General features: G+C 45.8%; 5 non-coding genes across 5 annotated transcripts; 1 reads left to right on the plus strand and 4 right to left on the minus strand.

Moving 5' to 3' along the window:
• Window positions 1-2,116: 2,116 nt before the first annotated feature.
• Window positions 2,117-2,189, minus strand: trnav-cac (transfer RNA valine (anticodon CAC)). The gene has a single exon. It is a non-coding gene; the product is annotated as a tRNA-Val (tRNA).
• Window positions 2,190-16,449: 14,260 nt separating this feature from the next.
• Window positions 16,450-16,523, minus strand: trnan-guu (transfer RNA asparagine (anticodon GUU)). The gene has a single exon. It is a non-coding gene; the product is annotated as a tRNA-Asn (tRNA).
• Window positions 16,524-41,636: 25,113 nt separating this feature from the next.
• Window positions 41,637-41,708, minus strand: trnaw-cca (transfer RNA tryptophan (anticodon CCA)). The gene has a single exon. It is a non-coding gene; the product is annotated as a tRNA-Trp (tRNA).
• Window positions 41,709-48,425: 6,717 nt separating this feature from the next.
• On the plus strand, window positions 48,426-48,498 carry trnak-uuu (transfer RNA lysine (anticodon UUU)). The gene has a single exon. It is a non-coding gene; the product is annotated as a tRNA-Lys (tRNA).
• Window positions 48,499-54,917: 6,419 nt separating this feature from the next.
• trnan-guu (transfer RNA asparagine (anticodon GUU)) lies at window positions 54,918-54,991 on the minus strand. Its single transcript has one exon. It is a non-coding gene; the product is annotated as a tRNA-Asn (tRNA).
• Window positions 54,992-72,089: the final 17,098 nt, after the last annotated feature.

Here is a 72,089-nt window from a genome sequence, read left to right on the forward strand (position 1 = left end):
CTGAGTCATCTGGATCACCTGAGCCCTGCTGGCAGTTACAAACTCGTGGGTTCTGCCCTGTACATTTCTGCTTGCAAACACAGTTCCAGTTAATTTATGAACATTGCTAGCACTTGTGTGCTGAGAGATTTGTTGGGTGTTATCACTGGTGGACATACACACCTGTACTGTCGCAATGGCCTTATTGAGGGTCGGTATCTCTCCAGTCAAAATTTTTCATAGGATGGTCTCTTGGCCAATGCCCAGTACAAAAAAGTCTCTGAGCATTTACTTCGGGCAGCCATCAAACTCACATTGTCCTGCAAGTTGCATGAGCTCGGCGACGTAGCTCGCCACTTCCTGACCGTCAGATCGCTGGCACGTATAGAACCGATACCGCTCCATCAGCAAGCTCTCCCTCGGGTTAAGATGCTCCCGAACCACGGTACACAGCTCCTCATATGACTTATCTGTGGATTTCACCGGAGCCAGAAGATTCTTCATGAGGCTGTAGGTCGGTGCCCCACAGACTGTGAGGAGGATCGCTCTCCTTTTTGCAGCGCTTCCTTCTCCATCCAGCTCGTTGGCGACAAAGTACTGGTCTAGCCGTTCGACATCGGCTTCCCAGTCCTCACCCTCCGAGAACTTCTCCAGGATGCCCACAGTTTGCTGCATCCTTGCGTTGGATTCGTATTCTCGTTGCCAGTTATTGTGTTCCTAAAACAGATGAGGCTGCACACAGGGAGGTTAAAGTAACAGTGACCTCAGTCTTTAATAAGACACTCCAGAGTGAGGAACAGGCCTTGGGCGCCGGCTTATATACAGTGCTCCAAAGGGATGCTGGGATCCCTTGGGACTTCAAGGGATGAGCTCCCTGGTAGCGGAACATGGGAGTGCATGCTTTACAGATACACAACAACCACCAGCTTCTCAAGGGCAATTAAGGTTGGGCAATAAATTCTGGCCTTGCCAGTGACACCTTGATCCTGTGAACTCATGTAAAAAAACACTATTTTAGGAGTCTGGTTCGAAATATTCATTGCTGACGACACCAGGAATCTGGGGCAACTTTTGTCAAATTGGGCTCAAAACTGGAGCGTAATTCCTTCCGTGCACAGATAATAGAATCAGTATTGAAGGTAAAATCACATGGTGCTCATTTTCAGAATCAACGCAGTAAGATTTGAAATAAAGTGAAGGAATTTTATGGTGAAAGGATTTTGAAATTAAATGTGACTTGTACTTCCGTCTTTAATTAAACTTTGTGGCGTCTGTCTGCCGTTCATGTCTCTGTTGAATAAGGAAGGAGGGGTTTGACATTGACCAGACTGCACTGCTCCTGATATTTGTGAGCTCATCGGTTATAATGAGATGTTTTTACCCATTGGTCAGTGCCAACTTTAGCTCAGCTGTTACTTCGTGATACCAACTTTGTGAAAAGTTTGAATTGGTCTTAATGCAGTCACTGCCTGGTGTTTTTGTTGTCATTGCAATCCCCTTCTTTCACACTGAAACAAATCGTAACCGTGTTTTTAAATTAGCAGTGTGAGATTTTTAGAGAGCATCTTTAAATGCTTCCCAAAACCATTCCGATCCCTTCAGCTTCCCAAGTTCGATTCCCAGTTAGGGAAGTAATTTTGCTCTCACCGTTTTTAATTAAAGTGAAGTAATTTAACTAAATTACATAGATGACCTAAAGCACTTCAGAGTGGTGTCAAAACAAATGAGTTAGTAATCAGAAATAAGGAATGTCAGAAGTTGGACTTGAGTTTCTGGATGGAGTATAAATAACCCTCTGTGCAATGGAACTGGGAAGGGTGAATAATGAATGAGTTGTTTCCGGGTTTGAAATGCGGCTTAGATCTGCTGGTATTAACCGACAGCATTGTTGAGCAGAATCAAAGAAATGCTAACATGATCACTGAGGGTCAGTCGAAAATTCAACAACTTCATTTTAATAATTTGTGAAACTTTAATCATTGAGGAAGTTTTATTCCCTTTCTGATTTTACACAGTCTGTATTTTAGGAGACTGGTTTTAAATGTTCTTCATGGAATCAGAGAAGTTTACAGCACAGAAGGAGGCCATTGTTGTATGAGCAATGAACATTTAAAACCAGTTTTTGTTTCAAAAATAATGTTTCCGCCCGGGCTTGAACCGGGGAATTTTCGCGTGTGAGGCAAACGTGATAACCGCTACACTACGGAAACTGCTGCCTAGTGGAGCGCCCAGAGAGAAGTGTTCAGTGACAAGCTGAAATGCTGAATCCCTTTTTCTGAAAAAATTCCTTTCACAAACATTTCTCTGACCGAAACGGCACAAAACAAAAATGTTCCTTTCAAATGTGCCAATTATTTTCGTTAAACTTTTATTTTGCTTTCATGGGATAACATGATTAATGATTCGATAATTTTCTTTTGCACAATGAAAGAAATACTAACTGAGGGAAAGTCACCATGTCAATAATTTGTTCTGTGCTCTGCATGTTTGTAATGTCGCCAAGTTTGCTGATGATACAAAGATAGGTGGGAAAGCAAGTTGTGAGGAGGATGCAAACAATCTGCAAAGCGATATTGATAGGCTCAGTGGTTGGGCAGAAATTTGTCAGATGGAGTATAATGTGGGAAATATGAGGTTATCCACTGTGGTAGCAATAATAAAAAAGCAAATGATTATTTAAATGGGGAGAGATTACAAAATGCTGCGGTGCAGAGGGACCTGGGGGTCCTTGTACATGAAACACAAAAGATTAGTATGCAGAAACATCCTCTCTGTATCCACCTTGTCAAGCCCCCTCATAATCTTACACGTTTCCATAAGATCACCTCTCAATCTTCTGAATTCCAATGAGTAGAGGCACAACCTACTCAACCTTTTCTCATAACTTAGCCCCCTCATCTCCGGAATCAACCTAGTGAACCTTCTCTGAACTGCCTCCAAAGCATCTATATCCTTTCTTAAATATGGAAACCAAAACTGCACGCAGTGTTCCAGGTCTGGCCTCACCAATACCCTGTATAACTGCAGCAAGACTTCTTTGTTTTATACTCCATCCCTTTTGCATTAAAGGCCAAGATTCCATTGGCCTTCCTGATCACTTGCTGTACCTGCATACTAACCTTTTGTGTTTCATGCACAAGTATGCGCAGCTCCTGCTGTACTGCAGCTCTGTGCAATTTTTCTCCATTTAAATAACAACTTGTTCTTTAATTTTTTTTGCCAAAATGCATAACCTTGCACTTTCCAACATTATACTCCATCTGCCAAATTTTTCACCACTCACTTAGCCTGGCTATGTCTTTTTGCAGATTTTTTGTATCCTCCTCACACATTGCTTTTCCTCCCATCTTTGTATCATCACCAAACTTGGCTATGTTACACTCAGTCCCTTCATCCAAGTCGTTAATATAGATTGTAAACAGTTGGGGTCCCAGCACTGATCCCTGCAGCACCCCACTAGTTACTGATTGCCATACAGAGAATGAACCATTTATTCCGACTCTCTGTTTTCTGTTCGTAAGCCAATCCTCTACCCATGCTAATATATTACCCCCAACCCCGGGAACTTTTATCTTGTGCAGTAATCTTTTATGTGGCACCTTGTCAAAATGCCTTCTGGAGGTCCCAATACACCACATCCACTGGTTCCCCTTTATCCACCCTGTTAATTACATCCTCTAAGAATTTCAGCAAATTTGTCAACCATGACTTCCCTTTCATAAATCCATGCAGACTCTGCCTGACTGAATTATTTTTTTCCAAAAGTCGGAGGAGTAGTGACCGGAGGAGGTGTGAGCAGCGGCCTATAAAGGCCCAGCGGGAGTCCGGGGATCGGCGGCAGTCGGAGGAGCAGCGGCTGGAGCAGCAGCGAGCAGCGAGCTACAGCTGGTGCAGGGTCAAAAGTAAGAAAGAGGTCAAAAGTAATCAAAGGGTGACATCACAGCCAAGAGGGTAAGTGATTGGCTGGTTGAGTGGTCAGCAGTTTTCTGTTTCTTTGATTTCTTCTTGTTCTTCGCAGCAAGGAAACTTTGAAATAGTTGCCAAATTAAGTAAATTTAATGGTTAAGTCATAGCAGGAGAGTTCGGACACATGTCATGCTCCTCCTGTGCTATGTGGGAAGTCAGGGACGCTTCCAGTGTCCCTGATGACTACATGTGCAGCAAGTGTATCCATCTGCAGCTCCTGACAGGCCACATTGGGGCACTGGAGCTGCACACGGATTCACTCTGGAGCATCCGCAATGCTGAGGATGTCGTGAATAGCACGATGAGTGAGTTGATCAAACCGTAGGGAAAGGTTATTCAGGCAGAGAGGGAATGGGTAAACATCAGGAAGAGCAGTGGAAGGAGACAGTGCAGGAGTCCCCTGCGGTCATCCCCCTGCAAAACAGACACATCACCTTGGGTACTGTTGGAGGAGATGACTCATCAGGGGAGGGCAGCAGCAGCCAAGTCCATGGCACCAGGGGTGGATCTGCTGCACTGGAGGGCAGGAAAAAGAGTGAGTGAGCTATAGTGATAGGGGATTCTATTGTAAGGGGAATAGATAGATGTTTCTGCGGCTGCAATCGAGACTCCAGAATGGTATGTTGCCTCCCTGGTGCAAAGGTCAAGAATATCTCGGAACGGCTGTAGCGCATTCTGGAGGAGGACGGTGAATAGCCAGCTGTCGTGGTGTATATGGTACCAACGATATAGGGAAAAATGGGATGAGGTCCTATAGCTGAGTATAGGGAGCTAGGAATTAAATTAAAAGGTAGTAATCTCAGAATTGCTACCAGTGCCACGAGCTAGTCAGAATAGGAAATGCAGGATAGCTCAGATGAATATATGGTTTGATGAGTAGTGCAGGAGGGTGGGATTCAAATTCCTGGGACATTGGAACCGGTTCTGGGGGAGGTGGGACCAGTACAAATCGGGCGGTCTGCACCTGGTCAGGACCGGAACCAATGTCTAGGGGAATGTTTGCTCGTGCTGTTGGGGAGGGGTTAAAATAATATGGCAGGGGAATGGGAACCTATGCAGGGAGATAGAAAGAAGTAAAATGGGGGCAGAAGCAAAAGATAGAAAGAAGAAAAGTAAAAGTGGAGGGCAGAGAAACACAAGGCAAAAATTAAAAAGGGCGACATTACAGCAAAATTCTAAAGGGACAAAGTGTAGTAAAAAGACAAGCCTGAAGTCTCTGTGCCTCAATGCGAGGATTATTCGTAATAAGGTGGATGAATTCACTCAGAGGCAGCAATTCACGAATATGTTATAACTGTGATTCCAGAGACATGGCTCCAGGGTGACCAAGGCTGGGAACTCAACATCCTGAGGTATTCAACATTCAAGAAGGATAGACAGAAAGGAAAATGAGGTCGGGGAACGATGCTGGTTAAAGAGGAAATTAACGCAATATTAAGGAAGGATATTAGCTTGGATGGTGTGGATTCTGTATGGATAGAGCTGCAGAATACCAAAGGGCAGAAAACACGAGTGGGAGTTGTGCACAGACCACCAAACAGTCGTAGTGAGTTTGGGGACAGTTCAAACAAGAAATTATGGCTGCGTGCAATAAAGATACAGCAGTTATCATGGGCGACTTTAATCTACAGAAAGATTGGGGTAACCAAACTGGTAAAAATACGGTGGAGGAGGATTTCCTGGAGTGTATTAGGGATGGTTTTCGAGACCAATATGTCAAGGAACCAACTTGAGGGCTGGCTATCCTAGACTCGGTGGTGTGTAATGAAAAAGGACTAATTAGCAATCTTGTTGTGCGAGGCCCCTTGGAGAAGAGTGACCATAATATGGTAGAATTCTTTATTAAGATGGAGATTGAAACATTTAATTCAGAGACTAGGGACCTGAACTTAAGGAATGGTAACTTCGATTGCATGAGATGTGAATTGGCAGGAATAGACTGGCAAATGAGACTTAAAAGGTTGACGCTGGATAGGCAATGGCAAACATTTAAAGATCACATGCATGAACTTCAACAATTGTACATTCCTGTCTGGAGAAAAAATAAAACAGGGAAGGTGGCTCAACCGTGGCTAATAAGGGAAATTAAGGATAGTGTTAAATGCAAGGAAAAGGCCTATACATTTGCCAGAAAAAGCAGCAAACCTGAGGACTGGAAGAAATATAGAATTCAGTAGAGGAGGACAAAGGGTTTAATAAGGAGTGGGAAAATAGAGTATGAGAGGAAGCTTGCTGGGAACATAAAAACTGACTGCGACAACTTCTATAGATATGTGAAGAGAAAAAGCTTAGTGAAGACAAACGTCGGTCACTTGCAGTCAGAATCAGGTGAATTTATAATGGAGAACAAATAAATGGCGGACCAGTTAAACAGATACTTTGGTTCTGTCTTCACGAAGGAAGACACAAATAACCTTCCTAATGTACTCAGGGACCGAGGGTCCAGCGAGAAGGAGGAACTGAAGGAAATTTTTATTAGTCAGGAAATTGTGTTCGGGAAATTGTTGGGATTGAAGGTTGATAAATCCCAGGGCCAGATAGTCTGCATCCCAGAGTAGTTAAGGAAGTAACCCTTGAAATAGTGGATGCATTGGTGATCATTTTCCAACAGTCTATCGACTTTGGATCAGTTCCTATGGACTGGAGGGTAGCTAATATAACACCACTTTTTTAACAAGAAGGAAGAGAGAAAATGGGTAATTATCGACCGGTTAGCCTGACATCAGTAGTGGGGAAAATGCTGGAATCAATTATTATGGATGAAATAGCATAGCATTTGGAAAGCAGTGACAAGATCGGTCCAAGTGAGCATGGATTTAGTGAAGGGAAATCATGCTTGACAAATCTTCGAGAATTTTTTGAGGATGGAACTCGGAGAGTGGACAAGGGAAAACCAGTGGATGTAATGTATTTGGACTTTCAAAAGGCTTTTGACAAGGTCCCACAAAAGAGATTAGTGTGCAAAATTAAAGCACATGGTATTGGGGGTCATGTATTGACATGGATAGAGAACTGGTTGGCAGACAGGTAGAAACATAGAAACATAAAAACATAGAAAATAGGTGCAGGAGTAGGCCATTCGGCCCTTCTAGCCTGCACCGCCATTCAATGAGTTCATGGCTGAACATTCAACTTCAGTACCCCATTCTTGCTTTCTCGCCATACCCCTTGATCCCCCTAGTAGTAAGGACCTCATCTATCTCCTTTTTGAATATATTTAGTGAATTGGCCTCAACAACTTTCTGTAGTAGAGAATTCCACAGGTTCACCACTCTCTGGTTGAAGAAGTTCCTCCGCATCTCGGTCCCAAATGGCCTACCCCCCTTCCCTAGACTGTGACCTCTGGTTCTGGACTTCCCCAACACTGGGAACATTCTTCCTGCATCCAACCTGTCTAACCCCGTCAGAATTTTAAATGTTTCTATGAGGTCCCCTCTCATTCCTCTGAACTCCAGTGAATACAAGCCCAGTTGATCCAGTCTTTCTTGATAGGTCAGTCCCACCATCCCTGGAATCAGTCTGGTGAACCTTCGCTGCACTCCCTCAATAGCAAGAATGTCCTTCCTCAGGTTAGGAGACCAAAACTGTACACAATACTCCAGGTGTGGCCTCACCAATGCCCCGCACAACTGTAGCAACACCTCCCTGCCCCTGTTCTCAAATCCCCTTGCTGTGAAGGCCAACATGCCATTTGCAGAGAGTAGGGATAAATGGGTCCTTCTCAGAATGACAGGAAGTGACTAGTGGGGTGCTGCAGGGCTCAGTGCTGGGACCTCAGCTATTTACAATATGCATCAATGATTTCGATTAAGAAATTGAGTGTTATATCTCCAAGTTTGCAGGTGACCCTAAGCTGCGTGACGGTGTGAGCTGTGAGGAGGATGCTAAGAGGCTGAAGAGTGACTTGGAAAGGTTAGGTGAGTGGGCAAATACATGGCAGATGCACTATAATGTGGATAAATGTGATGTTATCCACTTTGGTGGCAAAAACTTGAAGCCAGATTATTATCTGAATGGCGGCAGATTAGGAAAAGGGGAGGTGCAACGAGACCTGGGTGTCATGGTACATCAGTCATTGAAAGTTGGCACGCAGCGACAGCAGGCGGTGAAGAAGGCAAATGGCATGTTGGCCTTCATAGCTGGGGGATTTGAGTATTGGAGCAGGAAGGTCTTACTGCAGTTGTACAGGGCCTTGGTGAGGCCTCACCTAGAATATTGTGTTCAGTTTTGGTCTCCAAATCTGAGGAAGGATGTTCTTGCTACTGAGAGAGTGCAGAGAAGGTTCACGAGACTGATTCCCTGGATGGCAGGACTGACATATGAGGAGAGACTGGATTGACTGTGCCTGTATTCACCGGAGTTTAGAAGAATGAGAGGGGATCTCAAAGAAACATATAAAATTCTGACGGGACTGGACAGGTTAGAGGCAGGAAGAATGTGCCCGATGTTGGGGAAGTCCAGAACCAGTGTTCAGCGTCTAAGGGATAAGGGGTAAGCCATTTAGGACCGAGATGAGGAGAAACTTCTTCACTCAGAGAGTTTTAAACCTGTGGAATTCTCTGCCGCAGGGAGTTGTTGATGCCAATTCATTTGATATATTCCAGAGGGAATTAGCTGTGGCCTTTATGGCGAAAAGGCTCAAGGGGTATGAAGAGAAAGTCGGAAAGGGGTACTGAGGTGAATGATCAGCCATTATCTTATTGGAATGTAGAAACATAGAAAATAGGTGCAGGAGTAGGCCATTCGGCCCTTCGAGCCTGCACCACCATTCAATTAGTTTATGGTTGAACATGCAACTTCAGTACCCCATTCCTGCTTTCTCGCCATACCCCTTGATCCCCCGAGTCGTAAGGGCTACGTCTAACTCCTTTTTGAATATATTTAGTTAATTGGCTTCAACACCTTCCTGTGGTAGAGAATTCCACAGGTTCACCACTCTCTGGGTGAAGAAGTTTCTCCTCATCACGGTCCTAAATGGCTTACCCCTTATCCTTCAACTGTGACCCCTGGTTCTGGACTTCCCCAACATTGGGAACATTCTCCTGCATCGAACCTGTCTAAACACGCCAGAATTTTAAACGTTTCTATGAGATACCCTCTCATTTGTCTGAACTCCAGTGAATCCAGTCTTTCTTGATATGTCAGTCCCGCCATCCCAGGAATCAGTCTGGTGAACCTTCGCTGCACTCCCTCAATAGCAAGAACGTCCTTCCTCAAGTTAGGAGACCAAAACTGTACACAATACTCCAGGTGTGGCCTCACCAAGGCCCTCTGCAACTGTAGTAACACCTCCCTGCCCCTATACTCAAATTCCCTCGCTATAATGGCCAACATGCCATTTGCTTTCTTAACCGCCTGCTCTACCTGCATGCCAACCTTCAATGACTGATGTACCATGACACCCAGGTCTCGTTGCACCTTCCCTTTTCCTAATCTGTTACCATTCAGATAATAGTCTGTCTCTCTGTTTTTCAACCGAAGTGGATAACCTCACCTTTATCCACATGATACTTCATCTGCCATGCATTTGCCCACTCACCTCACCTATCCAAGTCGCTCTGCAACCTCATAGCATCCTCTTCGCAGCTCACACTGCCACCCAACTTAGTGTCATCTGCAAATTTGGAGACACTACATTTAGTCCCCTCGTCTAAATCATTAATGTACAAAGTGAACAGCTAGGGCCCTTGCGGTACCCCACTAGTCACTGCCTGCCATTCTGAAAAGTACCCATTTACTCCTACTCTTTGCTTCCTGTCTGCCAACCAGTTTTCAATCCACGTCAGCACACTACCCCCAATCCCGTGTGCTTTAACTTTGCACACTGATCTCTTATGTGGGACCTTGTCGAAAGCCTTCTGAAAGTCCAAATACACCACATCAACTGGTTCTCCCTTGTCCATTCTACTGGAAACATCCTCAACAAATTCCAGAAGATTTGTCAAGCATGATTTGCCTTCCAATAATCCATGCTGACTTGGACCTATCATGTCATCTCTTTCCAAATGTGCTGCTATGACATCCTTAAAAATTGATTCCATCAATTTCACCACTACTGATGTCAGGCTGACCGGTCTATAATTCCTTGTTTTCTCTCTCCCTCCTTTTTTAAAAAGTGGGGTTACATTGGCTATCCTCCACTCCATAGGAACTGATCCAGAATCTATGGAGTGTTGGAAAATGACTGTCAATGCATCAGCTATTTCCAAGGCCACCTCCTTAAGTACTCTGGGATGCAGACCATCAGGCCTGGGGATATATCGGCCTTCAATCCCATCAGTTTCCACAACACAATTTCCCGACTAATAAGGATTTCCCTCAGTTCCTCCTTCTTACTAGAACCGGAAGATTGTTTGTGTCCTCCTTAGTGAATACCGAACCAAAGTACTTGTTCAATTGGTCTGCCATTTCTTTGTTCCCAGTTATGACTTCCCCTGATTCTGACTGCAGGGGACCTACATTTGTCTTTACTAACCTTTTTTTCTTTACATATCTATAGAAGCTTTTGCAGTCCATTTTAATGTTCCCTGCAAGCTTCCTCTCGTACTCTATTTTCCCTAATCAAACCCTTTGTCCTCCTTTGCTAAGTTCCAAATGTCTCCCAGTCCCCGGGTTCGCTGCTATTTCTGGCCAATTTGCATGCCACTTCCTTGGCTTTAATACTGTCCCTGATTTCCGTTGATAGCCACGGTAGAGCAACCTTCCCTTTTTTATTTTTACACCAGACAGGGATGTACAATTGTTGCAGTTCATCCATGCGGTCTGTAAATGTCTGCCATTGCCCATCCACTGTCAACTCCTTAAGTATCATTCGCCAATCTATCCTCGCCAATTCACGACTCATACCTTCAAAGTTAGCCTTCTTTAAGTTCTGGACCACGGTCTCTGAATTAACTGTTTCATTCTCCGTGGTGTTGCAGCTCGAAGGGCCGAATGGCCTTTGCCTGCACCTATTTATTTCTGCACGTAGAGGGTTGTGGGGGTCTGGAACTCACTGCCTGAAAGGGTGGTAGAGGCAGAAACACTCACCACATTTAACAAGTGCTTGGATGTGACCTGAAGTGCTGTAACCTGCAGAGTTATGGACCTCGAGCTGGAAAGTGGGATTAGGCTGGATAGCCTCTTGTTGGCCGGCGTGGACATGATGGGCCGAATTGGCCTCCTTCCGTGCTGTAAACTTCTGTGATTCTATGAACTCCTTCACAAAGAGTTGAGGTGCGTGTGGGGTGATTTTGGCACATCTTTACTCACGTGACAACATTTCAAAGGTAACTCAACAGTTGTAAAGCGCTTTGGGGCATTATGAGCTCCTGACAGACGCTGCAGAAATGCAAGTCCTTCTTTGCAAAAGTTCGATGCAAATTCAAAATTCACGGCAAAAAAAGGGCTCGCCCGGGATCTCTCGCAAATTTCAAGTAACAACCCCTAAGTGAGAATCATACAACTAGACCAACGAGCCAACTGCTTAGCAAATATGGAGATAAAGGCCTTACGAAGTACTATCTGTTAATAAACCTCCAGTCAAATCTTCTCAGATTATTAAAAGCATTGCCAAAGGAAAAGCATGAGTTTTACCCTCTATCTCAAGGGATATCTTGGTGACTGCAATCAAGAGTTGCCACAACAAAGTAGCACAAATAGAACTTTGATGGGAAGAATGTATTCGCACTACCGTTGTGGTGTCTTTAGACTGTAGAGGCTGCACGGAGATAAAGTGTTACCATTATTGAAGCATTGTTAGTGTGTGTTGTTATTCTTGATCGGAGGAGCACATGAGGCGGAATCAGTGACTTTGCCTTTTCGACATGTTTTCTGAAGTGCCGCACTGTCCCACTCCTGCAGTCAATGAGCTGTTGGGACGTTAATGTATCCATCATCATCATCATCATCATAGGCGGTCCCTCGAAACGAGGATGACTTGCTTCCACGCCGAAAATGGATGAGTTCACAGGTGTTTCAATGAAGGGCCCGAACTACAACCCGAAGGGTGGAAGATATCTGTGCGTGGATTTTTTTCAGTTGTGATGGCCGTTGCACCCCAGCCATCAAACGGGCTTGACAGAGCTTGGTCTTGGTCCAGTGGCAAGGGTTAAGCAGGTCGACTGGAGACCAGTTCTGCTGCACGGACCCAGTGCACACATATCGCAGTGTGGGCTGGCCCGTGCTAGCCCTGGGCCCCTGGCCCTGAACTCATGCTTCCCCTGGGCCCTGATCATATCCCTCCACAGTCTCTCGCCGCTCCTTCGCCCCGATCTCGCCGCTCCTGCTGTACCTGCCCACGCTCCAATCACTGATCTGGACCTTGATGACGTCACTCTTCGCTGCCGCCGCCCTCCTGCACCAGCTCGCGCTGCTCCCTGGAGTAGTCTCCCGGGACCTCCAAGCTGCTCCCAGGGCCGCTCGCCGTTCCATTTATGGCCCCGACCTGCCGCTGGTGTTCTCCCGTTAGTGTATCCAGGCTGTGGGTGGCCACTCCGAGCACAGCAGAGGGGTTTCTGCATTAGTTCTGGGTGGGGGCAGTATCTTTCCCCTTCTCTCTTCCTCTTGTCTTTATCCCTGTGCTTTTATTTCTCTATTTATTCCCTCTGTCTCAGTTTCTAGTGTTTAAAAGGGAACAAAAGATGAAATGGGTGTCACTGTGGAACAATTTCTCTCATTCAAAGTTAGACGCACTACCGTTGCACCATGAGGTCTAGGTAGCTAGCCATTGATATATTTATATAAATATATATAAATATATCTACATGTATCATAACTGTTCCCTGGTGGTCGAGGGGTTAAGATCCGGCGCACTAACCTGGTTTCAATTGTCGATCAATTCATCGCATAAAAATAATTGAGGTCTGTGAGACGATTAATTATTGCTGTAATCACCATGAATACCAATACTTTCTGCGATAGACCGAGCTCACAGACTATCTGGCTTCTGCTGCCCTTTGCCGGGCACGTGTTCCGGGTTTAATTTTGTAAACTGGGCGAGTCTGCTGATCGCAGGGAGACGGTAGGAGCCTCTGTGGCCCCACTGTGAGGATGTGGAAGTGAACACGGTGGCTCGGTGATCCGTGACATTTCTGTAAAGGGCAGTGGAGTAGAAGGATTGAGAACTTTCAGTGTGGGACAGAAGTTGTTTCAGGTGAGCCGACACATTCCTGATCAGCACAGAGAGAGCTCACTGGTCAGCTCCCCTCTGTTGTGCCAGCTGTGCCAGAGGTTTCTGTCGTGTCGTGGTTATCACGTGTGCTTATCACGTTTGCATTACATATGAAAGGTATGAGGTTCGATCCCGGGAAGGAGCATTATGTTTAAACTTGCTATAGAGGAACAATCAGAGGCGAGTTTCGTCTCCTGGCAAATGCTGCCTGACCTGCTGAGATTTCCAGCATTTGCTGTTTTTATTTGCTATTTATTCTCCTGGCAAAAGTGATCCCTTATTCCTTAAGTGCTCTTTATTTCACTTCAATAAATAGATAACTTTCAGTGAGAGATAACGGATTCACCGGGGACATTGCACGTGTGACGCCAATGTGATATCCGCTACACTGCAGCCCATCAAAAGGCGAGGAACCACTGAATATAAAGGATGAGCTCACAAATATCAGGGGCAGTGCAGTCTGGTCAACGTCAAACTCTCCTTTCTTATTCAGCAGTGGCATGACCGGGAGTCAGACGCCACAAAGTTTAATTAAAGACACAAATACGAGTAACACTTCCAAATCTTTTCACTGTAAAATTCTTAAACTTTATTTGAAATCCTACTGCGTTGAATCTGAAAATGAGCACCATGGGCTTTTATCTTCACTGCTGATTCTATTTTCTGTGCATGGTCGGAATAACCGGTGCTGTTAAATTTGAAAAAGTTGCCCAGATTCCTGATGTCATCAGCAATGAAGATTTTGAACCAGACTCCTAAAATACAGTGTGTAAAATGGGTTAATATGCATAAGAACATAAGAACATAAGAAATAGGAGCAGGAGTCGGCCATACGCCACTCGAGCCTGCTCCGCCATTTAATACGATCATGGCTGATCCGATCATGGACTCAGGTCCACTTCCCTGCCCGCTCCCCAATAAACAGGACAAATGATTGAAGTATCGACTGTCCCTCAGTTAGCATTTCTTTCATTGTGCAAAAGAAGGTGAGGGGTTAATTAATGATGCTTTCCCGTGAAAGCAACACAAAAGTTTAAGAAAAAAACATACAGTGACTGGGAGGTGAGCGCTGCTTCTGACACCAGGTGGGAATGGGCGGAGATTTTAAAGCTCCTTGTATTGTGACACCTTCATATAGACGAACATCTGAGTCTTATGATGTAGACCTCGTGGCGCAATGGTAGCGTGACTGATTTCAGTTCCGAAGGTAGCGTGTTTAAATCATATCAGGGTTACTGTACTTTTAGATATTGTTCTTCCAGAATTAATATATTCTTTGCTGTTTGGCAATAACCAGACCCTTGCTCCAAGGTTTGTCTCACTGTTTCCCCGGTGTCAGACAGAGATGCGCCTGCTGCCCTCATTTATTTCATGTGACAGGACACAAAAGTTCAAAATCAACCTGCAGATGGCCACATACAGCATTAAATAGTCAGGATGGCCGAGCGGTCTCAGGTGCTGTGTTCAGGTTGCAGTCATCTCTCGAGGTCTGTGTTTAAATCTGACATTTCTTATTTTTAATCATTAAGTGAAACTCATTGTTTGACACCACGATCAACTCCTTCAAAGTGGGAATCAGCAGTTCACCTGCTCGCTTAACATTTCCGTCTGACCGGGTGCTGAAAGTGGAGATGTTTCCGCAGTGTCGCGGTTAACACGTTCGTCTCACACGCGGAAGTTCACCGGGTGGGAATATTTTCTGGAGCTATCTCCTCATGTATGCTCAGGGGCGAGTTTGTTCTCCTGTGAAAGGTCATAAGGTCATAAACATGTAAGGATTAGGGGCCGGAGTAGGACATTCGGCCCCTCGAGCCTGGTCCACCATTCAAGAAGATCCTGTCAGTTCCTTGACAGCAAGTTTAAACATCTGGGGCGGAGCCAACAGGCACCTGGCTGCAATCAACGACAAAAACGTCTATTTGGTAGAAGCCCCGTGAGATCAATCGGTCGAGCATGAGAATCTTAATCTCGAATTTGGGGGTTCGAGCCCCACGTTAACTGTTAAAGCATGTCCCATTTTGCACAGTGTGTTTTTGGTGTCTGGTGCAAAATGTTCATTGCTGGTAACATCAACAGGAGACTGGGGAAACAGTGAGAAAGACTTTAGAGCAAAGGTCTGGTTATTGTGAAACACCAAAGGAAATATAAATTCAAGAAACATAGAATACATAGAAAATAGTTGCAGGGGTAGGCCATTCGGCCCTTTGAGCCTGCACCGCCATTCAATGAGTTCATGGCTGAACATGCAACTTCAATACCCCATTCCTGCTTTCTCACCATAGCCCTTGATCCCCCTAGTCTGAAGGACTACATCTAGCTCCTTTTTGAGAAGAATAACCTCGAAAAGAAATGTGACCCCGACACCCAGGAAGAAGTGTTAAGGCAGAAGATTAAATGCTGCATTCCTCTGTTCAAAAAATTCCTTTCACAAACATTTCGCTGACCATAACTGCACAAAACAAAAATGTTCCTTTCAAAGTCATTAAACTTCCGAATTTCCACGCCCCCCGAATCTCCTGAATCAGATGCCTCTAGTTTTGCCGACTCAATCCATGTCCCTTTGCAATGTTCTGCTTCCACCCACACTATGAAATGTGCCACTAACTTATAGAATCAAGGAATGGTTACAGCACGGAAGGCCATTCGGCCCGTCGAGCCCGTGCCGACTCTCAGCGAGTCCCACTCCCCCGCCCTTTCCCTGTCGCCCTGCAATTGTTTTTCCTTCAGACACTGATCCAGCTCCCGTTTGAAAGATAAAATTGAGTCTGCCTCCACCATCCTTTCAAGCAGTGCATTCCAGATCCTAACCACTCGCTGCTAAATGGCCACCTCCTGTTCCTATGTGTAAAGTCTGGGAAACACTCGATCAATTCCTGCCAAAGTCACAGCCTTCCTAAATATAGCACCGTCATTCTATTCTCATAAAACCAGCTCCTGAAGTATAGGCCAGCTGTGTAGGTTAAAGCTCTGGTTATGTTCTGAACATTGCTGTAGTGTTTCCGTAATGTAGTGGTTATTAGATTCACCTCACACGCGAAATGTCCCTGGTTCAAAACTGCGCGGAAACATCTTGAAATCATGTTCAATTAAATATTTGAAGAAATGGATTTATTCATATTAGTGGTTCAATATTAACAAAAAACAATGTCCCACAACCTTGTTAAATTTTCTGATATCTCTGTTCAGTTCTGTATACACTCAAACTGAATGCTCATAAAAGTATTGGAGTGGGAACTCACTGGATAACAGCAAAGCTGGCAATGTTTGTGGAATATATTCGCGCAGCCAAAACGCACAATGACAACCTGGAATCGTGCAGCACCGAATTCACGGGGAAAAACAGTTAAATGCTTTGGCCGTGGGTGGGCTCGAACCACCAACCTTTCGATTAACAGCCGAACGCGCTAACCCATTGCGCCACAGAGACTGACATAGTTACACACTGCAAGACATCCCAAACCAGGGTGTCAGTCAGTTAAAGCTTCAGATTGCTCTGACCGGGATGGAACTTGTCCACTCTCAGTTGTACTTTTCCCAAGTAAAGGGTGGGACATTCATTGTGGATCTGTGGAAGCAGTCTGGTCCCGCACACTGCAGACACTTCCATGTCACCACCAACCAGCTCTCCCACAACCGGTGTGATCGACCTTCCAGCCTTCCGGTGCCTTGTCTGTGACGAAGTATTCTGATTGTCCCGAAGCCGGTATTAGGTATACATTCCTTTTCAGCTCCTGACTGCGGATATTGTTGTGATTAAATGCGAACACAATGCTAACAGGGACAGTTCAATTCACCGTTTCTTTGCTTGGTGAAATTTCAAAGATTGAAAGCGACGCACATCAACCCCAAACCTCGTCACCTAGTCGCTAACTCGACAAAACTTTGCATTTTCTTTCCATGCCAAGCATTTTATATCAATACATTGCAATGCCAACGCACTTTTTACCTGGCAAGACTGAAGTACAAGCAGTGATGAACAGTGTGAAACAGAAACAGCTACTTGAAAAACCATAGCCTCGATGGCATCTGTGTGAATTGTTCTGCATCGATAATTAGCAGAGAGCAAAGAGGAAACTGATGGTGTGGATGAGAAAAGGCCGAGACAAAGTGTACTGTTGGAGATGATTTTGTTGTTTTTGAGAATTGTTTCAAATATTTTACCACGGTTGGTTCCATAGTGTAATGGTGAGCACTCTGGGATCTGAGTTCAAATCTCGGTGGAACCTGATTCCTTGTTGTCCCAGCTGCTGAAAAGTTGGGACAAACAAGTGAAAGACACCTGGTACTGGTGGGCAGTTTTGTTGCCTTTGTCATTGATGCTTGATCTACAAGTCTAGTTATCAAATCGTGTGCTCAACCATCAGTTACCTGTTACAAAATGTTGTGAACGGCTGTCTTGCTCTTTTTGCTTCGTTGCTTTTAACCTCGAATTACTCGCACACATTCAGTTGTAGTAAAGGCAGGATCGGGTCTTTTATTTAAACATTCATACCAAACAAACCAAGTATGAAAGTTACTGAGAACACTTCACAAAGGCAGCTTGCTTTGATTTCCGTGGCTGCTTGAGACACACACCTTCCGAATGTTCAGTGTATCTGGTGTCTGCGTGTGTGAGTCTTATCTTTATACTCTTATTTCTTTGCATTTAGACAATCACGGCTAACTGATTTGTGAATTGTTTAACATACAGACTTAATATTGCTTGTTTAACCTACAGATGTCATTAAATAGTAACAAAGGTACAATCAAATATTTAACATACAGACAATGACCAGTTACTCATTTCAATGGCTGAAGGCACCACATTGTCTAACAGTCTCTTTCCATCCAAACTTCAATCTTCCTATTTTTTAATCCAAACTTCAGACTGCGTGCTGAAGCAAAGAGTTCAGCAATGCTCCCACATTCCCCCACTTCTTCTCCTCGCCTCTCTGCAGGTCTTATCTGGGTAACATACATTTGCATGGTGGCTCGAGCTCGATCAACAGCATTGTCCATTTGTTGTCCTTGTTTTCCAACACAACATCCGCAGTAAATCAAAATGACCAGCATGATCAGCTGAACCAGCACCAGCAGAAGGGCGGGGTGTATCATTGTGTTCATCACACCTGTTGCCGTCGGGCGCCATCCCAACAATGACTCCCACCAGCTCACATGTTCAATCTGGTCCAAAGTTGTGTGCACCTTCTCGATTTCCGCAGTGTGATGGTTAATGTCCACAACGATTGCTTGATTCAAACTCTGTAGCTGTTGAAATGTTGTATTCCATTTCCGTATTTCCTTCTTCCAAATAGCAGCATGCTTCGGGTCAAAGTAGGGTTCTTGTCGATTCAGATTCTCAGGATGCTATTGTAAAATCCTTTGGTCTGTGATCACCATATCCATTTTTACTTAAAAGTCAATTTTCAATTTTTGATGTTTCCAACTGAATTCCATGCTGTTTACATTCAGAAATGTAAACTCGCAATCGGTGTCTTCGACTAAATCTGTTACCCTCTGCACAGGTTTTAACAATTTCCTCTGCTTTGTGGGAGAAGTGTAACAACATCGAGTAAAGGATGACGGAAATGCTGAATAGTCAGTCGAGAGACCCAGTCCTTCCCTCAGTTCACCCTTCGGAACTGCTGTAATTCACTCTCTCGACATTTGCAACAATCCAACTTCTATTTCACATCCTTTAAGATCATGTTTGTAACTCCCACATTTGAGCTTTTCACTGAACATCTCATCAGTTCTGAGACAGCCCATTCCTGCAGACACTTTAAATGTTTCTGAACAAGCTTCTCCCACTGCTTTCATCTCTGACTGTTCAGTAACTGCTCCTCGTGTATCTGGGGTGTTGGGGAACTGTCTCTGAAGAGGGGAATCCCCTTCCTCCAGGAGCAACTTCATTTGTCCGGCAGACCCTGTGTCCATTTCCCGCTGCCCTTCCACACAAGCCTCGATAAGGGTATGGCCACCGCTATCCTGAAGTAAGGGTCCTAAAGGAACGATATGTGTGGTTGAGGCACGGCATCCCTATCGGGATCCTCCCTCACCTGCGGAATCTACCCCCGACCTCAGCAACTGAACCGAGGTATCATTCCTGTCTGTGTCTCCAGCTTCTCTTTCCTGATTCTTCAACTTTTCTTTTAACTTTTCTAATTCTTTAGCCAGTCTATCCCTGTCCTCTATCAACTGACGGCCACCTCCTGGTCCTGCTCCTTTTATGTGACTCCTCGCGGGATTCATCCACTCAGGCCCTTCTGCCTTCCATCGCTGTAACCCCTGTCTCACTTCCATGACTGAAATTCCTGCAGCTCCCTGATACAAGCTTTCTACCCTTGCCAACCATTTATCAAAACGTTTGTCCCCACCCCAGGCATCTACTTCCAGAACTACTGACGGGGGTAGGAGAGTCAAAATGATCTCTCTATGTGTACCATCCCCGTAATGACTGATATCAATCCAATTACTTCCCAAACTTTTACACAACTGGAATATATGTTCCCCAGCTTCCCTGGGTCCTTCCCCTGGTAATAATACAAGCTGCTTTATTAACTGTGGCCCTGAGTGAGTAACAAAGATTGCAGCGATTATTCTACCAAGCATGAGACCTGGAAGTTGTTTCAAAACCTACTACCTTTCCCCCGTGATTCCCTAACGTGCGCAGAACCATGTGAACCCTTGGTTTCTCTGATATGTTCCCTGACTGTCACCATCCCAGAATATTACACCACCATTGGGCAAATTTATTATGATCCTGAAGGTGTGTGGGTCCCACTTCACTAAGGATAGCTCTCATGTCCTGTAACTGTACCCCTCCTCGCTCATACCAGGTGTCCCCAAAACCCCTGAAGGTCGTGTTCCCTTCACGAGCTCCACAGGGAGTAGAGGAATCATGATCCTGCTCTCGCCTTGTCCGCTCGAGCGTGCTTCCCCCACTCTCCACATTACCGGAAGGTCGTGTGTAATGTTGTGGGGTGTTAAGCGTCTGAGCAACCGAAGAGGCATCTAACTGCTCCGCCTCCGATCCTAACGTTGCCACGTGAACAACACGGGTTCGAGGCTCCGAAGTCAGAGAAGACAAAGGAGCTGTGGATGGGAACGGTGGGCATTCTCTCTGTCCCTTAATCCCCTTTTCAACTCTCAGACCCGGGGAATCCTCCGAATACCACCCAGCTTTATCAATTGCTGTCTCCGTGGGCAACCTAATACCACCATCTGCTGCAGCTTAGATATTCCTTTCTCTAGATCTTGATTACGCTTCTGTTCATCAGCAAGATGCTGCCCCGAGTGCCTGAAATCACCAATTCTCTACTTCTTTACTCACTGCTGTTAGCTGCTCTCTGAGTTCTGAGACTTCCCTATCTCGAGCCTCAGCCTCTTCTCCTAACGTTTGAATCCCCAGCATGAGACACTGCAACACTAACGCTTTTCTCTTTTTATCACTTTTTAACCCAAACAATTTAATCTTTTTTAACTGGACACTCTCCACTAAGGACTGCCGTGTCTCTCTCCATCCTCCTGTCATTGTTTGCTGTCTTATCCCATAGGTTCCCCCTTTCGACTCAATCCACTCATTAAGAAATGACTGGAGCTCAACTGGAATATCCCCTGAGCCTCCCATTACTAACTGAAGATCCCTTTAATTCACGACAACTAAGAGAATGCTCACCCCTCGAACTGATGTGTGGGAAACACTTCTTCCAACAACTCAGCCAACTTTCTGCTTCATGTCGGGGACTTCGAATAAGCTAACGAACTTTTGAAAATCATGTCGGGGTCAACAAAATGTTGTAAACAGCTGTCTTGCTCTTTTCGCTTCGTTGCTTTTAACGTCGAATTACCCGCACACACTCCTTTGTAGTAAAGGCAGGATCGGGTCTTTTAGTTAATCATTCATACTAAACAAACCAAGTATGAAAGTTACTGAGAACACTTCACAAAGGCAGCTTGCTTCGATTTCCGTGGCTGCTTGAGACACACACCTTCCGAATGTTCAGTGTCTCTGCTGTCTGTGTCTCTACAGTCCATAACAGTCTCATCTTTATACTGAAAAAGCCTTTGAACTCTTATTCTTTCCATTTAGACAATCCTGACTAACTGCTTTCTGAATCGTTTAACAGCCAGACTTAATATTGCTTGTTTAACCTGCAGATGTCATTAAATAGTAACAAGGTTACACTCAAATACTGAACATGCAGACATCATCAAATCGTTTAGTCCAGAGTTTCCATTATTCCCACCGTAACAAGGTACTCAAATATTTAACATCCAGACAATGACCAGTTACTCATCTCACTGGCTGAAGGCACAACATTTTCCAACAGTCTCTTTACCATCCAAACTTCAATCTTCCTGTTATTTAATCCAAACTTCAGACTGCATGCTGAATCAAAGAGTTCAGCAATGCGGGACTGTGCTAACACAGAGCACAGGATTTGACAACTAGACTTGTAGATCAAGCATCAATGACAAAGGCAACCAAACTGCCCACCAGCACCAGGTGTCTCTCACTTGTTTGTCCCAAATTTTTAGCAGCTGCGACAGCAAGCATTCAGTTTCCACCGAGATTTCAACTCAGATCGCTAGATTCATGTCCAGAGTGCTCACCATTACACCATGGAACCAACGATGCCAAATTCTTTGTAACATTTCTCAAAAACAAGATCATCTCCAACATTACACTTTGGCTCGGCCTTTTCTCATCCACACCGTCAGTTTCCCCACTTTACGCTCTGCTAATTATCGATGCAGAGCAATTCACACAGATACCTTCGAGGCTACGGGTTCTCAAGTAGCTGTTTCTGTTTCATACTGTTCATCACAGCTTGTACTTCAGTCTTGCCAGGTAAAACGTGCGTTGGCATTGCAATGCACTAATGTAAAATACTTGGCATGAAAAGAAAATGCACGTTTTTATTGAGTGCAAAACATGCATTGCCTGCATTTCAAAAAGCGATGCTTTTATTCATCCTGTGGAATGCATATTGCACAGATAATCTCAGCACACATTGTGCAGGTAAATGCAGCAACAAACTGATTTCCCCTCCGCTGATTTGTAACAGGTAACTGACGGTTGAGCACACGATTTGATAACTCAACTTGTAGATCAAGCATCAATGACAACGGCAACAAAACTGCCCACGAGCACCAGGTGTCTTTCACTTGTTTGTCCAAAATTATTAAATTATTGACTCTCATTCAGTTAGCATTTCTTTAATTGTGCAAATGAAGATCATCGGTTAATTAATGATGTTTTCCGGTGAATGCAGGATAACATTTCACAAAAAGCACCAACGTGGGGCTCGAACCAGCGACCCTAAGCTTCAGAGTTTCATGCTCTCCCAATTGATCAAGCGGGGCTTCTTCCAAATGCGGGTTTTTGTCGCTGATTGCAGCCAGGCGCCTGTTGGCTCCGCCCCAGATGTTTAAACTTGCTGTCGAGGAACTGCCAGGATCTTCTTGAATGGTGGACCAGGCTCGAGGGGCTGAATGGCCGACTCCGGCCCCTAATCCTTACATGTTTATCATCTCATGACTTTTCACAGGAGAACAAACTTGCCCCTGAGCATGCATGAGGAGAAAGCTACAGAACATATTCCCACCCGGTGAGCTTTCGCATGTGAGGTGAACGTGTTAACCGCTACACTGCGGAAACATCTCCACTTTCAGCACCCGGTCAGACGGAAATGTTAAGCGAGCAGGTGAACTGCAGAATGCCACTTTTGAAGAGTTGGTCGAGGTGTCAAACAATGAGTTTCGCCAAATGATTAAAAGCAGAAAGTGTCAGACATTGGATTTGAACTCACTCCTCCACATGCAATTGCAATCCAAACACAGCACCTTTGACCGCTCAGCCATCCTGACTAGGTGCTGCTGTGTTTGGCCACCTGCAGGTTGATTTTGAACTTCTGTGTCCTGTCACATGAAATAAATGAGGGCAGCAGGCGTATCTCTGTCTGACACCGGGGAAACAGTGAGACAGACCTTGGAGCAAGGGTCTGGTTATTGCCAAAGAGCAAAGAAAATATTAATTCTGGAAGAACAATTTCCAAAAATACAGTGACATCAACATGATTTGAACACGCAACCTTCTGATCTGGAGTCAGACGCGCTACCGTTGCACCACGAGGTCTACACAGTGCGTGTGGGATGTTCGTTTATATGAAGCTTTCACAATACAAGTAGCTTTAAAATCCCTGCCCATTCCCACCAGGTGTCAGATGCAACGCTCACCTGCCAGTCACCGTATGTTTTTTTCTGAAACATTTGTGTTGCTTTCACGGGAAAGCATCATTAATTAACCCCTCACCTTCTTTTGCAAAATGAAAGAAATGCTAACTGAGGGACAGTCGGATACTTCAATCATTTGTCCTGTGCTTTGGGGAGCGGGCAGGGAAGTGGACCTTAGTCCATGATCGGATCGGCCATGATCGTATTAAATGGCGGAGCAGGCTCGAGGGGCGTATGACCGACTCGTGCTCCTATTTCTTATGTTCTTATGATCTTATACATATTAACCCATTTTACACACTGTATTTTAGGAGTCTGGTTCAAAACCTTCATTGCCGATAACACCAGGAATCTGGGGCAACTTTTGTCAAATTTAACAGCACCGGTTATTCCGACCGTGCACAGAAAATAGAATCAGTAGTGAGGATAAAATCCCACGGTGCTCATTTTCAGATTCAATGCAGCAGGATTTCAAATAAAGTAAAAGAATTTTACAGTGAAAAGATTTGGAAGTGTTACTTGTATTTGTGTCTTTAATTAAACTTTGTGGCGTCTGACTCCCGTTCATGCCACTGCTGAATAAGAAAGGAGAGTTTGACGTTGACCAGACTGCACTGCCACTGATATTTGTGAGCTCATCCTTTATATTCAGTGGTTTCTCGCCCTTTGATGGGCTGCAGTGTAGCGGATATCACGTTGGCCTCACACGCGAAAGGTCCCCGGTGGATCCGTTTTCTCTCACTCAAAGTTCTCTATTTATTGAAGTGAAATAAAGAGCAATTCAGGAATAAGGGAGCCCTTTTGCCAGGAGAATAAATAGCAAATAAAAACAGCAAATGCTGGAAATCTCAGCAGGTCAGGCAGCATTTGCCAGGACAATAAACTCGCCTCTGATTGTTCATCCACAGCAAGTTTAAACATAAAGTTCGTGGCCAGGATTGAACCAGGGACCTGTCACATGTAAAGAAAACGTGATAACCGCTGTACTACAGAAACCTCTGGCACAGCAGCCCCAACAAAGGGGAGCTGACCAGTGAGCTCCCTCTGTGCTGATCAGGAATGTGTTGGCTCACCTTGAACAACTTCTGTCCCACACTGAAAGTTCTCAATCCTTCTCCTCCGCTGCCCTTTACAGAAATGTCACGGATCACCCAGCCACCGTGTTCACTTCCACATCCTCACAGTGGGGTCACAGAGGCTCCTACCGTCTCCCCGCGATCAGCGAACTCGCCCAGTTGACAAAATTAAACCCGGAACACGTGCCCGGCAAAGGGCAGGAGAAGCTAGATAGTCTGGAAGCTCGGTCTAGCAAAGAAAGTATTGGTATTCATGGTGATTACGGCAATTATTAATCGTCTCACAGTCCTCAATTATTTTAATGCAATGAACTGCTCGAGGATTGAAACCAGATTAGTTCACCGGATCTTAACCGCTTGACCACCAGGGAACAGTTATGATACATGTAGATACATTTATATATATTTATATATGAACCTGAATATCAGTCGCTAGCTACCTAGACCTCATGGCGCAACGGTAGTGCATCTAACTTTGAGTGAGAGAAGTTGTTCCACAGTGATACCCATTTCATCTTTTGTTCCCTTTTAAACACTAGAAACTGAGACAGGGGGAATAAATAGAGAAATAAAAGCCCAGGGATATAGAGAAGAGGAAGAGTTCCTATGGAGTGGAGGGTAGCCAATGTAACCCCACTTTTTAAAAAAGGAGGGAGAGAGAAAACAGGGAATTATAGACCGGTCAGCCTGACCTCAGTAGTGGGTAAAATGATGGAATCAATTATTAAGGATGTCATAGCAGTGCATCTGGAAAATGGTGACATGATAGGTCCAAGTCAGCATGGATTTGTGAAAGGGAAATCATGCTTGACAAATCTTCTGGAATTTTTTGAGGATGTTTCCAGTAAAATTGACAAAGGAGAACCAGTTGATGTGGTATATTTGGACTTTCAGAAGGCTTTCGACAAGGTCCCACACAAGAGATTAATGTGCAAAGTTAAAGCACATGGGATTGGGGGCAGTGTGCTGACGTGGATTGAGAACTGGTTGTCAGACAGGAAGCAAAGAGTAGGAGTAAACGGGTACTTTTCAGAATGGCAGGCAGTGACTAGTGGAGTGCCGCAAGGTTCTGTGCTGGGGCCCCAGCTGTTTACATTGTACATTAATGATTTAGACGAGGGGATTAAATGCAGTATCTCCAAATTTGCGGATGATACTAAGTTGGGTGGCAGTGTGAGCTGCGAGGAGGATGCTATTAGGCTGCAGAGTGACTTGGATAAGTTAGGTGAGTGGGAAAATGCATGGCAGATGAAGTATAATGTGGATAAATGTGAGGTTATCCACTTTGGTGGTAAAAACAGAGAGACAGACTATTATCTGAATGGTGACAGATTAGGAAAAGGGCAGGTGCAACGAGACCTGGGTGTCATGGTACATCAGTCATTGAAGGTTAGCATGCAGGTACAGCAGGCGGTTAAGAAAGCAAATGGCATGTTGGCCTTCATAGCGAGGGGATTTGAATACAGGGGCAGGGAGGTGTTGCTAGAGCTGTACAGGGCCTTGGTGAGGCCACACCTGGAGTATTGTGTACAGTTTTGGTCTCCTAACTTGAGGAAGGGCATTCTTGCTATTGAGGGAGTGCAGCGAAGGTTCACCAGACTGATTCCCGGGATGGCGGGACTGACCTATCAAGAAAGATTGGATCAACTGGCCTTGTATTCATTGGCGTTCAGAAGAATGAGAGGGGACCTCATAGAAACGTTTAAAATTCTGACGGGTTTAGACAGGTTAGATGCAGAAAGAATGTTCCCAATGTTGGGGAAGTCCAGAACCAGGGGTCACAGTCTGAGGTTAAGGGGTAAGCCATTTAGGACCGAGATGAGGAGAAACTTCTTCACCCAGAGAGAGATGAACCTGTGGAATTCTCTACCACAGAAAGTAGTTGAGGCCAATTCACTAAATATATTCAAAAGGGAGTTAGATGAAGTCCTTACTACTCGGGGGATCAAGGGTTATGGCGAGAAAGCAGGAAGGGGGTACTGAAGTTTCATGTTCAGCCATGAACTCATTGAATGGCGGTGCAGGCTAGAAGGGCTGAATGGCCTGCTCCTGCACCTATTTTCTATGTTTCAATGTTTCTAAGTGGAAAGATACTGCCCCCTCCCAGAACTAATGCAGAAACCCCTCTGCTGCGCTCGGGGTGGCCACCCACAGCCTGGATACACTAACGGGAGAACACCAGCGGCATGTCGGGGCCATAAAAGGAACGGCGAGCGGCCCTGGGAGCAGCTTGGAGATCCCGGGAGACTACTCCAGGGAGCAGCGCGAGCTGGTGCAGGAGGGAGGCGGCAGAGAAGAGTGACATCATCAAGGTCCAGGTCGGTGATTGGAGCGTGGGCAGATACAGCAGGAGCGGCGAGATCGGGGTGAAGGAGCGGTGAGAGACTGTGGAGGGATGTGATCAGGGCCCAGGGGAGGCATGAGTTCAGGGCCAAGGGCCCAGGGGCAGCACGGGCCAGCCCACACTGCGATATGTGTGTGCACTAGGTCCATGCAGCAGAGCTGGTCTCCAGTCGTCTTGGTTAACCCTTGCCCCTGGACCAAGACCTCGCTCTGTCAAGTCCGTGTGATGGCTGGGGTGCAACGGCTACCACACATTAAAAAAATCCACGCACAGGCATCTTCCACCCTTCGGGATGTAATTCGGGTCCTTCATTTAAACACCTGTGAACTCATCCTTTTTCGGCGTGGAAGCAAGTCATCCTCATTTCGAGGGACCGCCTATGATGATGATGATGATGGATACATTAACGTCCCAACAGCTCATTGACTGCAGGAGTGGGACCGTGCGGCGCTTCAGAAAACATGTTGAAAAGGCAAAGTCATTGATTCCGTCTCATGTGCTCCTCCGATCAAGAACAGCAAAACACACCAGAAATGCTTCAATAATGGGTACACCTTATCTCCACATTTGCAAAGCAGTTGGTTCGTTGGTTTTGGAGTATGCTTGTAGTTTTAAGGTTGTTACTTGAAATTTGTGAGAGTTTCTGGGTTCAAATCTCGCACGAGCCCTCAACATGTCGTAAATTTTGAATTTGCGTCAAACTTTTGCAAAGAAGGACTTGCATTTCTGCAGCGCCTGTCAGGAACTCATGACGCCCCAAAGCGCTTTACAGCCATGGAGTTACCTTTGAAGTGTTGCCATGTGAGGAAAGATGTGCCCAAATCACCTCACACGAACCTCAACTCTTTGCGAAGGAGTTCATAGAATCAGAGAAGTTTACAGCACGGAAGGAGGCTGTTTCGACACATCCTGTCCACGCCGGCCAACTAGAGGCTATCGAGCCTAATCCCACTTTCCAGCTCCAGGTCCATAACCCTGCAGGTTACAGCACTTCAGGTGCACATCCAAGCACTTTTTAAATGTGGTGAGGGTTTCTGCCTCTACCACCCTTTCAGGCAGTGAGTTCCAGACCCCCACCACCCTCTGCGTGAAGAAATTTCTTCTCTAAACTTTCTACCAATTACTTTAAATTTATGCCTCCTGGGTGTTGACCCCTCTGCTAAGGGAAATAGGCCCTTTCTATCCACTATATCTAGGCCCCTCATAATTTTATACACCTCAATAAGGCCTCCCCTCAGCCTCCTCTGTTCCAGGGAAAACAAACTCAGCCTGTCGAATCTGTCCTCATCGATAAGATTCTCCACTCCCAGCAACATCCTCGTAAATCTCCTCTGTGCCCTCTTCAGTGCAATCACGTACTTCCTGTAATACGGCGACCAGAACTGCACGCAGTACTCCAGCTGTGGCCTAACCAGTTTTTTATACAGTACAAGTATAAATCCCCACCCCATCTCTTGTAATCTGTGCCTCGGCTAATAAAGGGAAGCATTCCATATTCCTTCTTAACCACCTTATCGACCTGGCCTGCTACTTTCAGGGATCTGTCGACATGCACTCCCTGGATTCTGTGAGGACCCAGCTGATTGGAAATCTGCAAATATAACGCCCCTATTTAAAAAAGGAGGCAGACAAAAAGCAGGAAATTATAGACCAGTTAGTCTAACACCTGTGGTTGGGAAAATGTTGGAGTCCATTATTAAAGAAGCAGTATCAGGACAGTTGGAAAAAATAATTCAATCAGACAGAGTCAGCAGGGATTTATGAAGGGGAAGTCATGTTTGACAAATTTGTTGGAATTCTTTGAGGATGTAATGAACAGGGCGGATAAAGGGGAACCCGTGGATGTGATGTATTTTGACTTCTCGAAGGCATTTTGACAAGGTGCCACATAAAAGGTTACTGCACAAGATAAAAGTTCACGGGGTTGGGGGTAATATATTAGCATGGATGGAGGATTGGCTAACTAAAGAATACAGAGAGTTGGGATAAATGGTTTATTCTAGGTTTGGCAATCAGTAATTAGTTGGATGCCGCAGGGATAGATGCTGGGGCCCCAACTATTTACAATCTATATCAATGACTTGGATAAAGGGATCGAGTGTAACATAGCCAAGTATGCTGATGATACAAAGATGGGAGGAAAAGCAATGTGTGAAGAGGATACAAAAAATCTGCAAAAGGACATAAACAGGCTAAGTGAGTGGGCAAAAATTTGGCAGATGCATTATAATGTTGGAAAGTGTGAGGTTATGAACATTGGCAGAAAAAATCAAAGAGCAAGTTATTATTTAAATGGAGAAAGATTGCAAAGTGCTGCAGTACAGCGGGACCTGGGGTAATTTTGCATGAAACACAAAAGGTTAGTATGCAGGTACAGCAAGTGGTAAGAACATAACATAAGAAATAGGAGCAGGAGTAGGCTATACGGCCCCTCGAGCCTGCTCCTCCATTTAATACGATCATGGCTGATCCGAACATGGGCTCAGGTCCACTTCTCTGCCCGCTCCCCATAACCGCTTATTCCCTTATCAGTTAAGAAACTGACTATCTCTGTCTTAAATTAAATTTATGATCAGGAAACCCAATGGAATCTTGGCCTTTATTCCAAAGGGGATGGAGTATAAAAGCAGGGAAGTCTTGCTGAAGTTATACAGGGTATTGGTGAGGCCACACCTGGAATACTGGGTGCAGTTTTGGTTTCCATATTTACGAAAGGATATACTTGCTTTGGAGGCAGTTCAGAGAAGGTTCACTAGGTTGATTCCGTAGATGAGGGGGTTGACTTATGAGGAAAGGTTAAGTAGGTTGGGCCTCTACTCATTGGAATTCAGAAGAATGAGAGGTGACCTTATCGAAACGTATAAGATTATGAGGGTGCTTGACAAGATGGATGCAGAGAGGATGTTTCCACTGATCGGGGAGACTAGAACTAGGAGGCATGATCTTAGAATAAGGGGCCGCCCATTGAAAACTGAAATGAGGAGAAATTTCTTTTCTCAGAGGGTTGTAAATCTGTGGAATTCGCTGCCCCAGAGAGCTGTGGAAGCTGGGTCGTAGAATAAATTTAAGACAGATACAGACAATTTCTTAAACGATAAGGGAATATGGGGTTATGTGGAGCGGGCAGGTAAGTGGACCCAGTTCATGATCGGAGCAGCCATGATCATATTAAATGGCGGAGCAGGCTCGAGGGGCCGTATGGCCTACTCCTGCTCCTATTTCTTACGTTCTTATGTTCTTATGTCCCTTTGTTCCTCGACACTTCTCAGTGTCCTACCATTTAATGTGTATTCCCTTTCCTTGTTAGCCCTTCCAAAATGCATGACCTCACACTTCTCCGGATTAAATGCCATTTGCCACTGTTCTGCCCACCTGACCAGTTGCTTGATTTCCTCCTGCATTCTGCAGCTTTCTTCTTCATTATTAACCACACAGCAGATTTTAGCATCAACTGCAAACTTCTTAATCATAACCCCTATATTCAAGTGTAGATCATTGATGTAAATTACAAAAAGCAAGGGTCCTAGTACTGAGCCCTGCGGAACCCCACTGGAAACATCTTTCCAGTCGCAAAAACACCCATCAACCATTACCCTTTGCTTCCTGCCTCCGAGCCAGTTTTGGATCTAACTTGCCACTTTGCCCTGGATTCCATGGGCTTTTACTTTTGTGACCAGTCTGCCATGTGGGACCTTATCAAAAGCTTTGGTACAATCCATATACACTACATCACATGCTTTGCCTTCATCGACCCTCCTGGTTACCTCCCCAAAAAATTCAATCAAGTTTGTCAGACACGACCTTCCCTTAACAAATCTGTACTGACTGTCGTTGATTAATCCGTGTCTTTCTAAGTGAAGATTTATCCTGTCCTTTAGGTTTTTTCCAATAATTTTCCCACCACCGAGGTTAGGCTGACTGGCCTGTAAATACTCGGTCTATCCCTTTCTTCCTTCTTAAACAAAGGTACAACGTTAGCAGTCCTCCAGTCCTCTGGCACCATACCTGAAGCCAGAGAGGATTGGAAAATGATGGTCAAAGCCTCTGCTATTTCCTCTTTTGCTTCATTTAACAGCCTAGGATGCATTTCATCCGGGCCTGGGGATATCCACTTTCAAAGCTGCTAAACTCCTTAATACCTCATCTCTCACTATGTTTATTTCATCTAATATTTCACACTTCTTCTCCTCGATAGTAGTGTCTGCATCGCCCCTCTCTTTTGTGAAAACAGACGCCATGTATTCATTAAGAACCATCTCCACATCTTCCGCCTCCACACACCGATTACCCTCATGGTATCTAATAGACCCACCCTTTGTTTAGTTAGCCTCTTGTTCTTAATATATTTATAAAACATCGTGCATATGCTGGAGAAATAAAGAGCTGATGTTGAATTAAGACCTACTCGACTCGACTATTAGAAGAACCAGAGGTGGTCTCGGTAGAAAACCAACTGAGACAGTGCGGGCACATTTCACCCGGACGAGGTCCGGTCTTTGAAGTGTGACATCAACAGTCCCTCTCTTTTGTGAAAAAGAGGCAAAGTATTGATTAAGAATCATAGCCACGTCTTCTGCCTTCACACACAGATTTCCTTTGTGGTCTCTAATAGGCTCCACTCTTTCTCCAGTTATCCTCTTACACTTAATGTCTTTGTGTTTGTGTTTTTCCTGATTTTACTTGTCAACATTTTTTCATGCTCTCTCTTTGCCTTCCTGATATATTTTTTAATTGCATCCCTGCACTTCTTATATTCCTTTAGAGTTTCTGCACTTGGTGGTCTCACAATTGTACAGTTGTAGCAGGATTTCCCTGCTTTTATACTCCATCCCCCTTGTCATAAAGACTAACATTCCATTTGCCTTCCTAATTACTTGCTGTACCTGCATACTAACCTTTTGTGTTTCATGTACAAGGACCCCCAGGTCCCTCTGCACCACAGCATTTCGTAATCTCTCCCCATTTAAATAATTATTTGCTTTTTTATTATTGCTACCACAGTGGATAACCTCATATTTCCCACATTATACTCCATCTGACAAATTTCTGCCCACCCAGTGAGCCTATCAATATCGCTTTGCAGATTGTTTGCGTCCTCCTCACAACTTGCTTTCCCACCTATCTTTGTATCATCAGCAAACTTGGCGACATTACAAACATGCAGAGCACAGAACAAATTATTGACGGATTGACTTTCTCTCAGTTAGCATTTCTTTCATTGTGTAAAAGAAGATTATCGATTCATTAATTATATTATCCCATGAAAACAAAATAAAAGCATAACAAAAATAATTGGCACATTTGAAAGGAACATTTTTGTTTTGTGCAGTTTCGGTCAGAGAAATGTTTGTGAAAGGAATGTTTTGCAGAAACGGTTTCAGCATTTCAGCTTGTCGCTGAACACTTCTCTCTGGGCACTGCACGAAGCAGCAGTTTCTTTAGTGTAGCGGTTATCATGTTCGCCTCACCCGCGAAAAATCCCTGGTTCGAGCCCAAATGAAAATGTTATTTTTGTAAAAAAAACTAATTTTAATTGTTCATTCCCTCCTTCCGTCCTGTAAACTTCTCTGATTCCATGATGAGCAATGAGCATTTAAAACCAGCCTCCTAAAATACAGACTGTGTAAAATCAGAAAGGGAATAAAACTTCCTCAATGATTAAAGTTTCACAAATTATAAAAAGGAAGTTGTTGAAGTTTCGACTAACCCTCAGTGATCATGTTAGCATTTCTTTCATTCTGCTCAACAATGCTGTCGGTTAATACCAGCAGATCTAAGCCGCATTTCAAACCCGGAAACAACTCATTCATTATTCACCCTTCCCAGTTCCAGTGCACAGAGGGTTATTTATACTCCATCCCAGAAACTCAAGTACAACTTCTGACATTCCTTCTTTCTAATTATCAACGCATTTGTTTTGACACCAGTCTGAAGTGCTTTGGGTCATCTGTGTAATTTAATTAAATTACTTCACTTCGTGGTAGCAAAATTACTTCCCTAACTGGGAATCGAACCCTGGTAACTGAAGTGATTGGAAAGGTTTTGTGAAGCATTTCAATATGCCCTGCAAAAATCTCGCACTGCTAATTTAAAAACACGGTTGCAATTTGTTTCAGTGTGAAAGAAGAGGATTGAAAATGACAACAAAAACACCAGGCAGCAAGTGCATTAAGACAAATTCAAACGTTTCACAAAGTTCGTACTCCGAATCAAAGGCTGAGCTAAAGTGGGCACTGACCAATAGTTAAGAAACATCTCATTATAAACGATGAGCCCACAAATATCAGGAACAGTGCAGTCTGGACAATATCAAACCCCTCCTTCCTTATTCAACAGACACATGAACGGCAGACAGACGCCACAAATTTTAATTAAAGAGCGAAATATAAGCCACATTTAATTTCCAAATCCTTTCACGATGAAATTCTTTCACTTTATTTCAAATCTTACTGCGTTGATTCTGAAAATGAGCACCATGTGATTTTATCTTTAATACTGATTCTATTTTCTGAGCACGGTAGGAATTACCGCTCCAGTTTTGAGCCCAATTTGACAAAAGTGCCCCAGATTCCTGGTGTCGTCAGCAAAGAATATTTAGAACCAGACTCCTAAAATAGTGTTTTATTATATTAGTTCACAGGATCTGGGTGTCACTGGCAAGGCCAGAATTTATTGCCCAACACTAATTGCCCTTGAGAAGGTGGTGGTGAGCCACCATCTTGAACCGCTGCAGTCCGCGTGGTGAAGGTGCTCCCACAGAGCTGTTAGGGAGGGAGTTCGAGACTTTTAACCCAGTGACGATGAAGGAACGACCGATATATTTCCAAGTCAGGATGGTGTGTGACTAAATCTAACAATGGCTGGTGTCACAGGCACAAAACATTTTAAAGCAATGTCCTAAAATGCAGTGTGCAAAATGAGACAAGATAATAATTCATAGAAACGTAGAAACATAGAAAATAGGTGCAGGAGTAGGCCATTCGGCCCTTTGAGCCTGCATCGCCATTCAATGAGTTCATGACTGAACATGCAACTTCAGTACCCCATTTCTGCTTTCTCGCCATACCCCTTGATCCCCCTCGTATTATGGACAACATCAAACTCGTTTTTGAATATATTTAGTGAATTGGCCTCAACAACTTTCTGTGGTAGAGAATTCCACAGGTTCACCACTGTCTGGGTGAAGAAGTTTCTCCTCATCTCGGTCCTAAATGGCTTACCCCTTATCCTTAGACTGTGACCCTTGCTTCTGGACTTCCTCAACATTGGAAACATTCTTCCTGCATCTAACCTGTCGAACCCCGTCAGAATTTTAAACGTTTCTGAGATCCCCTCTCATTCTTCTGAACTCCAGTGAATACAAGCCCAGTTGATCCAGTCTTTCTTGATCGGTCAGTCCCGCCATCCTGGGAATCAGTCTGGTGAACCTTCACTGCACTCCCTCAATAGCAAGAATGTCCTTCCTCAAGTTAGGAGACCAAAACTGTACACAATACTCCAGGTTCGGCCTCACCAAGGCCCTGTTCATCTGTAGTAACACCTCCCTGCCCCTTTACTCAAATCCCCTCGCTATGAAGGCCAACATGCCATTTGCTTTCTTAACCGCCTGCTGCACATGCATGCCAACCTTCAATGACTGATGTACCATGACACCCAGGTCTTGTTGCACCTTCCCTTTTCCTAATCTGTCACCATTCAGATAATAGTCTGTCTCTCTGATTTTACCACCAAAGTCGATAACCACACATTTATCCACATCATACTTCAACTGCCATGCATTTGCCCACACATGACATTCAAAGCAGGGAAAGTACTGTCGAAAATGGGGCTGTATAAAATTAACGTGAATATTTTTCTGCCTGACAGGGTTTTGGAAGCAGATTTAATAGTAACTTTCCAAAGGGAAATATAGTTGAAAAAGAAACATTTGCAGGGTGCTGGGGAATGGGACTAATGGACATTTCTTTCACAGAGCCAGTACAGATAACAACATAAAAAATCGGAGCTGTAGTAGGCCATACGGCCCCTCAAGCCTGCTCCACCATTCAATGTGATCATGACTGATCGTCGATCTCAACTCCACTTTCCCGCTCGATCTCCCGATCCCTTGATTCCGTAAGACTCCAAAAATCTATCGAACGCAGCCTTGAATATATTCAGAGACTCAGCATCCACAGGCCTTTGGGGCAGATAATTCCACAGATTCATAACCCTCTGAGTGAAGAAATTCCTCCTCATCTCTGTGTTAAATGGCCGACCTCTTAACCTGAGACTGTGCCCCCTCTCCAGATACTCCAGACCGGAGGATAAAACCTCTCAGCATCTATCCTGTCAATCCCCTTCAGAATATTGTGTGTTTCAATGAGATCACCTCTCATTCTTCTAAACTACCGGAGAGTATAGTCCCATTCTACGCAATCTCTCAACTTATGACAGTCCTCTCATCCCAGGAATCAATCTGGTCAACCTTCGTTGTACCACCTCCCAGGCAAGTGTATCCTTACTCAGATAAGGAGACCAAAACTGTGTGCAGTATTCCAGGTGTGGTCTCACCAGGGCCCTGTACAATTGTAGCAAGACTTCCTTACTCTTGTACTGTGGGCTATATATTCGGTACTATGGGGCAACTGCAAACAGTGCTCCCTGGTAGCCTCGTGGTTAGGGTTTGGTGCTCTCATTGCTGTGGTCAGGGTTTGATTTTCGGTCAGGGAAAGCATTGTTACAGAGCAAGTTGATTAAAAATAATTCAAGTCGGTGAAATACTGAATAATTGTTTCAATCAGCATTAATGCACCTACATAGAAACATAGAAACGTAGAAACATAGAAAATAGGTGCAGGAGTAGGCCATTCGGCCCTTCTATTCTGCACCGCCATTCAATGAGTTCATGGCTGAACATACAACTTCAGTACCCCATTCCTGCTTTCTCACCATACCCCTTTATTCCCTTAGTAATAAGGACTTCATCTAACTCCTTTTTGAATATATTCAGTGAACTGGCCTCAACAACTTTCTGTGGTAGAAAATTCCACAGGTTCACCACTCTCTGGGTGAAGACATTCCTCCTCATCTCGGTCCTAAATGGCTTACACCTTATCCTTAGACTGTGTCCCCTGGTTCTGGACTTCCCCAACATTGGGAACATTCTTCCTGCATCTAACCTGTCTAACCCCATCAGAATTTTAAACGTTTCTATGAGGTCCCCTCTCATTCTTCTGAACTCCAGTGAATACAAGCCCAGTTGATCCAGTTTTTCTTGAGAGATCAGTCCCGCCATCCCGGGAATCAGTCTGGTGAACCTTCGCTGCACTCCCTCAATCGCAAGAATGTCCTTCCTCAGGTTAGGAGACCAAAACTGTACACAATACTCCAGGTGTGGCCTCACCAAGGCCCTGTACAACTGGAGCAACACCTCCCTGCCCCTGTACTCAAATCCCCTCGCTATGAAGGCCAACATGCCATTTGCTTTCTTAACCGCCTGCTGTATCTGCATGCCAACCATCAATGACTGATGTACCATGACACCCAGGTCTCTCTGCACCTCCCCTTTTCCTAATCTGTCACCATTCAGATAATAGTCTGTTTCTCTGTTTTTACCACCAAAGTGGATAACCTCACATTTATCCACATTATACTTCATCTGCCATGCATTTGCCCACTCACCTAACCTATCCAAGTCGCTCTGCAGCCTCATAGCATCCTCCTCGCAGCTCACACTGCCACCCAACTTAGTGTCATCCGCAAATTTGGAGATACTACATTTAATCCCCTCGTCTAAATCATTAATGTACAGTGTAAACAGCTGGGGCCCCAGCACAGAACCATGCGGTACCCCACGAGTCACTGCCTGCCATTCTGAAAAGTCCCCATTTACTCCTACTCTTTGCTTTCTGTCTGACAACCAGTTCTCAATCCATGTCAGCACACTACCCCCAATCCCATGTGCTTTAACTTTGCACATTAATCTCTTGTGTGGGACCTTGTCGAAAGCCTTCTCAAAGTCCAAATATACCACATCAACTGGTTCTCCCTTGTCCACTCTACTGGAAACATCCTCAAAACATTCGAGAAGATTTGTCAAGCATGATTTCCCTTTCACAAATCCATGCTGACTTGGACCTATCATATCACCTCTTTCCAAATGCACTGCTATGATTTCCTTAATAATTGATTCCATCATTTTACCCACTACCGATGTCAGGCTGACCGGTCTATAATTCCCTGTTTTCTCTCTCCCTCCTTTTTTAAAAAGTGGGGTTACATTGGATACCCTCCACTCGATAGGAACTGATCCAGAGTCAATGGAATGTTGGAAAATGACTGTCAATGCATCCACTATTTCCAAGGCCACTTCCTTAAGTACTCTGCGATGCAGTCCATCAGGCCGTGGGGATTTATCGGCCTTCAATCCCATCAGTTTCCCCAACACAATTTCCCGACTAATAAAGATTTCCCTCAGTTCCTCCTCCTTACTAGACCCTCCGACCCCTTTTATATCCGGAAGGTTGTTTGTGTCCTCCTCAGTGAATACCGCACCAAAGTACTTGTTCAATTGTATTGCACACTGAAGGAAATACAAATATATTTGCCCAGCGACTGTTGAATTTTAATAACTTTTTATACAACAGTAGAATCAGCAGAAAAACAGGATATTCGCCCATAGTACTTATCTAAGGAAGGATATACTTGCCTTGGAGATGGTGCAACAGAGGTTCAACAGATTGATTCCTGGGATGAGAGGGCTGTCCTATGATGAGAGATTGTGTAGAATATGCCGATTCTCTCTGGAGTTTCGAAGAATGGCAGGTGATCTCGTTGAAACGGACAATATTCTGAAGGGGATTGACAGGGTAGATGTTGACAGGGTAGATGTTGAGAAGCCCGGCTAGCTCAGTCGGTAGAGCATGAGACTCTTAATCTCAAAGCCCCATGTTAGTCGATTACTGTTCCTTAAAATGTATGTTGCTTTCATGGGAAAACATCATTAATGAACCCATAATCTTCTATTATTTAGAGATATTTAGAGGGCATCTTTCAATGCTTCACAAAACTATTCCTTCCGTTACAGCCACCCGGGATCGTTTCCCGGTTTGGGAAGTAACTTTGATATCACCGTTTGGAATTGAAGTGGAGTAATTTTATGAAGTTCGATGGATGTCCCAAAGCACTTCAGAGTGGTGTCAAAACAAATGAGTTTGCAATTAAAAACACTGAATGTCAGGAGTGGGATTTGAAGCCGTTGGGTTGAGCGGTCTGTGTCGTCGCCTCACAGTCGAGTTGGGCGGTTGGTTTTTCAGGTGTTGTGCTGGATCCAACTTCGGGGCCATGAGGGATGTCGATCGCTGGAGGTTGGAGCTATTCCCAGCTCCAAGTGATCTTTTTCATCCACCTTCTTCCAAATAGCTTTGGACCATCCCCAGCAACGATCCACAAATGTAACCTGTGCATCTCGCCGCCATGGGACACCTGGACATCCACGCTGCCAACGACTGGGATGTATCGTTTGTTTAGGTCAGCAGTTTCACTTCGATCGGGATCATTTTAGGTCGTTCGATTGGATTGTCCCAGAGTTTCTCAAAGGCCGCCTGATTCATCAGTGACTGGCTCGCCCCTATGCCCACCTCCACCGTGACTGGAACATCGTTGACTTCAACTTCCATTTTCACCAGGGAACTCTCAGTGGTGCAGGTAAACACTCCGTACACATCATCGTCGCTGGACTCCGGATGATCAGCCAACTCTTCATCGACTCGGTGAGTATGATTTCTCTTGCATATTCGCTGGAGGTGGCCCTTCATGTTACAGCCTTTGCAAGTATAGTCTTTATAGCGGCACTGGTCGGCCCTGTGATTTCCTCCACAGCGCCAGCATGGGGTTGGCCGGTTGGCCCCATGTGGCGGACTCAGGATTGTGGGACTCGGGGTTCTGTTCTCTCTTCCCTGAGAGAGACTGCTAGCAGCAGCCCTGCCTCTAAAAGGCACCTTTCGGTTCACAGTACTTGCTGGGTTAGAGTCCTGGGGGTGAGACATCCACTTGGAATCGCAGGCCGAGATCATGAATGCCTGGCTCACGTTAATTGCCTTCTGCAGGGTGACCGTGGTGTCCACAGAGAGCAGTCTGTGGAGAAGGCCCTCGTGACCGATTCCAATAACAAAGATGTCCCTTAGTGCTTCGGTGAGGTGATCGCTAAAATCACATGGTGCAGCCAATCGTCTCAGGTCTGCAGCATATTTTGCAATTTCTTGGCCTTCGGATCCACCGGTGGGGAGAGAACCGGTGTCTGGCTGTGAGGATGCCCTCTTTCGGTTTGAGCTGTTCCTGTACCAGCGTTACGAGCTCCAGATATGTTATTGTCTTCTCTGGGACTAGCAGGTCCCTGACAAGGCCATAGACGGTGGACCCACAACTGCTGAGCAGGATAGCTCTGCACTTATCAGCCAGCGAGGTCGGGTCGTCTCCCCCCACGCCATTCGCAATAAAGAAGTGTTCGAGCCTTTCCACAAAGGCCTCCCAATCTTCCCCATTGGCGAATTGTTCAAACGTGCCAAGGTTAGCCATTGTCACATGGAAATTCGTATTCTCGTCACCAGTTATTGTGTCTGTAAGCACTCTAGTAATGACTCCACGAGGCAAGGTATTGTACTTGAACTGTGGTGACCTTAGTCCACTTATTGCAGCTCCTGAGTGAGGGTACAGTACTGTGAGCTCCCTTTTATACCTGGTTACCTGTCGTGTAAAGGTGACCTTGAGGTCTCCACCAGTTGCACCCTCTGGTGGTACAAGCATAGTGCATACAGTGTGAAGATACATCCAGTGGTCTTATGTAATTGTACATTGAGTGTACAGGGTGTATACTTATTTTATGCATGCACAACAAAGATCATCAGTTAATTAATGGTGTTTTCCCGTGAAAGCAGGATAAAATTTGTCAATGATTTAATTTCTGCATTTGGAAAGACATGGGTTAATCACGGATAGTCAGCATGGATTTGTTCAGGGAAGGTCTTGTCTGGCTCACTTGATTGAATTTTTTGAGGATCTAACCAACAGGATCGATGAGGGCAGTGCGTATGATGTAGTGTTTCAGGATTTTAGCAAAGCTTTCGCCAAGTTCCCACATGGAAGACTGGTCACGAAAGTAAAAGCCCATGGGACCAGGGCAAAGTGGCAAGTTGGATCCAAAATTGGCTCAGAGGCAGGAAGCAAAGGGTAATGTTTGATGGGAGTGTTTGGGACTGGAAGGATGGTTCCAGTGGGGTTCCACAGCGCTCAGTGCTAGGTCCCTGGCTTTTAGTGGCAACATCAATGATCTAAACTTAAATATAGGAGGTATGATTGCAACGTTTTCAGGTGATACTAATTTAATCCAGAGGTGTGAGCCTGTGCATTTGGGGAGGGCAAACAAGGAAAGAAACACACATTAAATGGTCCGACATTGAGAAGTGTGGAAGAACAAAGGGACCTTGGAGTGCATGTCCACAGATCCCTGAAGGTAGCAGGCCAATTGGATAAGGTGGTTAGGAAGGTGCACGGAATGCTTGCCTTTATTGGCTGAGGCATGGGATAGAAGAGCAGGTTGGTTATGCTTGCAATGTATAAAACACTGGTTCGGCCACAGCTGGAGTATTGCATGTAGTTCTGGTCACTGTCTTACAGGAATTATGTGAATGTACGAGAGGGTACAGAGGAGATTTACGAGGATGTTGCCAGGCGTGGAGAATCTTAGCTATGAGGACAGATTGGATCGGCTGGGTTTGTTTTTATTGGAACAGAGGAGGCTGAGGGGAGACAACATTGAGATGTATAAAATTATGAGGGGCCTAGATATAGTGGATAGCAGAGGGGTCAACAACCAGGGGGCATATATTTAAAGTAATTGGTAGAAGGTTTAAAGAGGATTTGAAGGTAAAATTCTTCATGCAGAGATTTGTGGGGGTCAGGAACTCACTGCCTGAAAGAATGGCGGAGGCAGATACCACATGTAAAAAGTATTTGGATGTGCACCTGAAGTGCCGTAACCTGCAGGGTTATGGACCCAGAGCTGGAAAGTGGGATGAAGCTGGATCGCCTCTTGTTGGCCGGGGTGGAAGTGATGGGCCAAAATGGCCTCCTTATGTGCTGCAAACTTCTATCATTCTATAATTCTATGAAAAATGTAAATGTCCAATGTTGGTGTCGAAACCACGACCCTGAGATTAAAAGTCTTATATTTCACTGACTGAGCTCGCCAGGCTTCTGCCAAATATACCGTTCTCTCACTGATTGCAGACAGTCGCCTGTTGGCTCTGCCCCAGATGTTTAAACTTGCTGTCGAGGAACTGCAAGGATCTTCTTGAATGGTGGACCAGGCTCGAGGGGCCGAATGGCATACTCCAGCCCCTAATTCTTACATGCTTATCATCTTATGAAGTTTTCACAGGAGAACAAACTCGCCCCTGAGCATGCATGAGGAGAAAGCTACAGAAAATATTCCCGCCTGGTGAGCTTTCGCGTGTGAGGCGAACGTGTTAACCGCGACACTGCGGAAACATCTCCACTTTCAGCACCAGGTCAGCCGGAAATGTTAAGCGAGCAGGTGAACTGCTGAATCCCAGTTTTAAGGAGTTGGTCGTGGTGTCAAACAATGAGTTTCGCTTAATGATTAAAAATAATAAATGTCAGAAGTTGAATTCAAACCCACACCTCCAGAGGAAACTGCGATCTAATCACAGCACCTCAGACCGCTCGGCGATGTGTGTGGCCACCTGCAAGTTGATTTTGAACTGTTGTGTCCTGTCACATGAATTAAATGCGGGCAGCAGGCGTATCTCTGCCTGACACCGGGGAAACAATGAGACAGACCTTGGAACAAGGGTCTGGTTATTGCCAAACAGCAAAGAAAATATTAACTCTGAAAGAACAGTGACCCCGACGTGATTTGAACACGCAACCTTCTGATCTGGAGTCAGACGCGCTACCGTTGCGCCACGAGGCCGACACAATGTGTGTGAGATGTTCCTCTATATGAAGCTTTCACAATATAAGGGGCTTGAAATCCCCCGCCCATTCCCACCATGTGTCAGAAGCAACACTCACCTGCCAGTCACCGTTTGTTTTTTTCAACTTTTGTGTTGCGTTCATGGAAAAGCATCATTAATTAACCCGTCACCTTCTTTTGCACAATGAAAGAAATGCTAACTGAGGGACAGTCGATACTTCAATCATTTGTCCTGTGCTTTGCGGAGCGGGCAGGGAAGTGGACCTGAGTCCATGATCGCATCGGCCATGATCGTATTAAATGGCGGAGCAGGCTCGAGGGGCGTGTGGCCAACTCCTGCTCCTATTTGTTTTGTTCCTCTGTTCTTCAGCATGTTAACCCATTTTACACACTGTATTGCCGATGTCACCAGGAATCTGGGGCAACTTTTGTCAAATTTAACAGCACCGGTTATTCCTTCTTAGCGGAGAAAATAGAATCAGTCGTGAAGATAAAATCCCACGGTGCTCATTTTCAGATTCAACGCAGTAGGATTTCAAGTAAAGTGAAATAATTTTACAGTGAAAAGATTTGGAAGTTTTATTTGTATTTGTATCTTTAATTAAACTTTGTGGCATCTGACTCCCGTTCATGCCTCTGCTGAATAAGAAAGGAGGGTTTGACGTTGACCAGACTGCACTGCCCCTGATATTTGTGAGCTCATCCTTTATATTCAGTGGTTTATCGCCCTTTGATGGGCTGCAGTGTCGCGGATATCACGTTGGCCTCACACGTGAAAGGTCCCCGGTGGATCCGTTTTCTCTCACTGAAAGTTATCTATTTATTGGTTAAATAAAGAGCAATTCAGGAATAAGGGAGCCTTTTTACCAGGAGAATAAATAGCAAAATAAAAACAGCAAATGCTGGAATTCTCAGCAGGTCAGGCAGCATTTTCCAGGAGACTAAACTCTCCTCCAATTGTTCCCTTTTCGCAAGTTTAAACATAATGTTTCTACCCAGAATCAAACCGGGTACTTTTCACAGAAAGCAAATGTGATAACCACTGCACTACAGAAACATCTGGCACAGCAGCCCCAACAGAGGAGAGCTGACCAGTGAGCTCCCTCTGTGCTGATCGGGAATGTGTTGGCTCACGTTAAACAACTTCTGTCCCACTCTGAAAGTTCTCAATCCTTCTCCTCCGCTGCCCTTTACAGAAATATCACGGATCACCCAGCCACCGTGTTCACTTCCACATCCTCACAGTGGGGCCACAGAGGCTCCTACCGTCTCCCCGCGATCAGCGAACTCACCCAGTTTACTAAATTAAACCCCGAACACGTGGCCGGCAAAGGGCAGGAGAAGCCAGATAGTCTGTAAGCTCGGTCTATCGCAGAAAGTATTGGTATTCATGGTGAATACAGCAATTATTAATCTTCTCACAGACCTCAATTATTTTTATGCGATGAATTGATCGAGAATTGAAACCAGGTTAGTGCATCGGATCTTAACCCCTCGACCATCAGGGAAAAGTTATGATACATGTAGATATATTTATATATATTTAAATATGAACATGAATATCAACGGCTATCTGCCTAGATCTCATGGCGAACAGCAGGGCGTCTAACTTTGAGTGAGAGAAATTGTTCCACAGTGATACCCATTCATCTTTTGTTCCCTTTACAACGCTAGAAACTGAGACATGGGGAATAAATAGGGAAATAAAAGCACAGGGTTAAAGACAACAGGAAGAGAGAAGGGGAAAGATACTGCCCCCACCCAGAACTAATGCAGAAACCCCACTGCTGCGCTCGGGGTGGCCACCCACAGCCTGGATGCACTAACGGGAGAACACCAGCGGCAGGTCGGGGCCATAAAAGGAACGGCGAGCGGCCCTGGGAGCAGCTTGGAGGTCCCGGGAGAATACTCCAGGGAGCAGCGCGAGCCAGTGCAGGAGGGCGGCGGCAGCGAAGAGTGATGTCATCAAGGTCCAGGTCGGTCATTGGAGCGTGGGCAGATACAGCACGAGTGGCGAGATCGGGGCGAAGGAGCGGCGAGAGACTGTCGAGGGATGTGATCGGGGCCCAGCGGTGGCATGAGTTCAGGGCCAGGGGCCCAGGGTTAGCAGGGCCCAGCCCACACTGTGCACTAGGTCCGTGCAGCAGAGCTGGTCGCCTGTCGTCTTGGATAACCCTTGCCACTGGACCAAGACCTCGCACTATCAAGCCCGTGTGATGGCTTGGGTGCAACGGCCACTACACATTAAAAAAATCCACGCACAGATATCTTCCACCCTTCGGGATGTAGTTCGGGTCCTTCATTGAAACACCTGTGAACTCATCCTTTTTCGGCGTGGAAGCAAGTCATCCTCGTTTCGAGGGACCGCCTATGATGATGATGATGATGGATACATTAACGTCCCAACAGCTCATTGACTGCAGCAGTGGGACCGTGCGGCGCTTCAGAAAACATGTCGAAAAGGCATAGTCACTGATTCCGTCTCATGTGCTCCTCCGATCAAGAACAGCAACACACACTAAAAATGCTTCAATAATGGTTACATCTTATCTCCACATTTGCTAAGCAGGTGGTTTGTTGGTCGAGGGGTATGATTCTTGCTTTGTGGTTGTTACTTCAAATTTGCAGAAAAATTCTCGTTTGCGTTGAAATTTTGCAAAGAAGGACTTGCGTTTCTGCAGCGTCTGTCAGGAACTCATGACGGCCCAAAGTGCTTTACAGCCGTTGAGTTGCCTTTGAAATGTTGTCATGTGAGGAAAGATGTTCCCAAATTACCTCACATGCACCTCACCTCTTTGCAAACGAGTTCATAGAATCAAAGACGTTTACAGCACGGAAGGAGGCCATTTCGGCCCATCGTGTCCGCGCTGGCCAACAAGAGGCTCTCCAGCCGAATCCCACTTTCCAGCTCTTGGGCCATAACCCTGCAGGTTACGGCACTTTAGGTGCACATCCAAGCACTTTTAAAATGTGGTGAGGGTTTCTGCCTCTCCCACCCTTTCAAGCAGTGAGTTTCAGACCCCCACAACCCTCTGGGTGAAGAAACCTCCCCTCTAAACTTTCGACCAATTACTATAAATTTATGCCTCCTTGTTGTTGATCCCTCTACTAAGGGAAATAGGTCCTTTCTATCCACTATATCTCGGCCCCTCATAATTTTATACACCTCAATGAGGTCTCCCCTCAGGCTCTGTTCCATGGAAACCAAATCCAGCCTATCTAATCTGTCCTCAAGGCGAAGATTCTCCACTCCCGGCAACATCCTCATAAATCTCCTCTGCACCATCTTCAGTGCAATCATGTCCTTCCTGTAATATGGCGACCAGAACTGCACGCAGTACTCCAGCTGTGACCAAACCTGCCCCACCGACCCCATCTCTTGTATTCTATGCCTCGGCTAATAAAGGCAAGCATTCCATATTTCTTCTCAACCACCTTAGCTACCTGGCCTGCTACTTTCAGTGATCTGTGGACATGCACTCGCTGGATTCTGGGGAGGACCCAGCAGATTGGAAAACTGCAAATGTAATGCCACTATTTAAAAAAGGAGGCAGACAAAAAGCAGGAAACTATAGACCAGTTAGCCTAACATCTGTGGTTGGGCAAATGTTGGAATCCATTATTAAAGAAGCAGTAGCAGGACATAGAAACATTGAAACATAGAAAATAGGTGCAGGAGTAGGCCATTCGCCCCTTCGAGCCTGCACCACTATTCAATAAGATCATGGATGATCATTCAGGTCAGTACCCCTTTCCTGCTTTCTCTCCATACCCCTTGATCACTTCAGCCATAAGGGCCACATCTAACTCCCTCTTGAATATATCTAACAAACTGACATCAACAACTCTGCGGCAGAGAATTCCACAGGTTAACAACTCTCTGAGCGAAGAAGTTTCTCCTCATCTCAGACCTAATTGGCTTACCCCTTATCCCTTAGATTCTGACCCCTGGTTCTGGACTTCCCCAACATCGAGACCTGTCCAGTCCCGTCAGAATTGTATATGTTTCCATGAGATCCCCTCTCATTCGTCCAAACTCCAGTGATCTCTCGATCCCTTGATTCCCCGAGACTCGAAAAATCTATCTAACGCAGCCTTGAATATATTCAGAGACTCAGCATCCACAGGCCTGTGGGGCAAAGAATTCCAAAGATTCATATCCCTCTGAGTGAAGAAATTCCTCCTCATCTCTGTCTTAAATGGCCGACCCCTTAACCTGAGACTCTGCCCCCTGGTTCTAGACACTCCAGCTCGGGGAAAACAACCCTCACCATCTACCCTGTCAATCCCCTTCAGAATATTGTGTGTTTCAATGAGATCACCTCTCATTCTTCTAAACTCCGGAGAGTATAGGCCCATTCTACACAATCTCTCAACTTAAGACAGTCCTCTCATCCCAGGAATCAATCTGGTGAACCTCTGTTGTACCACCTCCTAGGCAATTATTTCCTTCCTCAAATAAGGAGACTAAAACTGTGCGCAGTACTCCAGGTGTGGTCTCAACAGGGCCCTGTACAATTGTAGCAAGACTTCCTTACTCTTGTACTGTGGGCTATATATTAGGTACTATGGGCCGAGTGCCCTGTTTTTTTTGCTGATTCGATGGTTGTATAAAAAGTTAGTAAAATTGACAGTTGCTCGGCAAACATATTTGTATCACTTCAGTGTACTCCTTACTCTTCAAGGGCTAGATTTTCCCCAAGCAGTTTTGTCGGCACACTGACCTCAAGCGCACCGACTTTGCTCGCTGGAAACGGCTCGGGGAAAAACTCGCCCCATCCTGGCCGCTGTGTACAGTCCCCGGAGTCCTGGCGTGGTGTCGATGGTGAAGTGGGGGGCGGAGCCAAATGCCTGCACCGAAAACACTGCCGGCACCTTCGCGCATGGGCAGTAGGGAGAGAAAACTTGGCACTCTGCCATTTTTAAACAGTGTCAAACCCGATGAAAAGCACAGCAGCTTCTCAGCTTCTCCGGTCGCTCGGCGGGCTCTCCCCCCATCCCTCCCCGATAAAACGCTCAGCTCCAGCAGCTGCAACTTCTCCGGTCCACAAGCTCACACTTCTCCGGTGTGTCTTCCCTCCCCTATCCCAGGGATATCGGGACCGAGTGTAATGGAGCCAAGTTTGCTGATGATACAAAGATGGGTGGGAAAGCAAATTATGACACAGCAAAGAAAATCTCAATTCCGGAAGAACAATATGGAAAAGTGCAGTGACCCCGACGTGATATAAACACGCAGCCTTCTGATCTGGAGTCAGACACACTACCGTTACACCACGAGGTCTACAGTGCAGAGTGCCCATGTTTGTATACATGAAGGTTCCTGAAACATAGTTTCATTTACCCTGCATTGGTGCAATGAAAGGGCTTTAAAATCCCCGGCCACTCCCACCGTGGGTCAGACAGCATCAGAAGCAGTGCCTACCTGTCACTCACACTCTCACGCCCGCTTTCATCACCTGCTGCCCGCGGACAGCAGCAAATCCAGTTCATCATCATCATCGGCAGTCCCTCGAAGCGAGGATGACTTGCTTCCACACCAAAAAAGGATGAGTTCACAGGTGTTTCAATGATGGACCTAATATTCCAGGTCCCGAACTGTATGTTGAAGGGTGGAAGATGCCTGTGCGTGGATTTTTTTAACGTGGGGTGGCCGTTGCACCCCTGCCATCACACGGGCTTGACAGAGCGAGGTCTTGGTCCAGTGGCAAGGGTTATCCAAGACGACTGGAGACCAGCTCTGCTGCACGGACCCAGAGCCCCCACATATCGCAGTGTGGGCTGGCTCGTGCTGCCGCTGGGCCCCTGGCCCTGAACTCACGCCGCCCCTGGGCCCCGATCACATCCCTCCACAGTCTCTCGCTGCTCCTGCTGTACCTGCCCACGCTCCAATCACCGATCTGGACTTTGATGACATCACACTTCGCTGCCGTCACCCTCCTGCACCAGCTCGCGCTGTACCTTGCCGTGGTACACCACCACGCTGCTCCCAGGCCGCCGCTCACCGCTCCATTTATGGCCCCGACCTGCCGCTGGTGTTCTCACACAGGTCGGGGCCTCCACGCTGCTCCCAGCAAATCCAGTTACACCCCGTGTCACCGCACAATTCTCAGCTGTGATTGCAAGCTGACTATATTTAAAGCTATCGCAGAGGCTGCAAGCAGTGTTCCCTGGTCGTCTAGTGGTAAGGATTTGGTGTTCTCACTGCTGTGGTCTGGGTTTGATTCCTGGTCAGGGAAAGCATTTTTACAAAACAAGCTGACAAATATATTTCAAGTCTGTGAGATCCTGAATAATTGTTATCATCATTAATCCACCCACATGTGTTGCACACTGAAGGAAATACAAATATGTTTGCTGAGTGACTGTTGAATTTTTACAACTTTTTATACAACAGTAGAATCAGCAGAAAAACAGGATATTCGGCCCATAGTCCAAGAGTAAGGAAGTCTTGCTCCAATTGTGCAGGGCCCTGGTGAGACCACACCTGGAGTACTGCGCACAGTTTTGGTCTCCTTTTCTGAGGAAGGATACACTTGCCTGAGAGGTGGTACAACGGAGGTTCACCAGATCGATTCCTGGGATGAGAGGACTGTCCTATGGTGAGAGATTGTGTAGAATATGCCGATACTTGCTGGAGTTTCGAAGAATGAGAGGTGATCTCATTGAAACAGGCAATATTCTGAAGGGGATTGACAGGAGAGCTGTTGAGAAGCCCGGCTCGCTCAGTCGGTAGAGCATGAGACTTTTAATCTCAGGGTCGTGGGTTCGAGCCCCACGTTGGGCGTTTACTTTTCATTAAACTTTTATGTTGCTTTCGCGGGTAAATATCATTAATGAACCCATGATCTTCTTTTGCACAATGATAAAAATGCGAACTGAGGGAGAGTTGCTAATTTAATCAAATATTGAAAGCAGTGCCTCAGACCGCTCGGCCGTCCTTACTGTTAGATGCTCCAGTTACAAGTTATTACTCTGGAAAGTTTCAGACCGGGCGCTTGTTCAGGGCTGCTGGAAGGCCCAGTGACCGGGATAACCTCTCCCCCGGGGTTTTCCTGAGCCTGTGCTCGGTGCACGGGGAGCTTTGGCCCGGGTCTGAGGAAGCTTGCATCCCAGGGATGGACAATAACCCTCTGAGCTCTGGAACTGGGGAAAAGCGAATAATTAATGAGTTGTTTGCGGGTTTCAAATGCAGCTTAGATCTGCTGGTATAAATCGATAGTGTTGTTTCACAGAATGAAAGAAATGCTGACAGGGACAGTCAAAACTTCAATAAGTGAACTTTAATAATTCATGAAACTTTAATCCTTGATGAAGTTTTATCCCCGATCTGATTTTACACAATCTGTATTTGAGGAGACTGGTTTAAATGTGCATTGCTCATGCAACAATGTATCCAAAACAGCTTTTATTTAATTTTATTGCAGACAAGTTTTTGTTTGAGAAATAATGTTTCTGCGCAGGCTTGAACCGGGAACTTTTCACGTGTGAGGGAAATGTGATCGCCTCCACACGACAGAAATTGCTGCTGAGCTCAGTGCCCAGAGAGAAGTGTTCAGGAACAAGCTGAAATGCTCAATCCCTCTCTCTGCAAAAAGTTCCTTTCACAAACATTTCTCTGACCAGAACGGCACCAAACAACAATGTCCTCCTTTTAAAGTCATTAAACTCCCCAATTTCTTCGTCTGCAATTTTAAGGACAAGGACTGAAAGCGCTTTGCGACCAGAAAATTGCAGGAAACCCCTGTGGCTAATGACAGGGCTTTTGATGGTTGATTTCTGTACACATCTTGTGTTATGTTTTTAACCCATGACAACCTGTACACACCACCACCAGAGGGCCTAACTGTCGGAGTCCCAAGGGATCCCAGTATCCCTTGGGAGCACAGTATGTAAGCAGGCCACCCATGAGGTACCTGTACTCTGGAGTCTTATTAAAGGAGCTAAGGTCACACTTACTCAGTGTTCACAATACTAAGTTTCATCCTTTATTATGAGCGTATCAATTGGCGACGAGACAATGAACAACCACGCAAAAATGCAAGGAACAGTTGGTATCCTGGAGAAGTGGACGATTGCGAAGCCTTTGTGGAGATACTCGACCAATACTTCGTGGCCAATGAGCTGGATGGGGATGAGAACTTTGCCAAATGAAGGGCGATCCGCCTTACCATCTTTGGGGCAGCAACCTATGGCCTCATGAAGAATCTTCTAGCTGTGGTGACACCAACAACTAAATCATATGAAGAATGTGTACGCTGGTCTGCGAGCATCTAAATCCTAAAAAAAGCGTTCTGATGGCGAGGTATCGGTTCTACACGTGCCAACGGTCGGAGGGCCAGGAAGTGGCGCGCTATGTCGCCGAATTGAGGCGCCTCGCAGGACATTGCAAATTTGAGGGAGTCCTAGAACAAATGCTGAGAGACATTTTCGTGCTTGGCATTGGCCATGATATAATTCTGTGCAGTCAGTCGAGGAGGCGGGAGCTCGGAGCAGCGTGAGTCCGGGGTCGGCGAGAGGCCTATAAAGGCCAGCGGGAGTCGGGCAGTTCGAGCAGTCAGTCGAGGAGGCGGGAGCTCGGAGCAGCGTGAGTCCGGGGTCGGCGAGAGGCCTATAAAGGCCAGCGGGAGTCGGGCAGTTCGAGCAGTCAGTCGAGGAGGCGGGAGCTCGGAGCAGCGTGAGTCCGGGGTCGGCGAGAGGCGTACCGGTGCAGCTGCAGGGAGAAGGCAAAAAAACAAAGGTGACGTCACAGCCTAGGGGGTAAGTGATTGGCTGGTGATTGGTGAGTAGTTTTTCTTTTTCTTCTTATATTGGTCAGTAACTTTTAACATTGTTATTACCAGTTTAAGTGTATCTAAGGGTTAAGACATGGCAGGAGAGCTCGGTCGGGTGTTATGCTCCTCCTGTACCATGTGGGAACTCAGGGACACTTCCGGTGTCCCTGACGACTACGTGTGCGGGAAGTGTATCCGCCTCCAGCTCCTGACGGTCCGCGTTACGGAATTGGAGCTGAGGGTGGATTTACTCTGGAGCATCCACGATGCTGAGAATGACGTGAGTATCACGTGTAGTGAGTTGGTCTTACCGCAGGGAAAGGGTCCACAGCCAGATAGGGAATGGAAGACCAGCAGGAAGAGTAGAGAAAGGAAGGTAGTGCAGGGGTCCCCTGCGGTCATCCCCCTGCAAAACAGATACACCGCTTTGAGTACTGTTGAGGGGGATGACTCATCAGGGGAGGGCAGCAGCAGCCAAGTTCATGGCACCGTGGCTGGCTCTGCTGCACAGGAGGGCAAGAAAAAGAGTGGGAGAGCGATAGTGATAGGGGATTCAATTGTGAGGCGAATAGATAGGCGTTTCTGCGGCCGCAACCGAGACTCCAGGATGTTATGTTGCCTCCCTGGTGCAAGGGTCAAGGATGTCTCGGAGCGGGTGCAGGACATTCTGAAATGGGAGGGAGAACAGCCAGTTGTCGTGGTGCACATTGGTACCAACGACATAGGCAAAAAAAGGGATGAGGTCCTACGAAACGAATTTAAGGAGCTAGGAGCTAAATTAAAAAGTAGGACCTCAAAATTAGTAATCTCGGGATTGCTACCAGTGCCACGTGATAGTCAGAGTAGGAATCGCAGGACAGCGCAGATGAATACGTGGCTTGAGCAGTGGTGCAGCAGGGAGGGATTCAAATTCCTGGGGCATTGGGACCGGTTCTGGGAGAGGTGGGACCAGTACAAACCGGACGGTCTGCACCTGGGCAGGACTGGAACCAATGTCCTAGGGGGAGTGTTTGCTAGTGCTGTTAGGGAGGATTTAAACTGATATGGCAGGGGGATGGGAACCAATGCAGGGAGACAGAGGGAAACAAAAAGGAGCCAAAAGCAAAAGACAGAAAGGAGATGAGGAAAAGTGGAGGGCAGAGAAACCCAAGGCAAAGAACAAAAAGGGCCACTGTACAGCAAAATTCTAAAAGGACAAAGGGTGTTAATAAAACAAGCCTGAAGGCTTTGTGTCTTCATGCAAGGAGTATCCGCAATAAGGTGGATGAATTAATTGTGCAAATAGATGTTAACAAATATGATGTGATTGGGATTACGGAGACGTGGCTCCAGGATGACCAGGGCTGGGAACTCAACATTCAGGGGTATTCAACATTCAGGAAGGATAGAATAAAAGGAAAAGGAGGTGGGGTAGCATTGCTGGTTAAAGAGGAGATTAATGCAATAGTTAGGAAAGACATTAGCTTGGATGATGTGGAATCTATATGGGTAGAGCTGCAGAACACCAAAGGGCAAAAAACGTTAGTAGGAGTTGTGTACAGACCTCCAAACAGTAATAGGGATGTTGGGGAGGGCATCAAACAGGAAATTAGGGGTGCATGCAATAAAGGTGCAGCAGTTATAATGGGTGACTTTAATATGCACATAGATTGGGCTAGCCAAACTGGAAGCAATACGGTGGAGGAGGATTTCCTGGAGTGCATAAGGGATGGTTTTCTAGACCAATATGTTGAGGAACCAACTAGGGGGGAGGCCATCTTAGACTGGGTGTTGTGTAATGAGAGAGGATTAATTAGCAATCTCATTGTGCGAGGCCCCTTGGGGAAGAGTGACCATAATATGGTGGAATTCTGCATTAGGATGGAGAATGAAACAGTAATTTCAGAGACCATGGTCCAGAACTTAAAGAAGGGTAACTTTGAAGGTATGAGGCGTGAATTGGCTAGGATAGATTGGCGAATGATACTTAGGGGGTTGACTGTGGATGGGCAATGGCAGACATTTAGAGACCGCATGGATGAAGTACAACAATTGTACATTCCTGTCTGGCGTAAAAATAAAAAGGGGAAGGTGGCTCAACCGTGGCTATCTAGGGAAATCAGGGATAGTATTAAAGCCAAGGAAGTGGCATACAAATTGGCCAGAAATAGCAGCGAACCTGGGGACTGGGAGAAATTTAGAACTCAGCAGAGGAGGACAAAGGGTTTGATTAGGACAGGGAAAATGGAGTAGGAGAAGAAGCTTGCAGGGAACATTAAGGCGGATTGCAAAAGTTTCTATAGGTATGTAAAGAGAAAAAGGTTGGTGAAGACAAACGTAGGTCCCCTGCAGTAGGAATCAGGGGAAGTCATAACGGGGAACAAAGAAATGGCGGATCAATTGAACAAGTACTTTGGTTCGGTATTCACTAAGGAGGATACAAACAACCTTCCGGATATAAAAGGGGTCAGAGGGTCTAGTAAGGAAGAGGAACTGAGGGAAATCTTTATTAGTCGGGAAATTGTGTTGGGGAAATTGATGGGATTGAAGGCCGATAAATCCCCAGGGCCTGATGGACTGCATCCTAGAGTACTTAAGGAGGTGGCCTTGGAAATAGCGGATGCATTGACAGTCATTTTCCAACATTCCATTGACTCTGGATCAGTTCCTATGGAGTGGAGGGTAGCCAATGTAACCCCACTTTTTAAAAAAGGAGGGAGAGAGAAAACAGGGAATTATAGACCGGTCAGCCTGACCTCAGTAGTGGGTAAAGTGATGGAATCAATTATTAAGGATGTCATAGCAGTGCATCTGGAAAATGGTGACATGATAGGTCCAAGTCAGCATGGATTTGTGAAAGGGAAATCATGCTTGACAAATCTTCTGGAATTTTTTGAGGATGTTTCCAGTAAAGTGGACAAGGGAGAACCAGTTGATGTGGTATATTTGGACTTTCAGAAGGCTTTCGACAAGGTCCCACACAAGAGATTAATGTGCAAAGTTAAAGCACATGGGATTGGGGGTAGTGTGCTGACGTGGATTGAGAACTGGTTGTCAGACAGGAAGCAAAGAGTAGGAGTAAACGGGTACTTTTCAGAATGGCAGGCAGTGACTAGTGGAGTGCCGCAAGGTTCTGTGCTGGGGCCCCAGCTGTTTACATTGTACATTAATGATTTAGACGAGGGGATTAAATGCAGTATCTCCAAATTTGCGGATGATACTAAGTTGGGTGGCAGTGTGAGCTGCGAGGAGGATGCTATTAGGCTGCAGAGTGACTTGGATAGGTTAGGTGAGTGGGCAAATGCATGGCAGATGAAGTATAATGTGGATAAATGTGAGGTTATCCACTTTGGTGGTAAAAACAGAGAGACAGACTATTATCTGAATGGTGACAGATTAGGAAAAGGGAAGGTGCAACGAGACCTGGGTGTCATGGTACATCAGTCATTGAAGGTTGGCATGCAGGTACAGCAGGCGGTTAAGAAAGCAAATGGCATGTTGGCCTTCATAGCGAGGGGATTTGAATACAGCGGCAGGGAGGTGTTGCTACAGTTGTACAGGGCCTTGGTGAGGCCGCACCTGGAGTATTGTGTACAGTTTTGGTCTCCTAACTTGAGGAAGGACATTCTTGCTATTGAGGGAGTGCAGCGAAGGTTCACCAGACTGATTCCCGGGATGGCGGGACTGACCTATCAAGAAAGATTGGATCAATTGGGATTGTATTCACTGGAGTTCAGAAGAATGAGAGGGGACCTCATAGAAACGTTTAAAATTCATACGGGTTTAGACAGGTTAGATGCAGAAAGAATGTTCCCAATGTTGGGGAAGTCCAGAACCAGGGGTCACAGTCTGAGGATAAGGGGTAAGCCATTTAGGACCGAGATGAGGAGAAACTTCTTCACCCAGAGAGTGGTGAACCTGTGGAATTCTCTACCACAGAAAGTAGTTGAGGCCAATTCACTAAATATATTCAAAAGGGAGTTAGATGAAGTCCTTACTACTCGGGGGATCAAGGGTTATGGCGAGAAAGCAGGAAGGCGGTACTGAAGTTTCATGTTCAGCCATGAACTCATTGAATGGCGGTGCAGGCTAGAAGGGCTGAATGGCCTGCTCCTGCACCTATTTTCTATGTTTCTATGTTTCTATGTTTCTAAACTGTTGACTCTCAGAATCTGAGCAAAGCCATAGCGATCGGTCAGACAATTTCCACCAGTTACTTTAAACACAATAACGTAATTTATTTCTCGTGGACTGGATGGAGGACCATGGTCCATGTAAAATGTTTTTATCGTTTTCCATGAACTAAATGTTCATAAAAGTATGGGAGTGGGAACTCACTGGATAACAGCACAGCTGGCAATGTTTGCGGAATATATTCGTGCAACCAAAACGCACAATGACAACCTGGAATTGTGCGGCACCGAATCCTCGGGAAAAAAACAGTTAAAGGCATCGTCCCTGGGTGGGCTCGAACCACCAACTTTTCAGTTAACAGCCGAAAGTGCTAACCCATTGCGCCACAGAGACTAACTTAAATGTAAATTGTAAGACATACCAAACCAGGGTGTCAGTCAGTTAAAGCTTCAGATTGCTCCTGCCGGGATGGAACTTGTCCACTCTCAGTTGTACTTTTCCCAAATAAAGGGTGGGACACTCATTGTGGATGCGTGGAAGCAGTCTGGTCCCACACACTGCAGACACTTCCATGTCACCGCCAACCAGCTCTCCCGCAACCGGTGTGATCTACCTTCCAGCCTTCCGGTGCCTTGTCTGTGACAAAGTATACTGATTGTCCCGAAGCCAGTCGTTGGTTTTAATTACTTTTCAGCTACTGACTGCAGATATTCCTGTGATTAAACCTGAACAAAAGGATTACAGGGACAGTTGGATTCATCATTTCTTTGCTTGGTGAAATTTCAAAGATTGAAAGTGACGTACATCAACCCCAAACCTCGTCACCTACTCGCTAACTGCCACACGCTGCTCCCGTGAGATGGAAGCCCAGTTGCTGTTTCAAGCTTGAATACAGGTACAAGCAGAACTCATTCAAAGAAAGTCCAAGTCCCTAAGGCACCTGATTATTTGCACCGAACTCCTTCGCAAAGAGTTGAGGTTCGTGTGGGGTGATTTGGGCACATCTTTCCCCACACTACAACACTTCAAACATAACTCAACAACTGTAAAGCGCTTTGGGGCATCATGAGTTCCTGAAAGGTGTTGCAGAAATGCAAGTCCTTCTTTGCAAAAGTTCTATGTAATTTCAAAATTCGCAGCAGAATAATGTGTTCGCCCAATCACGTCGGGGTCACTGTTCTTTCAAAATTAATATTTTCTTTGCTGTTTGGCAATAACCAGACCCTTGCTCCAAGGTCTGTCTCACTGTCCAGAGAGGCAGCGGCCTGTAAAAGGCTCAGCAGTCCGGGGAGCGTCGAGAGAGGCGGGAGTCCAGAGAGGCAGCGGCCTATAAAAGGCTCAGCAGTCCGGGGAGCGTCGAGAGAGGCGGGAGTCCAGAGAGGCAGCGGCCTGTAAAAGGCTCAGCAGTCCGGGGAGCGTCGAGAGAGGCGGGAGTCCAGAGAGGCAGCGGCCTGTAAAAGGCTCAGCAGTCCGGGGAGCGTCGAGAGAGGCGGGAGTCCAGAGAGGCAGCGGCCTGTAAAAGGCTCAGGAGTCCGGGGAGCGTCGAGAGAGGCGGGAGTCCAGAGAGGCAGCGGCCTATAAAAGGCTCAGCAGTCCGGGGAGCGTCGAGAGAGGCGGGAGTCCAGAGAGGCAGCGGCCTGTAAAAGGCTCAGCAGTCCGGGGAGCGTCGAGAGAGGCGGGAGTCCAGAGAGGCAGCGGCCTATAAAAGGCTCAGCAGTCCGGGGAGCGTCGAGAGAGGCGGGAGTCCAGAGAGGCGTAGCGGTGCAGCTCCAGCTGGGAGAGAAGGCAAAAAAGAAGTAGAAGGAAATCAAAAGGTGACGTCACAGCCAACGTGGTAAGTGATTGGCTGCTGATTGGTGAGTAGTTTTTCTTTTTCTTTATTAGTCAGTAACTTTTAACATTGTTGTCGGCAATTTAAGTGTATCTAAGGGTTAAGTCATGGCAGGACAGCTCGGTCACGTGATATGCTCCTCCTGTACCATGTGGGAACACGGGGACAACACCAGTGTCCCTGACGACTACATGTGCGGGAAGTGTGTCCACCTCCGGCTACTGACGGTCCGCGTTGCGGAGTTGGAGCTGAAGGTGGATTCACTCTGGAGCATCCACGATGCTGAGAATGACGTGAGTATCACGTGTAGCGAGTTGATCTTACTGCAGGAGAAGGGTCCACAGCCAGCGAGGGAATGGAAGACCAGCAGGAAGAGTAGTGCAAGGAAGGTAGTGCAGGGGTCCCCTGTGGTCATCCCGCTGCAAAACAGATACACCGCTTTGAGTACTGTTGAGGGGGATGACTCATCAGGGGAGGGCAGCAGCAGCCAAGTTCATGGCACCGTGGCTGGCTCTGTTGCACAGGATGGCAGGAAAAAGAGTGGAAGAGCGATAGTGATAGGGGATTCAATTGTAAGGGGAATAGATAGGCGTTTCTGCGGCCGCAACCGAGACTCCAGGATGGTATGTTGCCTCCCTGGTGCAAGGGTCAAGGATGTCTCGGAGCGGGTGGAGGACATTCTAAAAAGGGAGGGAGAACAGCCAGTTGTCGTGGTGCACGTTGGTACCAATGACATAGGTAAAAAAAGGGATGAGTTCCTACGAAATGAATTTAAGGAGCTAGGAGCTAAATTAAAAAGTAGGACCTCAAAAGTAGTAATCTCGGGATTGCTACCAGTGCCACGTGCTAGTCAGAGTAGGAATCGCAGGATAGCTCAGATGAATACGTGGCTTGAGCAATGGTGCAGCAGGGAGGGATTCAAATTCCTGGGGCATTGGAACCGGTTCTGGGGGAGGTGGGACCAGTACAATCCGGACGGTCTGCACCTGGGCAGAATCGGAACCAATGTCCTCGGGGGAGTGTTTGCTAGTGCTGTTGGGGAGGAGTTAAACTAATATGGCAGGGTGATGGGAACCAATGCAGGGAGATAGAGGGAAACAAAAAGGAGACAAAAACAAAAGACAGAAAGGAGATGAGGAAAAGTGGAGGGCAGAGAAACCCAAGGCAAAGAACAAAAAGGGCCATTGTACAGCAAAATTCTAAAAGGACAGAGGGTGTTAAAAAAAACAAGCCTAAAGGCTTTGTGTCTTAATGCAAGGAGTATCCGCAATAAGGTGGATGAATTATCTGTGCAAATAGATGTTAACAAATATGATGTGATTGGGATTACGGAGACGTGGCTCCAGGATGAGCAGGGCTGGGAACTCAACATCCAGGGGTATTCAACATTCAGGAAGGATAGAATAAAAGGAAAAGGAGGTGGGGTAGCATTGCTGGTTAAGGAGGAGATTAAGGCAATAGTTAGGAAGGACATTAGCTTGGATGATGTGGAATCTATATGGGTAGAGCTGCAGAACACCAAAGGGCAAAAAACGTTAGTGGGAGTTGTGTACAGACCTCCAAACAGTAGTAGTGATGTTGGGGAGGGCATCAAACAGGAAATTAGGGGTGCGTGCAATAAAGGTGCAGCAGTTATAATGGGTGACTTTAATATGCACATAGATTGGGCTAACCAAACTGGAAGCAATACGGTGGAGGAGGATTTTCTGGAGTGCATAAGGGATGGTTTTTTAGACCAATATGTCGAGGAACCAACTAGGGGGGAGGCCATCTTAGACTGGGTGTTATGTAATGAGAAAGGATTAATTAGCAATCTCGTTGTGCGAGGCCCCTTGGGGAAGAGTGACCATAATATGGTGGAATTCTGCATTAGGATGGAGAATGAAACAGTTAATTCAGAGACCATGGTCCAGAACTTAAAGAAGGCTAACTTTGAAGGTATGAGGCGTGAATTGGCTGAGATGGATTGGCGAATGATACTTAAGGGGTTGACTGTGGATGGGCAATGGCAGACATTTAGAGACCGCATGGATGAACTACAACAATTGTACATTCCTGTCTGGCATAGAAATAAAAAAGGGAAGGTGGCTCAACCGTGGCTATCAAGGGAAATCAGGGATAGTATTAAAGCCAAGGAAGTGGCATACAAATTGGCCAGAAATAGCAGCGAACCTGGGGACTGGGAGAAATTTAGAACTCAGCAGAGGAGGACAAAGGGTTTGATTAGGGCAGGGAAAATGGAGTATGAGAAGAAGCTTGCAGGGAACATTAAGACGGATTGCAAAAGTTTCTATAGATATGTAAAGAGAAAAAGGTTAGTAAAGACAAACGTAGGTCCCCTGCAGTCAGAATCAGGGGAAGTCATAACGGGGAACAAAGAAATGGCGGACCAATTGAACAAGTACTTTGGTTCGGTATTCACGAAGGAGGACACGAACAACCTTCCGGTTATAAAAGGGGTCGTGGGGTCTAGTAAGGAGGAGGAACTGAGGGAAATCCTTATTAGCCGGGAAATTGTGTTGGGGAAATTGATGGGATTGAAGGCCGATAAATCCCCAGGGCCTGATGGACTGCATCCCAGAGTACTTAAGGAGGTGGCCTTGGAAATAGTGGATGCATTGACAGTCATTTTCCAACATTCCATTGACTCTGGATCAGTTCCTATGGAGTGGAGGGTAGCCAATGTAACCCCACTTTTTAAAAAAGGAGGGAGAGAGAAAACAGGGAATTATAGACTGGTCAGCCTGACATCGGTAGTGGGTAAAATGATGGAATCAATTATTAAGGATGTCATAGCAGTGCATTTGGAAAGAGGTGACATGATAGGTCCAAGTCAGCATGGATTTGTGAAAGGGACATCATGCTTGACAAATCTTCTGGAATTTTTTGAGGATGTTTCCAGTAGAGTGGATAAGGGAGAACCAGTTGATGTGGTATATTTGGAATTTCAGAAGGCGTTCGACAAGGTCCCACACAAGAGATTAATGTGCAAAGTTAGAGCACATGGGATTGGGGGTAGTGTACTGACATGGATTGAGAACTGGTTGTCAGACAGGAAGCAAAGAGTAGGAGTAAATGGGTACTTTTCAGAATGGCAGGCAGTGACTAGTGGGGTACCGCAGGGTTCTGTGCTGGGGCCCCAGCTGTTTACACTGTACATTAATGATTTAGATGAGGGGATTGAGTGTAGTATCTCCAAGTTTGCGGATGACACTAAGTTGGGTGGCAGTGTGAGCTGCGAGGAGGATGCTGTGAGGCTGCAGAGCGACTTGGATAGGTTAGGTGAGTGGGCAAATGCATGGCAGATGAAGTATAATGTGGATAAATGTGAGGTTATCCACTTTGGTGGTAAAAACAGAGAGACAGACTATTATCTGAATGGTGACAGATTAGGAAAAGGGGAGGTGCAAAGAGACCTGGGTGTCATGGTACATCAGTCATTGAAGGTTGGCATGCAGGTGCAGCAGGCGGTTAAGAAAGCAAATGGCATGTTGGCATTCATAGGAAGGGGATTTGAGTACAGGGGCAGGGAGGTGTTGCTACAGTTGTACAGGGCATTGGTGAGGCCACACCTGGAGTATTGTGTACAGTTTTGGTCTCCTAACCTGAGGAAGGACATTCTTGCTATTGAGGGAGTGCAGCGAAGGTTCACCAGACTGATTCCCGGGATGGCGGGACTGACCTATCAAGAAAGACTGGATCAACTGGGCTTGTATTCACTGGAGTTCAGAAGAATGAGAGGGGACCTCATAGAAACATATAAAATTCTGACGGGGTTAGACAGGTTAGATGCAGGAAGAATGTTCCCAATGTTGGGGAAGTCCAGAACCAGGGGTCACAGTCTAAGGATAAGGGGTAAGCCATTTAGGACCGAGATGCGGAGGAACTTCTTCACCCAGAGAGTGGTGAACCTGTGGAATTCTCTACCACAGAAAGTTGTTGAGGCCAATTCACTAAATATATTCAAAAAGGAGTTAGATGAGGTCCTTACTACTAGGGGGATCAAGGGGTATGGCGAGAAAGCAGGAATGGGGTGCTGAAGTTGAATGTTCAGCCATGAACTCATTGAATGGCGGTGCAGGCTAGAAGGGCCGAATGGCCTACTCCTGCACCTATTTTCTATATTTCTATGTTTCTATGTTTCCCCGGTGTCAGGCAGAGATACGCCTGCTGTCCTCATTTACTTCATGTGTCAGGACACAAAAGTTCAAAATCAAACTGCAGGTGGCCACACATAATATTGAGCAGTCAGGATGGCCGAGCGGTCTAAGATGCTGCATTCAGGTTGCAGTCTGCTTTGAAAGCATGGGTTCCGTAGTGTAGTGGTCATCACATTCGCTTAAGACGCAAAAGGTTCCCGTTTAAAACCAGCTGATAACGTGCTCAATTAAATATGAGAAGCATTGAATAATGTGCATTTCTGGTTCAGTATTAACAAAGCACAATGTCTCCCAGCCCTGCTATATTTGTTGAATACTCTGTACAGTTCGGTACACATTCAAACTCTACAGTTTCCAGCCCTGACGGTGCAGAAAGCCCCTGTCAAAGCTGTACCATCCAGCTGCTTTCAATTGAGTTGTGAGAGATTATTGACGCATCCTGCAGCTGAGAAAAGGAAAGATGTGTTCGAGGGGTCATCAAACGAGGCCATGTGGGTTGAATTAAAGAACGAAAAAGGGGCGATCACACTACTGGGAGTGCACTAGACTCCCAGGCAGTTAGAGGGAAATAGACGAACAAATATATGGGCAGAATGTTGAGAAGTGCAAAACCTACAGAGCTGTAAAAGTGGAGGATTTTAACTCCCCGAATATTAACTGGGAAAATGATAGTGTGAATGGTACAGATGGTGGAGAATTCCTAAAATGCATTCAGGAGAACTTCTTTATCCAGTATGTAACAAGCCCATCAAGGGAGGGGCGGTTCTGGACTGGGTCTTGTGATCGAAGAGGGGCAGGTATAAGGGGTATCAGTGGGAGAGCATTTTGGTGCGAGTGATCATACTCAGTAAGGTTTAGGGTAGTTATGGAAAAGGACAAAGGGGACCAGGAATAAAAGTTCTCAATTGGGGTAAAGCCAATGTTGCTGAGCTGAGATTGAATTTCTCCAAAGTGGACTGAGAACGGGTACTTGCTGGTAAATCAGTTTCAGAGCAGTGGGAGGCATTCAAGGAGGAGATTCTGAGGGTACAGAGCAAGTATGTTCCCTTAAAACAAAGGTGGGACTAACAAATCTAGAGCTCCTGGGATGTCAGGGGACATACAGGGAAAGTTAACGAAAAAAAGGGAAGCTTATGACAGATACCAATAACTCAATACTGCAGAAACTCTCGAGGTGCAGAGGTGCAATTAAAAAATATATCAGGAAAGCAAAGAGAGAGCATGAGAGAATGTTGGCAATTAAATCTGGGAAAATCCAAAGATGTTTTATAAATACTTTAAGAGCACGATGATAACAAGATAAAGAGTGGGGCCTATTAGAGTCCATAAAGGGAATCTGTACGCGGAGGCGGAAGACTTGGGTAGGATTCTTTGTGAATACTTTGCATCTGTTTTCACAAAAGTGAGGGGCGATGTGGACTTTGCAATGAGGGCGGAGAAATGTGAAATATTAGATGAAATAAACATGGTGAGAGAGGAAGTATTGTTGGTCTAGCAGCTTTGAAAGTGGATAAATCCCCAGGCCAGAATGAAATGTATCCCAGGCTGATAAGAGCAGCAAAAGAGGAAATAGCAGAGGCTCTGACCACCATTGTCCAATCCTCACTGGCTGCAGGTGCGGGGCCAGAGGATTGGAGCACTGCTAACGTTGTACCTTTGTTTAAAAAGGGAGAAAGGGATTGAGTAAATACAGGCTGGCCAGCCGAACCTTTTACAATTATTTGTAAAAATCCTGAGGGACAGGATAAATCTTCATTTGGAAAGACATGGATTAATCAAGGATAGTCAACATGAATTTATCAAGGGAAGGTCTGACTAAGTTGATTGCATTTTCCGAGGAGGTAACAAGGAGGGTTGATGAGGGCAGTGGTATGATGTAATGCATATGCACTTTAGCAAAGCTTTTGATAAGGTCGCACTTGGCAGACTGCTTACGAATGTAAAAGCCCATGGGATTCAAGGGCAAAGTGGCAAGTTGGATCCAAAATTTGTTCAGAGGCAGGAATCAAAGCGTAATGGTTGATGGGTGATTTTGTGATCCAGTGGGGTTCCGCAGGGCTCAGTGCTGGGTCCCTTGCTTTTTGTGGTATACATCAATGACTTGGACTGAAATGTTGAGGGTAGGAGTAAGAAGTTTGCAGATGACACTAAAATAGGCTGAGTGGTTGATAATGAAGAAGAAAGTGGCGGACTACAGGAATATATCAATGGAAGTCTCATGGTGCTTTGCAGCCAATGAAGTACTTTTTGAAGTGCGGTCACTCTTGTAGTGTGGGAGACACAGCCGCCAATTTGCACACGGCAGGCTCCTGTAGGCAGCAGCTTGATGATGACCAGATCATCTGTCTCTGTGATGTTGATTGAGGAGTAAATAATGACCAGGACACGAATCCTGGCCACATTGATCCTCCCACCACTTCACACTGTTCTCCGAGGGACCAGCGCGATGATACTAAAACAACAAGCGAAGTTGGTAAGCTATCCATGCAGTCCATCGGAATCCAGCCACACCACCTTATACCACGGGTAACATCTCTCCATGGATTCTGGAATCTGGATCAACAAACCATAATCCCATCTTAGAAGGAATTCCGGGAGGTGCTTCAAGTTTTATTCCATATATGTTAACAGTTTTATGTTAACCCTGGTCGTCATTTTGGAGCGTGAGCAAGAACATCGGCAGGGCCCAGGTAGAGAGGAGTGGGAAGGTCGGGGCGGATGAGCGGCAAGTGTTTGTGGCAAGATGCGGTGAATGTTTATGGTGGAAGAGCGGTGACAGATTGTGGAGGAGGTGTGACAGATGAGGGGACGGGGCCCAGAAGAGCCGAGGGCCCAGGGGCAGCACGGGCCCAGCCCACACTGCGATATGTGTGCACTGGGTCCATGCAGCAGAGCTGGTCTCCTGTCGTCTTGGTTAACCCTTTCCACTGGACCAAGACCTCGCTCTGTCAAGCCCGTGTGGTGGCTGATGTGCAACGGTCACCCCACGTTAAAAAAATCCACACAAAGGCATCTTCCACCCCCTCAATTGGATTGAGGACTGGAACATCGGGTCCTTCATCGAAACACCTGTGAACTCATCGAGGGACCGCCTATGATGATGATGATCAATGTACTGGTCAGGTGGGCAGAACTGTGGTAAATGGAATTCAATCCGGATAAGTGTGAGGTAATGCATTTGGGGAGATTTAACAAGGCAAGGGAATATACATTAAATGGTACGACACTGAAAAGTGTAGAGGAATAAAGGGACCTTGGAGTGCAGGTCCGCAGATCCCTGAAGGCAGCAGGCCAGGTAGTTAATGTGGTTAAGAATGCATATGGAATACTTGCCTATATTAGTCAAGGCATGGAATACAAGAGCAAGGAGGTTATGCTTGAATTGTACAAAACACTGGCTACACCACAGCTGGAGTACAGCGTGCAGTTCTGGTCACCACATTACAGGAAAGATGTGATTTCACTGGAAAGGGAGCAGAGGAGATTTACTGGAATGTTGCCTGGCCTGGAGAATTTTGGCTATGAGGATAGTTTGGAGATGCTGAGTCTGTTTTCTTTGCAACAGAGGCATCTGAGCGTGACCTGATTGAGGTGTAAAAAATTGAGGGGCCCAGATAGAATGAATAGGAAGGTCCTGCTCCCTTGGAAGAGGGGTCAACAACCAGGGGGCATATATTTAAAATAATTGGGGGAGGGTTAGAGGGGATATGAGCGGACATTTCATCACCCAGAGGGTGGTGGGGGTCTGGAACTCAATGCCTGAAAGGGTGGTAGAGGGAGGGACCCTCACCACATTTAAAAGATACGTGGATGTGCACTTAAAGTGCCACAGCCTACAGAGCTCTGGACCGAGAGCTGGAAAGTGGGATTAGGCTGGATAGCTCTTGGTCAGCCGGCGGGGACACGATGGGCTGAAATGGCCTCACTCTGTGCTGAAACTTTCTGATTCTATGATTCTATTAATATCGATATATATACATATATATAATATACACCATTATCATAATTTTTCCTTGGTGGTCGAGTGGTTAAGGTCCCGAGCACTAACCCTCTTTCTATTCTCAATCAGTTTATCGCATGAAAATAATTGAGGTCTGTGAGAGGATGAATAATTGCACACCTCGGGAGCCTATCAGCGAGGGCAGGCATCGACGACGAGGTTCAACACTGCCTCCAGTACGCCAGTGCAGCCTTCGGCCGCCTGAGGAAGAGAGTGTTCGAAGATCAGGCCCTCAAATCTGCCACTAAGCTCATGGTCTACAGGGCTGTGTGATACCCGTCCTCCTGTATGGCTCAGAGACATGGACCTAATACAGTGGACACCTCAAGTCGCTGGAGAAATACCACCAACGATGTTTCTGCAAAATCTTGCAAATCCCCTCGGAGGACAGACGCACCAATGTTAGCATCCTCAATCAGGTACACATCCCCAGCATTGAAGCACTGGCCACACTCGACCAGCTCCGTTGGACGGGCCACATTGTTCGCATGCCTGACACAAGACTCCAAAAGCAAGCGCTCTACTCGGAACTCCTGCACGGCAAGCGAGCCCCAGGTGAGCAGGGGAAACGTTTCAAGGACCCTCAAAGCCACTTCATAAAATGCAACATCCCCAACAACAGCTGGGAGTCCCTGGATAAAGACCACCCTCAGTGGAGGAAGAGCATCTGGAGGGTGCTGAGCACCTCGAGTCTCATCGTCGAGAACATGCAGAACACATGCACAGGCAGCGGAAGGAGCGTGTGGCAAACCAGTCCCACCCACCCTTCCCTTCAACCACTGTCTGTCCCACCTGTGACAGAGAATGTAATTCCCGTATTGGACGGTTCAGTCACCTGAGAACTCACTTTTGAGTGGAAGCAAGTCTTCCTCGATTTCGAGGGACTGCCTATGATGATGATGAATTGCTGTAATCACCGTTAATAACCCCGTTACTTTCTGTTACACACTGAGTTTACAGACTCTCTGGCTTCTCCTGCCCTTTGCGGGACACTTGTTCCGGTTGTAACTTTACAAACTGTGTGAGTTCGCTGATCACGGGGAGAGGGCAGGAGTCTCTGTGGCCCACTGTGACGATGTGGAAGTGAACATGGTGGGTGGTAATTACATGACATTTCTGTAAAGGGCAGCGGAGGAGAAGGATTGAGAGCTTTCAGTGTGGGACAGAAGTTGTTTAAGGTGAGCCAACACATTCCTGATCCTCCTCTCTTCTTCTGAGGCAATCCCCCGGAGTCGAGGATGACTTGCTTCCACATCTGCATCGGTCCCGATCAGCACCGAGGGAGCTCACTGTTCAGCTTCCCTCTGTTGTGCTTCTTGTAACATAGGTTTCTGTAGTATAGCGGTTATCACGTTTGCTTTACATGTGAAAAGTTCCTGGTTCTATCCAGGGCGGGAACATTATGTTTAAACTTTCTGTGGATGAACAATCGGAGGTGAGTTTAGTCTCTTGGCAAAAAAGCAGATGCTGCCTGTGCGGTACCAGAACTGAACACAGTCCCCCAAGTGAGGTCGAACCAGCGCTTTGTATAGCTGGACACAACATCTGTCCCCTTGTGTTCCAATTATACGAACATAAGAAATAGGAGCAGGAGTCGGCCACACTGCCCCTCGAGCCTGCTCCACCATTTAATAAGATCATGGCTGATCTGATCATTGACTCAGCTCCACCTGCCCGCCCGCTCCCCATAACCCCTTATCCCCTTATCATTTAAGAAATTATCGATTTCTGTCTTGAATATATTCAATGTCCCAGCTTCCACAGCTCTCTGTGGCAGCAAATTCCGTAGATTTACAACCCTCTGAGGGAAGAAATTTCTCCCCATCTCAGTTTTAAATGGGCGGCCCCTTATTCTAAGATCTGGTTCTCGTCTCCCCCACCAGTGGAAACATCCTCTCTGCATCCACCTTGTCGACCCCCTCATAATCTTATACTTTTGGATAAGATTACGACCCATTCTTCTGAATTCCAATGAGTAGAGGCCCAATCTAAACAACCTTTCCTCAGAAGTCAACCCCCTCAACTCTGGAATCGACCAGTGAACCTTCTCTGAACTGCCTCCAGAGCAAGTATATCCTTTCGTAAATATGGAAAACAAAACTGCACGCAGTATTCCAGGTGTTGCCTCACCAATACCCTGTATAACTGTAGCAAGATTTCCCTGCTTTTATACTCAATCCCCTTTGCAATAAAGGCCAAGATTCCATTGGCCTTCCTGATCACTTGCTGGTGATCGAGTTCGCGAGATATGAAGGCCAGCTTAACATTAGTCTTATTTGATTATTTTCTGTACCTGCCCATGGCATTTTCATAAAACCATGTTGACTCTGTCGAATCATGTTTTAATTTTCAAAGTGCCCTGACACCACTTCCTTAACAATGGATGACAGCATTTTCCCGATGATTGATGTCAGACTAACTGTCCTGTCGTTCCCGGTTTTCTCTCTCCCTCCTTTCTTGAATAGCGATGTTACATTTTCTACCTTCCGATCCGCTGGGACTGTTGTAGAATCTGGACATCGTGGTGCAACGGTTGCGGGTCTAACTCCCGATCAGGAGGCTGCGTGTTCAAATCAGTTAATTTAGCTGTTGTTCTTCCGGAATTGATATTGTGTTTGCTGTTTCACAATAACCAGACCCTTGCTCTAAAACCTGTCTCACTGTTTCCCCAGGGGCATGTTCATGTTACAATAAACATTCTGAATCAGATGCCTGAAGTACAGTGTGTAAAATGGGATATGGTTCAACAGTTAACATGCAAAACACAGAACCAATTATTCAATTATCGACTTTCTCTCAGTTAACATTACTTTCACTGTGCAAAAGAAGCTGATCGGTTAATTAATGAAGTTTGCCCGAGAAAGCGACATAAAATTTAACAATAATGATTCACCCAACCTGGGGCTCAAACCCACAACCCTGAGAATAACAGCCTCATGCTGTATCTACTGAGCTAGCAAGGATTATGTAAATCACGTTCCCTGTCGGTGAGGCGCCTGTTGGTTCCGTCCCATTTCCCTGTGTTTCCCGATCCCGTCTGTCTCTCTGGCTCTGTTCAATCTGTGTGTGGCCACCTCCAGTTTGATTTTGAACGAATACCTGTGTTTGTGTATTCAGTGAAAACAGAAAATGCTGGAAACACTCAGCAGGTCGGGCAGTATCTGTGGAGGTGGGGAAGTGGGAATAATCGATGGGTTTGTTTGTGGCTTTGATCTGCTGCTGGGAAGTGAGGCAGCGCTGCAGGATGCTTTTTTTCGAGGTGTAAGCAGAGGTTTCCGTCGTGTAACGGTTATCACCTTCGCCGCACATGTGAAATATCCTCGGTTTGAGCACGGACAGAAACATTATTTAAGCGAATATTTTTCTGTGGGATATATTTTAAAAAGTCGCCCCAGGTTCCTTGTATCATGAGCGATGGGCATTTTAACTCACTCTCTTAAAATACAGTGTGTGTAAAATCAGATAGGGGATAAAACTTCATCAATGATTAAAGTTCCTGAACGCAGTAAAGTTCAGTTGTTGAAGTTTCCATCGATGCATTGCAAAAACATAACTGAGGTGTGTGAGAGGATTAATAATGGGCTTTAAACGTTAATGATCCCATTACTTTATGTTATAGACCCAGGTTACACACTCTCCTGCTTCTGAAAGAGTTCAGATGCATGTGGGATGATTGGGGCACATCTTTCCCCACATTACAAGGCTCCATCGGTACTTCATTGACTTTAACTCACTTGGGGACACCCTGAGTTGTTGAAAGGTCACGTAAAAATGCAAGTCATTCTTTGCAAAAGTTCTAACCGCAAGTTCAAACTTCGCTGGCAAATGGAGGCTCACCCAGAATTTGTTCTGACACCACGACAAAGTCCTTAAAAGTGGGAGTCAGCAGTTCAGCTGCTCGTTTTACATTTCCGTCTGACCTGGTGCTGCAAGTATGGATGTGTCCACAGTGTAGCGTTTAACACACGCGGGAAAGTTTACCGGGTGGAAATATTTTTTTGGAACTTTCTCCTCAAGCATGTTCAGGGGAGAGATTGTTCTCCAGTGAAAGGACATAAGATCATAAGAACGTAAGAATTAGGAACAGGAGTCGGCCATTCGGTCCATTTTAAAGTTTTCAAAATGATTCCACGCGGGGACCTTTGGTGTGTTTGGGGAACATGATAACCACGACACTACAGACACACAGTGGTAGATGTTGTCTAAGGAACATAACCAGAGCTCCAACCAACACAGCTGGCCGATACTTCAGGAGCTGGTTTGACGAGAATAGAATGACGGTGCTATATTTAGGAAGGCTGTGAGAGTGGCAGGAATTGATCTCGTGTTTACCAGACGTTATACACAGGAACATAGGAACAGGAGAAGGCCATTTGGCAGCGAGTGGTTCGGATCCGGAATGCGCTGCCTGAAAGGGTGGCAGAGGCCGAATTAATCTTATCTTTCAAAATGGATTTGGATAAGTATCTGAAGGAAAAATATCTCAGGGGTACGGGTAAAGGCCGGAGGAGTGGGACTAGCTGAGAGTCGGCACGGGCTCGACAGGCCGAACGGCCTACTTCCGTGCTGTAACCGTTCCATGATTCTATATTATGTTTAAACTTGCTGTGGATGAACAATCGGAGGCGAGCTTAGTCTCCTGCTAAAAACGCTGATGCTGTCTGACCAGCTGAGATTTCCAGCAATTCTGTTTTTATTTTTTATTTATGGATTGAGTCGGTACATCTAGAGCTTTCTGATTCAGAAGATTCGGGGGGCACGGAAATTTGGGAGTTTAACGACTTTGAAAGGAACATTTTTGACTTGTGCAGCTTCGGTCAGAGAAATGTTTGTGTAATGATTTTTTCACAGAAAGGGATTCAGAATTACACCTTCTGGTTTAACACTTCTCTCTGGGCAGCCAGTTAAGCAATGGTTTCCATCGTGTAGCAGTTATCATGTTCGTCTTTCACACACAAAAGGTCCCCAGTTCAAGCCCAGGCAGAAATATCATTTTAGAATATATTTGCTGTGAAATAAGTTGAACATAAGTACCCCAGGTTCCTTGTCTTATGAGCAATGAACATTTTAAACCAATCTGATAAAATACAGAGTGTGTTAAGTCAGATAGGGTGTAAAATATCATCGATGATTAAAGCTCCTGAAATTATTACAGTTCAGTTTTTGAAGTCTCGACTGGAAGTCTGCAAAACAATCCGGGTGGGAATATTGGCCCAAAAATTCCGGTTGGAGGCTTCCTGCGGACAATTCCCTTCCGACCGGAGATGTTTTACGAACCTACCTGGTGTCTAGGAGGCATCGTGGATTCCACTGGGGAGGCCTTCTCTCCCCGCGCTGCGAACCACACTCCCGTCCGGAGGGATCCCACGTGTGACTGCTCAGCCAATCAGGTACGTATTCCACAGCTTTCCCATTAATAGCAATGGGACTCGCGTACCTCCGGGTTCTCAGTGCTATTCATGAGAACAAAAAACACACACACACTGAGAAATAATAAAAAACAGACCTCACATAATTAAAATTAATTGAAATTAAAGTTAATAAACGCATTAGAAAAAAACAAGGTAGTTCCATTTTTTTTTAAGCTTTGTAATTTGGGTTAAAAATAAACTTACCTACGTTGGCAGAGTTTTTCACAATACATTGTGTTTATTTTATTTGATTTTATTGTGGTTATGAGTGTTTTTAAACACTTGCGCCTGTAAAATTACGCTATGCGCTTGCTTTTTCAGCTGCAAGGATTTTGAGGATATTTGCTGGGCAAGATATGTGTAAATCCCGCAATCCGTAGAAACTTTGTACAGGCCCAGGACGTTGGAATTTCCCTAAACTTACTGTGGATGAAGAATCGGAGGCAAGTTTAGTCTCCTGTCAAATTCTGCCTGACCTGCTGAGATTTCCAGCATTTGCTGTTTTTATTTGCTATTTATTCTCCTGGCAAAAGGGCTCCCTTATTCCTTAATTGCTCTGTATTTCACTTCAATAAATAGATAACTTTCAGTGAGAGAAAACGGATCCACCGGGGACCTTTCGCGTGTGAGGCCAACGTGATATCCGCTACACTGCAGCCCATCAAAGGGCGAGAGACCACTGAATATAAAGGATGAGCTCACAAATATCAGGGGCAGTGCAGTCTGGTCAATGTCAAACCCTCCTTTTTTTTTCAGCAGAGGCATGAACGGGAATCAGACGCCACAAAGTTTAATTAAAGACACAAATACAAGTAACACTTCTAAATCTTTTCACTGTAAAATTCTTTCACTTTATTTCAAATCGTACTGTGTTGAATTTGAAAATGAGCACCGTGGGATTTTATCTTCACCACTGATTTTCTGCATTGTTTCACATTGCAACATTAAGTTGTGAAAATAACGGCAAAACTGAGCCCCTGATTATTTCACGTCGGGGTCACATTGCTTTTGGATAATTCCAGAATTAATATTTTCTTTGCTGTTTAGCAATAACCAGATCCTTGCTCCAAGGTCTGTCTCACTGTTTCCCCGGTGTCAGGCAGAGATACGCCTGCTGCCCTCATTTATTTCATGTGACAGGACACAAAAGTTCAAAATCAACCTGCAGATGGCCCCATGCAGCATGAAATAGTCAGGATGGCCGAGCGGTCTCAGGTGCTGTGTTCAGTTTGCAGTTTTTTCTGGAAGTATGGGTTTGAGTCCCACTTCTTTATCATCGTCATTAAGCAAAACCCATTTGTTCGGCACCACGACCAACTCCTTAAAAGTGGGATTCAGCAGTTCACCTGCTCGCTTAACATTTCCGTCTGACCTGGTGCTGAAAGTAGAGATGTTTCCGCAGTGTAGCGGTTAACACGTTCGCCTCACACGCGAAAGCTCACCGGGTGGGAATATTGAATATTTTCTGGAGCTTTCTCCTCATTCATGCTCAGGGATGAGTTTGTTCTCTTGTGAAAAGTCATAAGATCAGAAACATGTAAGGATCAGGAGCAGGTAAAAATACATCTCCTCACCCCACATCCTCCGCCTCGGATTTTTCCTTTTACCAATTATCTTATGTCTTTGTCCTCTGGTTACCGACACTCCTGCCCGTGGAAGCAGTTTCCCCATAATTCTGAAAACCTCTATTAAATCTCCCCTTAACTGTGATTACTGGGGTTCAATGTGGGGAAGGGTCAGTTCATCCACTTTGCACCGAAGAATGATCGACCAGTGCATGATCTAAAAACATGATTTCAGAGAAGATGTTTTCTGTGAAATAGCCGGTCCTGTTAATTTTAACAAAAGTTGCACCGGGTTCCTGAAGTCATAAGTGATACGCCCTTACTATACAGTATGAATGCACACGAGGCCCATGCTTGAGAGAAGGTCAGTCTGTGACCTGTCCTTTATTCCTTTGCATTCAAGTGATGAAAGTGGGTGGAGCTTCCCCTTTTATACCTGAGGTCCAGGTTAGCAGTGCCTCCCACAAGTTCACCACCTAGTGGTCATTGTTCTCACAATGTACAACTTGTCAGTTTATACATGG

Source organism: Pristiophorus japonicus, unplaced genomic scaffold (assembly GCF_044704955.1).
Source record: "Pristiophorus japonicus isolate sPriJap1 unplaced genomic scaffold, sPriJap1.hap1 HAP1_SCAFFOLD_58, whole genome shotgun sequence".
Lineage (NCBI taxonomy): Eukaryota > Metazoa > Chordata > Chondrichthyes > Pristiophoridae > Pristiophorus > Pristiophorus japonicus.